The sequence below is a fragment of the Malus domestica genome, chromosome 06 (genome assembly GCF_042453785.1).
Source record: "Malus domestica chromosome 06, GDT2T_hap1".
In the NCBI taxonomy this organism is placed as follows: Eukaryota; Viridiplantae; Streptophyta; class Magnoliopsida; order Rosales; family Rosaceae; genus Malus; species Malus domestica.
In genome coordinates, this window is record NC_091666.1 from 29,373,439 (window position 1) to 29,443,138 (window position 69,700).

The window sequence follows — 69,700 nt, forward strand, 5'->3', positions numbered from 1 at the left end:
CTTCCTAGTTTTAATTGATTTTCTGTATTTCAGCTCAAAAGTTCAACCAAAATTACTTATGTGACAAAATAAATGGTCAAACCGCTTCCAAATCACTATGTGCACGCAGAAGAATCTACGAAAAATTAACAGTTACACGTATACTGTCAGCATTAATGCAAGGTTTGTCATCGTTTTTGTGAAGTTACAGCTTCGAATTTCCGAGCAAATGGAAGCCGCTTTCGATGAAGAATTAAAGTTCGATTTCCTTTCCAGCAAGCATCACAAGGAAACCGTACTCGGAAAGTATTAGCTACCAGACGTTGAAGAATATCAAATCGGGGTTAAGATCCTACACATCGACAAGATCCAGCGGAACATTGGATAGATACAAAGTGGTGTATTCGACAATTGAACTTGATGAAATTCGACACTGATCAGCTTAAACATTTACCATGTTAACAAAATGTACTTAATCGGACTAGTTTCTAGTGTTTACGATCTTACCTCCGAACGTTATTGACCCGAAAGACGGAGGTTGTGGATCTTCTCTTCAGCTACTCAATAACACTGGTTAAAGCAGAAGAAAAAACCTTTTGGCTTGTCTTCCATATCTCCTAATTTGGGCGTCTCCCCTGAGCCTTCGCGTGCTGCCATCAAGGCGCTTGTACCAGGAGACTCTGGTGGCAAGACGGTGTTCTCAGTGAACATCCGTGATGGAATGGCAGGTTCGGGAGGAGATATGGTGTAAAGAAAATCGAGTAGCATTTGAATTATTTGGCTGAAATTAGGCCGAGCATTCGGGTCCTCCTGCCAGCATGAAGTTAGGATGATGTTCAACTCCTCAGGGATGTTCTCAGAACTAGGCCTCACATTCTGAAATGTTAAGTATCCATTAAATCATCAGTAAAACTTAGCAGCACCATAAGCCATTTGCAGAATTAATGGTTGGGATCGGAAATAATGTATCGATGAGGAAGATATGTTTACTTTAAATGCAGCTGCATATGCTGCCTGGAGATTTGACATGCCTTCGAAAGGCAATTTGTTGTGTAAGAGTTCCCACAAAACAATTGCGAAGCTATATGCGTCCACTTTGTGGTTGTAATGCTTTCCCTCTCCTTGCCTTAATGTAACAGTACTGTACAACTGCCAAAAAATAGGAAATATCAACTCAATAAAGAGGTATTTTTAAGCGTCAACGGTTCATAAGAGTGTGGGGGAAGAAGGGTAGTACCTCCGGAGCCATCCAACGGTATGTCCCCGTTTCTGCAGTCATCATCTCTGTTAATGACTCTTCTCTTGCCAACCCAAAATCCGCTAATTTAACTGTTTTGTGGTCTGCAGTCAAGAGCAAGTTCTCTGCACCCAAAAGTTAAAAAAAAGATAAAATAAGTAAGAATATGAGCTAAAAGACAAGTAATTTTTCAAAACCCAACAAATAATTCACCCATCCACATCAATGCATTGAATCATACAATGCAGATCCGTTGTTAGATACGTAAAAACAAGGGAAATCCACGAGTAGAAGTTTTTATTAAAAAATGGAACTGGAGAGGACTAAACCGACTATAAGCGGTGTATAACCCTCAGTTTGGAGCCCCTCGGGTTCTGTTTTTGAATAAAATCTTCTACTCCTTCTTGAAGCGCCATCTTACTAAAATTAGTCTGAAGTCGAATTTGGGAACTTAAACGTATGACTATCTACTCTTTTTAATATAACAGTACAGTTCAGAATAATAATTCCAGCCTGACGGTATGGCAGTGATGAAATCTATCATCGTAATGCAAACACGGAAAATATTTATTAAAAATTTAATACCAAAAGAAAGTTGTGTGAATGAGAGTTATTGCAGCCAAAAAAGTCAGAAAATATTGACTACAGAAAAAAATACGACAATCCAGTTCTGAAACAGTCTATGAATTTAAACCGTCTTAAACTTAAACTTATAGAATTCAAAGCAGTTGAAATGGGATAGGAAAAGTTACCAGGCTTCAAATCACGGTGTATGATCCCATGAGAGTGCAAGCACTCCATCGCACGAGCAATATCCAATGCGAAACCAACAGCAACGCGTATGTCCAAGCACCTCGGCCGCATGTTTAGACAATATTTGCGCAATGTACCTCCCAACAAAAGCTCAGTAACTATCACCATCACTGGCTCCTTGCAGGCACCAATAAACTGTTGAGAGGCAGGGTACCTTCATTAATTATCAGATGTCGACACATAACAATTTGATGTTCATGACTACACAATGTAACTATCGTCACCCGTTACCACAATGACTTATCACCAAAATGGCGGCAATTAAATCGAACCTTCACTAAATTTTTATGTTGAACTCTCGACAACATTGCAACCTCTCTGGCAAACCGTCCTTCTTTCTTGATAATCTCCTCTGGAGTTTCTCCTCTATGAACAACTTTGATTGCAACAGTCTGGTTTTTGTATCTGATTGGAATCCAAAAGGCCGAAATCAAAAGGAGTGAGATAACTGCAGCATAACAGAACTCAAAATTGAACCATAATTACTTGCAAGCTGCCAATCTAATCGCTTCAGAAACTCATTTTTCGCCCTCAAACCAAATTCATCAGTTATCTTCTACCGAACTACAATTCACCGAAAACCTAACCATTTTCGGGATCCTACCAAAATTTGAATCTAACCACTAAACCAGATTAAATTTTCAGCAAAACCCAAAATGCAGTTCAGAATGCAAAGCAAGAAAGGATAAAATGTATTGCTAATCGCCACAAGAACGCAATCGTAGTTTATCTAATCCAAACAAGATGAACCGCAGAAACATCATTAGCCACAAATCTAAACAACATTACTCTCAAATGAAACGAAAATGCGAACCGCAGAAACGTCATTAGCCACAAATCAAGACACAAGGTTTCCACTTATGCAGACCAAACTATTCATGGGTACAAATCGAAAACTCAAAAAATTGAAAGCAAAGCGAAGCTGTACAACTTACTTGCCCTCATAGACTTTGGCATGAGCTCCCTCACCAATTCTTGGCCCAACAAACAGATGCTTGGGATCAATCAGCCATTTGGCATCCAATCTGAACTCATCAGCTGAGTAAAACCTACTCCCAGATTCCATCTTTCTACACAACCAAACAATCCAGCATCAAAACCCAAAATCCATATAACATAATATCAGAAACCCAAAAGCCAAAAAGCACTTGTTGAGAAGCTAACTCATTCATTGATTCTCTGTGAGTGGATAAGCTGACACAAAAGAGATAAGCAGCATCCCAAAGCTCAAAAAACTCACAGGAAGGAGGAGATGGTACTTACATGTCCTTGGAGAAGGCAAAAGCATGGAACCCCACATGTTCTAACAGAGAGCAGACTCTGACAGCAAAAGCCCCAAAACAAAAGCTCAATGCCCAAAGTGCTTTTTTTTTTGCTTGGCAAGTTTTTATGGGGAAATGAGAAGAAAAAATCCCTCAGAAAGGCAAGACCATAAGGTCCAGAAGCAGATTAGCAAAAGCACCTCCCCAAGTGAAAACTAGAGTACTGCATACGTATGCTAGTTTGATTAAAACTCCATAGTCCCCATCATTGAGGGTAATTAAATGGGGTGCGATGAGATTTGTGGGATTAATTAACCTCTGATGGAAACAGTGGTTTCAGTCTTGATCTGCAGCTGGAGTCATGGGAAGGGAGAGAGCCTAAAGATCAAGTTTTTAAGAATTTGGTGTGTGTGTGTGTGTGTGTGTGTGTGTGAGGAGAGAGAAAGAGAGAGATGAGAGAGAAGGGAGTGTTGAATATATTGTAGTTAAGTGGGTGGGAGCCATAAACTAATCTAGAGCACATGGAAACTGATCTTGTCAACATGGAGGGTAAACTGGTAAAGCTACTCAAACAACATGAGTACTTTCTAGTTCCTTCCTATCTTTTACTTGTACTTCACTTCAATCATAGCTAATCATTTAATTTCTGGTTTTAACAGTCTCCACTTCAAACTGAACGACCGAATATTTTACGACTTTTACTTAAAAAATAAGTGTTATATACGTAGTTCTAGATAAGTAATAAAGATCGATTCGTTATATGTAAGGAGTCGAACAGCATTACTTGAAAGGAAAAGATGTGGCAAGAAATGCAAGGGTGTGGAGGCAGTTAAAAAGGCGAGAGGCAAACGGTGGGAAAGGAGATGAGATATGTTGGTAAACGAGCAATCCATGCAGCAAAAAATCTTATCCTTTCCCTCCAAATCACTTGCAACGTTCGAGTCGTGGACTAAAAAAAGGATATACAGGATAAGTCGCTTCGACCGTCCAATTTGCCGTGCAAATTTGGCAACTCCAGTTACTCCACCTTTTTTCCAAAGGCACGAGACCGGACAAACGGGTTATTTTTGTTGTTTATATGTCATTCATATTATCTTAACAAATCTATGTCCTGTTAAACTAGTTACTTAAACAGATTTTTAAACTAAATGACCCGTTAATGATCCGACTTGTGAATAGGTTGTGCTATTTCGTGTCAGATTAATAAGTCACGCAAAAGAATTTTATAATTCACTATCTAGACCTGCAAATCGATTGTGTTCGTGTTATTTACGTATCATACTTGTTACCTTAACAAGTTCTTAACAAATAGCTCAATTAGAACCTAATTCGTTAACGGATGACCAACAACTACCCAACTCGTTAACAGACAGACTCGAAACTTGTTATTTTCGTGTTATTTCATGCCAAATTAACAAATTACACAAAAAAATTGCCGTACCTATCTTACATGCAACCATAATGCTAAAACACCTATATCTCAAGCGTATCACACACCAGAGCAATTAATTAAGATACTATCATCTTAACGTCCCAGTTGCATATAACAGAAGTATAAATAAAGTGGTGGGACATTAAATAACATAGAAATCAATAAAGACTAAATGGCCACATGAATACATAACGTAGAATATAATATTAAATCCAAAACTTAGATATCAGTACCAATTTACTAAAACATAATTACATACTAAGAAAAAGATGCACATGGACATGGTCCCCAAAAGCAAGCAAAGCATCAGATTGCATATCGAAAAATGCCAGTCCATTATTTCTGAGATAATATATATATATATATATATATATACTAGGAATATATAATAACATGATTTATTAGTAGTTGTCTTCCATCTAAAGCTGCTCCCCGTTGATCAGATCCATAACCACACGCTTGATGCTTCCATTGTTCTTCACCAGCAGCTTCTTGTTCATTTCGGTATCACAGAAACCCTGCACACAGCGATCGTACTCAGGATACACCGAAAATTTGGAGAGGGAACTATCCGTCAAGATTTTGTTACAGTCGGGTTGTACAAACTTACCATTTCCTGCAGCTCTTCAAGGATGGGATCCCAGTCAGAAACCTCGCAGAGATCATCGACAGACTGCTCCATGTTGTAGTCATTCAAACGCAGAATCTCCTTGTTCAAATTGACCTGCTTAAATCCCATCGCCTCGAGCTCCTTCAGCATGGTGTCTTCCACGGCATTGTTTGAACTGGTCCCTTCAGATGATGCTGGTGCATTGACAACAAGTGAAAATTTGGGGGAGGGCGGAGATGGTTCAAAGATATCGACAGTGGGATACAACACGGTTGAAGAACCCTGTGGCTTAACAGTGGGATACAACACAGCTGAAGAACCTTGTGGCTCAACAGTGGGGTACATCACAGTTGAAGAACCCTGTGGCTCAGTAGGGGCAGAAGCGCTGTGGCCAACCAGCAAGCTATCATTGATGGGGAAGTGGAGCTCCTGGTCATGTCCAGGCTGCTCAGTAGGCATGGGCTTCACCGGTTCCTTAAGTGGGCTAGAACCAGAAGGCTGGAGAAAGTCACTGCCAGCAGCTGGTTGAAGGTTCACATCTATTTTTTCAGATTCTTTTGGGGGCAGATTCAAGTTCAGACCCTGAAAACTCTCAAAGAATGAATCCTTCAAGGATGTATCAACCTGCACAAGGGAATAAAGGATCAGAAGAGTTGTCTAGTTACGGGCATTAGGTATAAAGTTGTTCCGGAAACATCCGCCTGTATGCATAATAAAAGTAGAGGTCATCAAAAGAACACAATTAATAATATGGAAGATACCTGAATCAGGACCCAAACACGTTGCCCAAACTTTTGGCCAGATGAGGTTGCCATCCGCCAGTATGAGATGTAGCGACCAGGTGACTCGGGTGCAGTAAAATCAACGGCAATGTCCATTTCATTTTCAGCCGGCACACCATCCGCAGGAATCTATAACGAACCATGAAATTAAAAAATGACAACAAAAAATCTCTGAAATAAAAGAACTAAAACAAAAATGAATAGAAGTGCCAACTAAAACCCAGGAAATATGGAAAGACAACAAAAAAGTAAATATTAAATGCTACTTGAACAATTCCAGAACAATGTCAAAGTATGCCACCTCTATTTCAACTGAATCTGAATTGCTAAATCTGTCGCCCCCAATCCACACAAGTGTTGTTCCTTGAGGCCACACCATACCACCGTTGTTGCGCATCCGCCATATTTTGGTAAATGGAGTAGATGGGGCTATAAAGGTACCATCCATTACATTGACATCCAATACAAAGCGGCTATCAAGCTTAGGGCGGCCTTGCTTCATACTACCTCTCAATATTTTTGGCATAACTGGGGGACCTACCCATGGAGGCTGTCATTAAGAATGAAAAAGAAAGGTCAAATTCGTAACAAAAATAAAATATGGTATCTATGGGGAAGAAAAAGTATTAGAGGGATCTACACACTTGCTCATACAACCCCTTGAAGGGCCGTGGATGACGATGAGAGATAGGGTGGTCAATCCTAATGTAATCAGTTGCACTACCCTTACTGGCAAAACAGATCCGGCAGAGGTCATAATCCTCTTTCCTGCAGAAAAGAAACAGAAAGTAACGTCAATAATCTGAGTTCAACAACGTTTCACTACCAACTTAGCATCACAGATTTGATAAGTTCCATTCTTACACTATTGACTTGAATCGAGGTCCAACAATTGGATGACAACCACAGCCATCACAGCGAACACCTGTATGGAACATACCACCCATCGCTTCGGAGTGATTTCTTTTGAAAGGAATGCGCCGACAGGCAGCAGGAGTAGCTGAGTCATTAGCAATGGGAGTCCCTGTAAATGGACATTCGTTGAAACGAGTACTAATCATATCATGAATATTGCTTGCAGCACGAGCTGAACTTGCGGACGGACCACAACCAAAAGGCTTCTTGCTGTGAAGTTTCTTTTGAATATTGAGACGACCATTGGGAAGCTGCTTAGACTCCTTCCTTGCATCACTGGTATGAAGACTTGATCCAGCTGGTGAATCATTAATGGGCATGGGTCCTGATAGATTAGAATCTGTAGGAAGGAAATTGAGATCAAGAGTTGCATAAAGAGGTGGAGCAGACATCCCCACATCCTTGGTCACATTCACAGAGTCTGTCGCCTGACCTTTTTTGGTGCTTGATTCCTCAGCTGCAGAGATGGGTTCTGACCTGCCATCACCCTTCAGATCATTTGACTTAGAAGCAGCTGGGGGATCCACGGGACTCTTAGAGGCGCCGTTTTGCTTGCCCGAATCTCCAGCGGTCTGAACCTGGGCATCTGGAATCAAGTACGACAGGCCCATCTTCGAAAAGCAGTCAACAAGCTCCGCAAACACTGGACTGGATGATGCAACTTTTGAAGCCAAATCAAGAGGAAACTTTGAAGCGAATTCCCGAAGTGGCTCTGGCAGGGACTTCAAAACTTCGGCAACATCAGCATTAAAATCTGGTATTGGAGTTTGACCTTGAGGGGACCTCAAAGGAGTAGAACTTCCACTTGACTTAGCAGATTTGTCCTTGTTAATCTGTACATATATCTTCAAGAATTTGAGCTTCTGCCTCATCGTGTCATGCAGATCACCATCATCAACAAGAGTTACTACATCACCATCTTCATCAACGTACGCCAAAGTGATGTCAGCATCAGAGTGGAGATTGAAAAGACTCAAGATCTTTTCTCGCAATCCACTCATGTCAAGATCCAGTTGATTGTTCTCATTGACACTAGCATTGAAACGCCTCAGTGTTTCCGCATATTGAACCTTTAGAACAACCAGTTACATATTAGTACATACGAAAGTAACCAAATAAACCTTTTCAAAATCCAAGAATTCAATAAAAATGTTAAACACTTGCAAATGACAAAATCAAATTGGAGTCTGAAAACAGCACGCAAAATTTGCCAAAATTCAACCGACCCATGAACAAACTAATCAGGGTTACCTAGATTAACCACGTTACTTCTCCGATCATCCAAATAAATCAACAATCTTTCCGAGAAAATAACATTCAATCAAATAAACATGCCAGGCATCAAAACTCAAAATTCAAAAAATTATCATCACATAAACCCTCTTCAATTACAAAAAAAAAAAAAAAAAAAAAACCGACATAAATTCATCAATCAAGAACCCCATTTCATCCCACAGCTCAGTTGCATGTCAAATTTCCAAACCTCTTTCCCTTATCCCAAATTTTTCCCGTCAACCAAACAGAGAATAACCAAAAACCCATATCAAATTCGGAAACGAAAGTTCGAAAAGATCGCACCTTGATAACCTTGGTCGACGCCATAGCTGCAGAAACAACCAGTGTGCTCCAAATCCGAGAACTAGAAGTAAAACCCTAACCCTAACCCTAAACAATCTTAGAACCGTTCGAGATCGAGAAAATCGGACGTTATCTCGGAACCCCAAGCGTACCCGTCAGCCGCTACTACCGCCTCTCTCCCGCTTTCTCTCTCTCTCTCTCTCTCTTTCTCTCTCTAGCTTTCTCTCTCTACGAATCGCAAAGCGGAAATACAGACGGAGCCTGGGTGCCTGTATATTTATATTATTATATATCGCTCTTGGCTTGGCGAATAAGAAAATTAATTATCTCTGGTTTTCTTCTCGCCAAAGATAGGGGCGCCGTGCGCGGATACATTAAGGCGCGGTTGTGTTCTGGTGGTTGGAGGACCGTCGTAATGGTGTGGAACCTCATACACGGAGGCGTTATTTTATTTCTGTGTGTAATCTTTAGTGGTCGTGTTGACCCAATGCCATTCTTGATAAACATGGAATTTATGACGCTAAAACTACTAGGGACGTTTTGAGATAGGACGGGAAATGATGAAGATTCACAACACAATTACGTAACGTTATTATTGTTCTTATATTATAGCACGTGCCTGATCATGTAGTCTCTCTTTATTAAAACATGAAGAATGATATAATCACATAACATATGTTCCTAGCACTTATAAAAATTTCTCGTGCTACATGTTTGTTTACACGAATTGGAGGAGATTGAACAAGTACGTGTTTATCTACACAAATTAGAAAAGAGTGTGAATGAGTACATGATATCGTGATCAATTGCCCCTTTTAATCAATTTAATTACTTATCTTTTTCGCATATTGAATTAGGGATTTCCTGTATAGGAACGTACTTTATTTGATTTCATATGTTCTAAGAAACGTAAGAGAAAATAAAAACTCATCTATTAACCATGTCAAGATTTACTTTCAATGATTACATGTTAGCGTATTAAACATCAACAATTTAATAATTGGGTAAATCGCCAAAATAATCTCTGAGATTTGTATAACTCATCACTTTGGTCCCTGAGATTTCAAATCGATAAAAGCGGTCTCTGAGATTGTCCACCATCCATCATTTTGGTCATTCCGTTAAAAACTCTGCTAAGTGTCCCGGATCTCTTGGCCAAAAGTTTGGGCAATTTTCAAAGCTTTGTAACTTAACCGTTTCTTAACCAAATTCGACCCATAATATATCAAAATGAAGATAGGAAAGTGTAGAATAAGATTATATCTATTTCAAAGCCTAATGGTTGTTGGAGATGGCCGGATAATAGACTTAAAGTTGACTGGTCCGAGAGAAAACTGGAAAACTCGTCGGAAACTAGGTAAACTTTAAACGTTCATAACTTCTTCAATACTCAATGAAATCAAGTGATTCAAAAAATGAAATTCATACTTATCGACGAGACAAAGAGAATGGTAACTTTTTTTACTGCTCGATCGCCGTGGTTTGGCCGGAAAATTCCTCAAAAGTGGCTAACTGGAGACCAAGACAGCCACTTTCGAGCCGTTTTTCGGCCAAACCACGACGAGTTAGCCGTCAAAAAAGGTAACATTCTCTTATTATCGTTGAGAAGTATGATTTTCGTTTTTGAATCACTTGATTTCGTTGAGTATTGAAGAAGTTATGAACGTTTAAAGTTTACCTAGTTTCCGGCGAGTTTTCAAGTTTTCACTCGGACCAGTCAACTTTGAGGCTATTTTCCGGCCATCTCCGGCAACCATTGGGCTTCGAAATAGCTATAATCTTATTCTACACTTTCCTATCTTCATTTTGATATGTTATGGGTCGAATTTGGTTAAGAAACGATTGAGTTACAAAGCTTTGAAAATTGCCCAAACTTCCGGCCAAGAGCTCCGGGTCATTAACGGAGTTTTTAACAGAATGACCAAAATGATGGATGGTGAACAATCTCAGGGACCACTTTTATCGATTTGAAATCTCAAGGACCAAAGTGATGAGTTATGTAAATCTCAAAGACTATTTTGGCGATTTAGCCTTTAATAATTTTTATAACTATAAGTAAACATTTGATCATTTCCACGAATTGCTCTACAACTCAAGCAATTACGAGCATTTGCAAAATACAAAGAAGACAATCAACTCATATCACACAGAAATAAAAGAAAATGAACAAGCTATATATCTATATTCCAATATATATGTTAATTGGCCAGCAGACTCAAAATTGCTGCACAAACCAAACAAAGCAACAAGGCCTCCCATTTTCTTTAAGTTGAGCACAAAAACAAGCTCACTTGCAGAGGAGGTGTAGTAGAAGCAATCAACACTCCGATCCATGTCGCCGGGATAATAACCGAACTGACACTACGAGGGCCAACGCCGCTAACCACAATTTCGCAACCTTGTCGTTGCAGGCGCCACAGCGAATGCCTGCGTCGCACATCATACCACATTCGTCTTCAGATTGTTTAACCCTAGGACTAACAGGGTGATCATAATTTGCCAGATGGAATTCATCAAACACATTGCTATTACTCACATCACTTGTCGCATTTACAGCATCCGTCACGAGACATTTTTCGGAGCTTGAGTTTTTACCGCGGTCTTCCTTGTCATCGTTCATCAGCACATCGATCCTGAAGGGTTCCAGACGCTGCCTCATTGCGTCCCGCAGATCATCATCGTCCACAAGAGTAACTACATCGTAGTTTTCATCAATGTACGTCAGAGTAATGTCAGCAGCGGGTGGGAGGGCACAAAGGCTGCGAATTTCTCTCCGCAATCCTCCCATGTCGAGATCCAGTTCGCCATTGTTTTCAACACGAGCACTGAGATGCCTCACTCTGCCGGCAGCTCTAACCTTCATCACACAACCAGTGAGATGTTAGTAGCATTCAAAACTAAACAACCAAATAAAAACATAACACAATCTGGAAAGTCTCAGTACCCAGAAACACAATTTGCAAATAGTTTTCCCAGAAACGCAAAATTATCAATTTTAGCCGACTACGGCCTGTCAAGATTTTAGAGAGACAGACAAGCGGCCCTCTACAACTCATACAGATATGATCCACACAACTTGCATCTCACAACCTACTAGCACATCATATTTTCTCCCTGATTTTCTCAGCAACCAAACAGATCAGAGCATAACAAAACCCAACAAACAAAAATCTCACATTCTTACCTTAGAGGTTCCGAAATAGCGGACATCGATGACCGCTGTGGAGGCCATCGCTCCACAGAAGGAGCGGTCAGAGAAGAATGAAGTTGGAGAAGATGATTCAGAGACTTTAAAGATTCAAAGTCTTCGCAAGCCCTCGACTTTTTGGGGTTCAAAATTCCAACTTTTTGGTGGTCCTGCTGTTCACACTTGGGCGGCAAAAAGATAATAGGAGAGACGTAATCGTAATGGCGTTTGACGGCAAAAAGTAATATTAGCAACAGTTGCTCCTTATTTTCGTCAAAAGTGTCTATTGATTCGGTAGAACTAAAGACTTTCGACTAAATTTCAGAATGCTTGTTCTACGTTAATAAAAACAACGTTATAGGAGGATATTCCTATAACGAAAGCAGAATCTAAGGAAAAAAAATATCGAAATGTCCTACATTTGGACGTACATTTCCTGGTTTGGACTGCGTTGCTGATATTGTATCGCTGTCCGGCCGAAAGCACCAAAAGAATCTGTGATCTATCTGAATGTGAATGATAGTGAGGCTAAAGAGTGTGTGTCAAAGGGAAACGTCTGGTCCCGGTCCCAAGAGAATCTCCTGCTTGACGAATTCGAATATTTCCTTGAGTCGATGGGCGAATTTCCCTACGATGTTGTGTGTGACCCTGTCCTGAAACTTTGTCCTTTTAAGCCAGAAGACCCTGACATGAACATTGCATTTACATGCATTATAAGCCATGGCAGATTTCTCGATGCGGAACCTGAGCTGAACCTGCACGATGAAGCGAATATTTGTATTAAGCAAAACTGTAGGCAATGTCAAAAGGTAGCGATTCTCAGTTTGATGTCAATTACACGAAAGTGATCCTCAAATGGAACGCCTTGCAGGGCCATAACTTCATCCACGATCCATCCTTCACCGTTTGCCAAGGGGGACTTTTCTTGTCTGCATGTAACCTCTCCTCCAAAGATTGAGACCTGGCGGTTGAACCTGTAAGATAGATGTCGTTCAAAGACATCCGGCTTTTTTGTAGGTTCCCATGCGGTAGTTACATAGTTAAGACAGCATGATTTCCCCATGATTTTATGCTCCAACTTTCCTCCCTCGAAAATTTCCATCAGAGATTTTGTCTGCGCCAACTCTAATTGTTAGTCACCCATGTTACGTTGTCAAATCGTCAACCAAGGCTATGAAGTCAGATACAATTTCACCTGAGCAAGAGTCTTCGTTTCACTAAAGAAACGAAGTTCAAAGCTGAATAACAAATCATGCAGTATAAACTCTTTAACGATTAACAAAGCAATAAAAAGGAAAAAGAGAAGATAACCAACAACTTACGTTAATAGGTAGTTCTGCAGTATAAACTTTGGACATCTTTGCATCCTCAAGATTGAATATGGATTCAGTATCTTCAAACATTATGGGGATGTCTTCTTGATCAAAATGTTCTTCAGCAATTTGTGTTTTCTGGTCAGCACTAAGTGTTCTCGTTCTCCACAAGCCCATTATTGTCCTGCCAGGAAAACGTAATCAGTCATCAAATGCTTTCTACATGTATAAAGACTATGGCAAAAAGGAAATCATTTGTCTTAAACATTTATACAGTTCCCTAATACCACTACCTGCTGGCTGAATTAGACGATAAAAATGATTGGAAATGAAATTTCAGCCTGCCTTCATCGTCTTGACACCTTGCACCATGCCTTGCATCAATTCCTCGATCCTTTTTTAGAACAATGGCCAGCAAGGGGCTTCCCACAGATGATAAGGATGGGGGAAGAACTTGGATATCTTCAATATCCTCCCAAAGAAAGAAAAATTTTGTTTTGTGTCCAAACAAGCTTGAGTAAAACCCAACTATCCTTGCAGATAGAAAGAGTCGGCCCTGCAACAGCAAGTCATCGTTGCTATAATCAGATATGCGCACGCACTGAACATACATGCACACACACAAAGGCTTCATAGAAGTTAACATATAAAGTGTGCTCAACGCAGCGGAATTTGTCATTCCTCATCTAACTTATACCACACAAATAGAAGTTAACATATCTTTCTTATCCTGTATAATTGAGCTCAGAAGAACCCAGATTTAATTGGAATACTAGAAGATCTAAAATATCTATAAATTTATTGTAATTTATTCTTTATTTTACAAGTAGTTGAATAGCATGATAGAAACCAAATATGGCACCTGTAAAGGCATTTTCCTCCTCAGGGAGCATGTAAAATCACTGATAAGAAATTCTTCTGGTGGCAACCCAAACAATTTCTGAAATGTTGAATTCCTGTGAGGCGATCGCAGATTCAACTGTCAAACCAAGCAGAGTTTTGATCAACATCTAGAGTAGAAATTAGGCTCAATTGTAGGTTTTTTTTTTTTTTTTTTTTTTTTGGTCAAGAGAATAATGTTAAACGTGCAGCAACAAAAATATAACCTGTAAGAGGGAAACTCATGTACATAATAGTTTGGTTAACTCAAGAAGAAAAGAAAGAAGAAATCGTGACGCAAAGTCCTCACCTTCATTCCAACTTCCCTCTCCATTTTGGTCATATACTCCCTAATTGTTTCAGCTCCTTTGTTCTTGTCCAAAAAGATTCTGACGTGCAACTTTGATTGAGAAGACTGGGCAAGCTTTCCGTCAAGGGAGACCCACAAATCTGCAAGTTCGGTAGCTGAGTGTTTAAGAAAATTGATCTCAGCATGTCCAAGTGATGTAGCTCGGTCAAATGGGCCATCAAAATCAAAAACTTCAACATCCAGAACTGATGGCGGTTCTTCCATAGCATCAAACTCAAGTATATCTGCATCACATTTGCAAGAAGGCATCAGTAAATATATACAACAACAACAAAGCCTTTTCCCACTGAGTGGTGTCGCATCAGTAAATATATGGTTGAAAAAAAAATGGACAAAGAAGGAAAAAGTCGTCACCGTTCCATTGAGGATCACTTGTTTGAAGCTTGACAGAGCTTGCTCTTGTTTTACCATTGCAGGTGAAAACCACATAGGGATCAGAGAACCCTGATGAATGCAAGGATGCTAAGCTGTTCCCTTCAATCAAAGCAACAGTAAGAACCCATCCATCACCTTGTGCTTTGACTCCATTATCACTTCCTATTGAAAGAGACCGAACGATTGAGTAAATCCCAGGACAGTGTTAAAGATGTGACATCAAGTGTGAAGGCACTGTAGACTCGAATAGTTTAGTAAAGTTAATGCGATGCTATAAATGTGACTACCTTTCTGCAACCTAGCTTGTACAAAGTGTAAAACCATGTTATAAACGCGCTCCAACTGAAGGATGAGAATTCCACATGTGATGAGCTCTCCAAAACTGTGTGGCAAATCAAGTCCGATAAATTCCAAGCCCTGGGGTGTACTGGGCTCACAAAGTAGAATATGAACCAGGACATACAGAACCATAAAGATAGTGGTAACTAGAGTGAAATTCCAGAAGTATTCAGTTGCCAACTTCAAATCTGATTGTTGCCCTGCCTTCGTACTTGCCAGGATATGATCCTTGTCAGACAAGTCTGTTGAATCCAGCGTTTTGAAATTCCGAGCCAGCAAGCTGGAAAACTGACCAAAACTCTCCTCAAGTCCCTGTCGAACTCCTCGTTCAATCATGCCTTTCATCATTGTGTTCTGGAGAAAGTTAATGTCCCAGGATACCACCAGACGGGAGGATTGTTCCACTGAAGGTAGCTCTGGTCCAGACATTATCTTGTAAAGCAACTCAACCTTGAATGAATTTCCATATGGAACATCAGGTGTACTCGCACTGATTAATACAGCAAATTCCTTTCCATCTGCTGTGATATACGTTTGCTCCTCTGTGGCCTTAGCAGCCTTAACTAACTTTGAGGCAGCTTTTGTGTAGGAAACAACTCGTGTCAAACATGGCATCTCTCCGGATTTCCACGTCCAAGGCCCCTCCTGTAGATCTGTTGTCCCCTGAAGTTCTGCAAGATCTGTCCTAAACTGTGAATTTGGGGTAAAAAGAGATGCATTAAGATCATGTTGTGAAACAGCATATGCCTGATCAATAAGAATCCCTCCCAGCAGATTCTCCGGCAGTTTTTGTTCGCTTCCTCTTGACCGCATCATCTCAAGAGACTCTTTAAAGCTACAACTACTTTGATGCTCCTCCACACAATCTTCATAATCAGATACTGGAGTAGACAACTCCGAAGAATCACCTGTTTTTGAGGCTTCATCGTTCTTATGCATAAGCTTGTCCATACGTCTCACAATAGCCTTCAACAACTGTCTACCACCTGGCATCTTGGAACATAAAGATTTGGAAGAAAAGACACTGTGAGTTGACATAAATGGACTGTCCACCTCATTAGGTTCCTCAAGGCTTATATTTGAATGATCACTGAGAAGGTAATCAATGGAAGCATCATGGCCTTTTTCATGCAGAGAAAGGGTGAGAAGAATTTTCCCTGCATATGAACGGCAATGATTCAATCAATACAGAGGTCCCATTGATGCTTAAAATGCTAGAAAGGACATAATGCGCCGTAACAATGCCCGAGTCAACAACTTTGTTTGACAAACTAAAGCTTAGGCCTAAGAGGAAGACAATGCCAGTCAATTTAGTAAAAAGGCAAATTTCTTCCCTACCAGAATCTTTCCCATGATCCAATAAAAGGTGATGAACTGAAAATTACGACTCAACAGTAAGAGGAAGAAAAATATACTTCTGCAGAACTACTCAGTGCTACTGAAATACACCACAAATTTCTCTACTAAATACAGAGCACATACCTTGATCATCTGATTGAATTCAGAACAACATAGAAAAATCCAAAGCTTTACATATTTTTATTTCCTTATGATGTGAGGCATAGAAATTCGCATGACGGATAGACAATCATCACCCTCGACCCAAACTAATGTACACAATAAGAAAATGAACAATCTTGTCTAGAGCAGCAAAACTGCATTAGGGTCAGATGAGATGCTACCCTGGCACCAACCCCCCTCAGAAAATGACTATAATCGGCCGTTAATCTTCAAATAGTCAAAACAAATGATATTTTTTTACCAAAAAAATTAAATAAATGGAGAAAAAGTGTGCAGAAATCATTTCCCTCTCGAAAACGCGCTACTGAAACAAACCGGAACAACAGACATAAAAGTTCACTAACCACAATCTTTGCTAATGAACTTCCCAGTCCTGGGACTTTCAAGAGCATACCAAGCCGGAGGCAAGGTGCAAGTACTCTCAGCAGCAACAGACGAAACCGGAATCGAAACCCGACCCACCAACTCAGACCCGCCATAGAACAAGCCAGACTGCTCCTCATCCTGGTGACACACAGACACCACAAGCTCCTCATTCACATCATGCACCCCGAAAACAAACTCCTCATTCCAAACCGGGTTGGTGGTACTTCTCAAAACCCGGGTCTTGGACTTGTGCCTCCGCACCTGGAGTTTCACGTACGACTCCCTCACGGGCAAGTCCTGAGCTTCCATCACGTAGACGTAAAGCCTCATGGTCTGCTGGTTCTACAGGACTTTCGTCAAACAGTTGGTAGGCGACAAAACGGAGGAGATGGGTGCGATTAAAACTAAGAAATGGGTTCTAGTGGGGTTGGAAAATGGAGAAATGGGAGGATACTTAAGGAGGAGGAGGAAGTGTGAGTCAGAGGCCATTAGAAAACGTGGAAGCCGAAGAATACGGACACGATGGCAGTGAGAAGAAAATAAGAGAATACTGTGACGAGGCTGGGTGAGTCGGTCGTGCCCTTGGAGAAAGGAAGGTCGAATGGTATGGGTGCGCATGTTACGTAACGTCTGACAAGATTGTGCGGAAGTTTTTGAAAGGAAGCCGCAATGATACGTAACGTTACTAATGTTCATCTCGTATACGAGTAAACGATGGAGTTGATACGTGCGTATGAAATAGAGAAATGTTAAACTAACTTTTTTAAAATACGACTCTTCATGGATTTCCGTTCCCTTATGTTTTTTGTACAAAATTTTATAATATTAGCACGGAAATTGACTTTAAAATTGTAAGGCGGTAAAGAATCCATGAAGAATCTCACTTTTGAGAGAGTTCTTAACATTTTTCCGTGAAATATGATATGTAATGAATGGATACATGTGTTATAATATGAGTGAACAATACGACAGTAACAGAAAAAGTATCGGAGTTTGTGAGTTTTGTATTCTTTCTATTCTTCTAGTGTTCGGTGAGGATTTGATTCCCCAAAGTATGATGTTTTAGAGGCTTTTGAGAGTGAGATTAGGCTGATTTACCAAATAAACAAAGGAGATTAGTGACAGAGTTTGGGACCACTTTGCTTGTGCTCATGGCTTTTTGAGGAATCTAAACTGTGTGTTTGTTCATTGGCACTGTCAACATGTATGCGTAGACTTTGAAGCAATTTAGGTTGAACGTGCAAAAGTGGAAGCTTTGTTTTTGTACATCAGGATTCTTCTAGTAATCTGTGAACTTATGAACAAGATACTATTATCTGTATCATCCTTCTAATAGAAGTAGCACTACACTTATCATCTTGTGCAATTATTTGTATCATCATTCTAATATTAGTAGGCCACCAACACATGTAGATCGCATCTCTATTAGAGAGACGGTACAAATAGTATTTTGAATGTTTATTAAAAAAATTCTACACTTACCATACTTTTCATACCACATTCATACCATCTTTTAATGAACATACATGTGTTTGTGAATCGTGCTTCTATTAAAAACGTGATACAAATGTGATATAAAAATATGGTAAGAGCAGTATTTTTAAAAGAAACAAGGACCAAACATGTGTCCTCCCTTGTCTTTAGTTGAGGTCGGCACAATCGCTCTTGATCTATTCCCTCTCTCCCACCCCGTATTTCTCTTATCTTTTAGTTATCTCTATCTCCTTCGTGTGGTCGCTCTTCATCTTTGGCGATAAAGTCTTCATGTTGTGATTATTCTCTAACAGAAAAACTTTTGCAACGGCTATGGCCATTGCTCAAAATTATATCTTTGAGTGTGGGTTGTTGTTTAAAGTAGATCAATGGTAGTTTTTGGGTTTTTTTATGTGCAGGACAAATTACCTTTATATATGTTTTGTCTTCTATAATATTAGTTATGTGTTGGACCACTTGAAATGGGAATTGAGGCTTGGGCCACCATTTATGTGGATTGGGCTTGATGATTATACCATAATATTAATATAAATTAATATTAATTAGTTTTAATTTCGAATTAAGTTTTTAATTAAATTAATTAAAAACGTTTTGATTAAAGATACAACCTTTTGTAGAGAGTTGTAAAGCTTCAGATACATCCAAAAAGTATTTGAAGAGGTATGAAAGAGCCTATATAACTGGAGTCCTCAGTTCATCATCCATCATCTTTTCTTCTTCCTTTTCTTTCGTACAAACTTTCCAGAAAGAGTAAACACACAAAGCAATTCGCTATAATTCTATAATCCAGTGCGGGTTGTAAGATTAGATAGTTGTATCCTGGTCGAGCAGATGTTATAGAACCACAAGCACAAGAGTGGGACGGAATTACTTTTCGAATGACATATCTTTTACGCTAGCCTCTACCTTCTGTAATCAAGTTAGTACTGTTGATATTCTTATATTAATATCTGTATTTATTGTATACTTTTCATTCTGTATAGCAAGTACTTTTTGTGAAATAAAATTGTGAATTTCAAGTTTTGTTTATTTCTGTTATATTGTTTATTTCTGAATTGTTCTCCAACAGATAATTGTTTAAGGTGATTCATAGCAAGAGTTCTTTGCCGGAAAGAGATTTTATCCGGATCTCTTCCACCAAGATCATCGGATCAAGTGATCTGAACCTTTGAAATTTCATCTAACGGCCAAAATTATTATAGTTTTTAAGAGACCAAAACATGTGGATCGTTGGATGAAATTTCAAAAGTTCGGATCACTTGATACGATGACTTTGGTAGAAGGATCCGGAGAGAATCTCTTTCCTTCTTTGCCAACTATTATATATATAATCATCAAAGGTTGATGCAGTATTTCCTTTAAGAGTTCGTCTTTCAGTGGCTAAAGAATTGAATCATATTCACGATGATTATATAATTCAGTTTAAAAAAAAAAAGAAAAATGTTAGTGAGACTAAATTTTTATGTCGTTTGTAGAGTACGTGATGTGTGGATTGATGGTTGGACTTTTGTTTCAATGATTTAAAAGAGTCCATGCATCAATTGTCAAATTATGTGAAATCAATTTTTAGTAAAAATCCAAGTAGATCTTGAAAAAAACAGTTTAATTGCTTTTTGTGAGAAACACATATCTGATTTAAAAGAGTCCATGCATCAATTGTCAAATTATGTTTAATTAATTTCACTAAGAGCGTTTTCAGTTAGTTTAAAAGTGTGGAGTTTACAAAAAACTAAGTGGTGTCACGTGGGTTTCACATGTTCTCTTCATACCTCACCCAGCAAACAGAAGAGAGAGATACCCAGTCGAACAGGTCCTCTCCCTCCACGGTCGCTGAGGTTTGTACGGAAGCGCTCTGTTCAGAGAGAGAAGAATGTTACAGTTCCCGGGGTTCATGAAACAGTACCCATGGTCAACAAGGACCATTCCGACGTCGTTTTTGCTTCCAGCCCAATGGCCCCAACCCCACAGCGAGGAGCTCCTCCTCGCCATGGAGGAGTCCGATTTCGAAGAGAAGGTACTTTCCGATACTACAAATTTTCCTATTTTCCCATTTACATGTCTAATTTTACTTTATGCATATGTACGAATTGCCCCTGATTTCAAGCTAATTGAAATTTTAATCCAAAGAACAAAGAGGGAAATGCTCCAATGGCTGGAAATTTTGAAAAAAAGGACCCTAATTTGAAAGTTTGAAGCCTAATGAATTCTAATTTTGAAAAAAAGGACCGTAATTTTGTGAAATTGTAACTAAAGTAACCATTTTTATTGTGATCACCATTTGAATTGGCGTAATGTGAAATATTTGGATTTTGGAGGATAGAGTAATTTCCTCTTTTCTTTTGTGCTAGTTTTCGTGGGAATTCTTAGTAGGGTAAGAAATTATTGTAAAGCTTTGAAAGTTTTTGTTTGGTTACTTGGGTGCACCTTGTTGAAAGTTCCTTCTTTTAGTGCTCTAAAATTCGAAACGATTCGGTTTTTATTCCTGTAAGCTGTGTGAGCTCTACTGATGATCAGATTTGTATTACGAAATGTTTATTTTGGTCACATTTTTCGTCTGTTGGTGTAAGAGCTAGGTTAAGTTATGAAAAACTAAGAAAGTTGGATTATTTTGAGACTTGTTAGCCTTGATGCCTGTTTACTGGATTCAAATTCTTGTTGCTATGTATGTCTCGTTCGGAGTCTGTAATTCTCCATTTTGAATCTGAATGTTATGTGTTGGTGCTGGTGCTGGTGAATCATGTCACTCCTGTGGGGGAAGGGCAAAAGACGGCATCCCAACATAGCATTAGAATCCACCAGCTAGAAGACTGGACACTACTCGATGATATTTTCATTAATTCGATAAGGGAGTCAAAGTTGTAGGTTTTTGAAGTGAGAGAGACCTCCAGGTTTCGGGATTCCAATAATAGAAGTGAGTTTCGTTTAACACATGTGCGAGTTACATGAGTCCCTGACCTTAGGAATTCACAGAAATTAGGTTTGCATTTTGGTGTAAATTTTCATCATGATGTGCTAATTCAAATTATTGTGAGTTAGAGCCTGCTTGAAAAGTGTAACAAACCAAAAGGGTGGACCTATGTTTTCGACATTTTATTACTGCATCCAAGTTTTATGCCTATCAGAGTAAACAAAACCTCGAGGAAAAGGACTAGTCGAGTAATTTGAATTTTGAAGTGTATTCTTTATACGACAGAACACCTTGATGGCTTCAGCGATATCTTATCTAAGCGAACTGGGTTTCTTACCCTGGTTTCCAGTAGCTATTCTATCTTTTGAGAAAAAGATTTTGCTTAAATCTAGAGATCGCTAGGGTTTGGAATTAAGTGGGACAGCCTAGTTCTTCCGAGAGTTGGGTGCAATCCCAAATGATATACCTCAAGTCGCCTGGAGACGATAATATAAGTTTAGGCACATTTTTGCAGTTTGTTGGATCCGTGTGTATTTTGAAGTATCTAGAAACTACATTTGAGGGCACTTATCTTCCTTTTCTTCTTTATGTTGGCTTACTACCATTAGCATTTATAATTTCTTACGAGGTAATTTTTGCAGTGCAACGAAATCAGAAAGATTAGCAGCAGCATGGCTGTGATTGGGAAAACCGCTGTCGACAACGATAAAGAAGACTACGACAATGATCCCGACGATGACGACGTAGACAATGCAGAGGACTCCGAGGGGGAAGATTTTGAGCAGGAAACCAGTTGAAATTGCTGACTACCCTCGTTCTGTTTCTGTTTGGACGGCCACAAACCTACATCGAATGCGGCTTTTAAGTTCTTTACGCGTATCGTCATACATTATCTTAAACAAATTTGCTGAACTGTGCCACTTCTCTCTATGGATAAAGATAAAGCTTGTGCCTTTTGTGTTTCTCTGTCCTCTTTCATGGTCCTTAATTAGTACTAAAACATATCCGTACTCTTGCTTGTGAAAAAGAAAAAGAAAAAGGAAAAGAGATCATTCAAGAAGGTAGTGTCTTCCACTTACGAGCCGTTCAGACCTTTTTACTTTAGAATAAGAACTTACATGAAACGAGTTTGTTGCTTCGTGGCGTCTTGTATCCAATAATACATTGACGAGTGCAAGCTTTTCTTCACATGATAATATATTATTAAAATGGACATCATGTGACGGTGGACTCATTTCATATAAGTTGCTCCCTAAGTTTAAAGATATGTACTAAAGATATTGTTAATATGTGTTATTGGAGTTTCAATGGATTAGGTAGATGGGCAGCTCCCGGAAATTTGATTTTTGTTGCCCTTGCCGGGAGGCGTTGGAGGATGTTGGTCCAACAATTGGGGATGAATTTCAAATCCGTATTCGAAACGGTATGTTTTGAGTTCAATTACTAACGCTGGTAAACACGCGATGGTGGTCAGAACGAGACTAAAATATGAGTCTTCCCGGCACCAGACTATCGTGACAAAACCGTCAAATGATCTTTTTTGTATAAAATAGGTAAATTGCTTAGATTGAATTTTTCTTTGCAAGAATTATAATACTTAAAAAAATAGACAGTTTAGATTGCTGTAAAACAACGTCGAGCCGGCTCCTAAAACTTCTCCATTCTTTAGTTATCACTTCCTTTGAAACTATTCGTTAAGTCAAATAGCTCAAATTAGTCTATTTTCCTTTATGCATATATACGAATTGCCCCTGATTTCGAGCTAAGTGAAATTTCAATCCAAATGACAAAGAGGGAAATGCTCCAATGGCTGGAGATTTTGACAAAAAGGAGCCTAATTTTGTGAAATTGTAACCAAAGTAACAAATATTTTTTTATTTTTTTATTTTTTTATCACCATTTGATTTGGAGGATCGAATTATTTCCTCTGTTTTCTTTTGTGCTAGATTTTGTGGGAAATTCTTCGTAGGGTAAGATATGCTTGTAAAGCTTCGAAAGATTTTGTTTGGTTTACTTGGATGCACCTTGTCGAAAGTTCCTTCTTTTGGTGGTCCAAAATTTGAAACGTTTCGGTTTTTAATCCTATAAGCTGTGTGAGCTCTACTGATGATTACGAAACGTTTGTTTTGGTCACATTTGTTGTCTGTAGGTGTAAGAGCTAGGTTAAGTTATGGAAAACTAAGAAAGTTGGATTATTTTGAGACTTGGTAGCCTTAATGCCTGTGTACTGGATTCAAATTCTCGTTGCTATGTATGTCTCGTTCGGAGTCTGTAATTCTCCGTTTTGATTCTGAACATTATATGTTTGTGGCGGCGAATCATGCCACTCCTGTGGGGAAGGACAAAGGACAGCATCCTAACACAGCATTAGAATCCAGCAGCTAGAAGAACGGGCACTGCTCAATGATTTTTTTCGTTAATTCGGTAAGGGAGTCCAAGCTTTAGGTCCTTGAAGTGAGAGAGACCTCATGGTTTCGGGATTCCGGTAACAACTTTTTTTGCTTAAATCTAAAGATAGCGAAGGTTTGGAATAAGTGGGAGGATGCCCGGAAGGCAAGCAAATGTCTCATGGGGGACAGCCTCGTTCTTCCGAGAGTCGGGTGCAATCCCAACTGGTATACCTTAAGTCGCCTGGAGACGATAAGTGAAGGCACATTTTTGCAGTTTGTCGGATCTGTGTGTATTTCTAAGTGTCTTCAAACTACAGTTACGTTATTATATCATTATACTACTGTGTTTTAGCACTTATCTTTCTGTTCTTCTTTAAGTTGGCTTCATATGAGGTAATTTTTGCAGTGCAATGAAATCAGAGAGAGTAGAAGCAGCATGGCTGTGATTGGGAAACCGCTGTCGACAACGATAAAGAAGACTACGACAATGATCCAGACGATGACGATGTAGATAACGCAGAGGACTCCGAGGGGGAAGAGATTGAGCAGGAAACGAGTTGAAATTGCTGACAACCCTCACTCCGTTTCTGTTTGGACGGCCACAAACCTACATCGAATGCGGCTTTTAAGTTCTTTACGCGTATCGTCATACATTATCTTATACAAATTTGCTGAACTGTGCCACTTCTCTCCATGGATAAAGATAAAGCTTGTGCCTTTGTGTTTCTCTGTCCTTTTTTATGGTCCTTAATTGATACTAAAACATATCCGTACTCTTGCTTGTGAAAAAAGAAAGAGGAAAATAGATAATTCAAGGTAGTGTCTTCCACCACCTATGAGCCGATCAGATCTTTTAACTTTAGGAGGACTTACATGGAGCGGGTTTACTGCTACTAGGCTTTCCGTATCTAATATAAATTGACAAGTTCAAGTTTTTCTCCACATGACAATGTATTATTAATTAGGACGCCACGAGGCGGTGAACTCATTTCATGTAAGTTGCTTTCTAAGTTTAGAGATGTACTAAAGCTATTGTTAATATGTGTTAATGGAGTTTCAATGGATTAGGTAGATGGGCAGTTCCTGGAAATTTGATTTTTGTCGCCCTTGCGGAGAGGGGTTGGAGGATGTTGGTGATAAAATTTGATTTGTTGCAGTTATTTAGTATTATGGTCCGGTACTTTTTTATATGTAAGTGACGGGTATTAGGTTTGAATCTCTTTAATGATCAGTACATACCAATTATTTCTTATAATAACGGAGCAAACATATGATCATTGACTGCTCATTGTTGGAAAATATTAGTATTTAGGTTTATTTTAGTATTTGGGTTTTGCTTGTTAGTTTAGGATTGGGGCATAGCCTATCCGAGTTAGGGTTTCTTAGGTTTAGTTATCTATAAATACTGCTTGTAATTTAGTTGGAGAAATAAGTCATTCACAATGTAGTCTCTTAGGATTTTGTAGCCGTTTCGGCATTCTTGTTATTTTAATAATATTTTTTCTATTTTGTTAGTCTTGTTCGTTGCGCACTCTAATATTCAACTTGGTATCAGAGCAGGTTTGATCATTTGGGATTTAATTTGCTTCGAGTTCGTATCTGTTTGCTTGTTTCCGTTGTCGTTCGTGTTCAGATTGTTAGTTGGTATTTATTGTTTGCAAGAAAAAAAAAATTGTTTGTTCGTTTTTTGTCCCGTGACTCTGCTTTTGCACCTTTGAACGCCGCAGCCTGCAGGAGTATCCACAAGTTTGTATTGCTGCAAAGGAAAAAAAGGGGAGTAAAAAAAAAAAAAGGAAGAAACAAGAAAAAATTGGTTGCTTGTTTGAGGCCCATGCGGGCAAAGGGAAAAAAAAAGGAAAACTAATGAAAAGGGCTTGAAAACTTTGAGTTTTAATGATAAGGACAAAATAAAGGGTAAAGTGAATAGTACTAGGATTGACTTTTTAGTGTAAAAATGTGGTTTTTCGTTAAAGTGAACAGTATCGGGTGCTTTTCGTTAAAGTTCCCAAAAAAAAATTGGTTGGATTTTTTGTTTGTTTGTTCGGAAGTTGGCATCGACATCAGTATTGGCAGCGGTATCGACATCGACATCAGCATTGGCATTGGCACTGGAATTTGGAGTTTTGCATCCACATCTACTTTGGCAAACCCATGTCGTGTACCGCCATGAGTTTGACGGGGGGGGGTGTTGGAAAATATTAGTATTTAGGTTTATTTTAGTATTTAGGTTTTGCTTGTCATTTTAGGATTGGGGCATAGCCTATCCGAGTTAGGGTTTCTTAGGTTTAGTTATCTATAAATACTGCTTGTAATTTAGTTTGAGAAATAAGTCATTCACAATGTAATCTCTTAGGGTTTTGTAGCCGTTTCGGCATTCTTGTTATTTTAATAATATTCTTTCTATTTTGTTAGTCTTGTTCGTTGCGCACTCTGATATTCAACTCTCATGATATCAACTCTTGGTTTAGTGTTTGTTTTGACAAAGTTGATCAGGTAGATGATAACTATTTGTTGGCCAACTCTATACTTTATCTAAACAATCAAAACCAAGTTTCAATCCACATATTACCTGTGCAAAATTTTATCCCAAACCAAATGTGATTGAGACAAATCACCACGGGATGATCTAATAGTTGGGAACGAATTCCAGATTTATGTTTTACACGATATGTCCTGAGTTTAATTAATGGCTCTGGTAAATCACGCTATGGTGCCTATGATGAGGCTAAAATGTGAGTCTTCCCGATTCCATAAGGATGGATTGTCGTGGACAAAGCCACCAAATGGTCTCTTTTGGTTTTGGATCAAATAGGTAAATTGCTTAGATTGAATTTTTCTTTGCAAGAATTATATATGAATAGATACTTAAAAAATAAACAGTTTAGATTGTTGTAAAACCAGTGTTTAACAAATTGGGTGGAAATATCGATATGTAAATTTATGAAAATATCCACAGATATATCGAATATTGATATCGATATCGGTTGCTTTTGATGGAAATTATGAAAATTTAAAATAAAACTTTAAGGATTGTCAAACATTAGTTTGGACGAAATATAAGCGTTTCTCCTATATTTAACAAATGTGTCAGAAACATCGCCGATATATGTCGATTTTAACCTAAATTTAAGTTTCTTTTATGTAAGCGAAATTTTAACTTCACCCTCCCATTTCCATATATTTCTCTGATTTTATGGATATTAGAAATATCGACCCATCGAAGAAATTTTAAACTCTCTGTAAAACAATGTAGAGCCAGCTCTGAAAGCTTGTCCATTCTTTGGTCAAATGACTTCTTCTTGTTTTAGTATTTTAAAAGTGGAGTGGTGTGTCTCTAGAAGCCACCCAAAGGTTACTTCAAGCTCACAAAATTATAAGTTCAGACTCGAGACTTGACCACGAAGCATCCACTACTTAGTCCTTATCCCTTTTAAAACTCATTCCTCCTCCTCAGGAGGACCCAACTGGCCAGCCCTCCACCCAAGTTTGAAAAAGTATATTCGCTTTTGGCTTCTCGCATGTTCTTTCTAATTTTTATACTATTAGTCGGCATCAACCTGGAAGGTTCATCTCTTAATTATCATTAATTATTAATCCCATGTTAAGGGCCGTATTAGGAGTCTTAATTATCATTAATTATTAATTCCATTTTAAATCATGTTTTAGTGTACCAGTAATACGGCTCGGTACAACAAGTGTAATAAAACAATTGGTTACAAACTTAAAAAGAAGTTCCAACCAATTATATTATGACACTTAACGTACCAAATCGTGTTTCTAGCACACTGCAAAATTTCTCATATTATGGGTCCTAATTAATCATCACTAAATCTAAAGACCAGGCTGGCCGTCCTTATAATTTCAAGGCATATGCGTTTGGGAATATTCCTCACGGGCCCGCAGCCAAAACGACATCTGGTTCACATGCGAAACGCAAGCACCACCTGCAAACATAAAAGGAAAAGAAAAAATAATTAGCACACAAAAATACAAATATTAACATGAACAACGAAATAGAGTAACAGAAACGTTACGTGTCAACGGCGAACCGACTTTAATTGGACTATTTTGTCCGGTAGAAAACAATAACGCACTACGTGGCACGTAGGGAGGGACATACTGCTGGCAGTGTACAGCGCTGAATTAACGGCGACAAACGGTATCCAAACGATAAAAGTGGTACCGTGATTGACGGCGCCACAAATTTCAAGCACTACTATATTTTTCTTTGCCATTATATACGACTTCGAAAAATATGTATAAAAAAATAAAAAAAATTAAATGAAGAAAAAAAAAATCCTTCATTCCAAAACGCAATCACAAAATTTCACCCTCTGTATATGTTTTTAAAAATATATTTTTGATTAATTACGTCATCTATGTCCTCTGTGTGAAGCTCCTTCCATACGACATGTCGCATTGGGGAACGTGAGGATGATGGTGGTAGTGAGGATGATGGTGGTAGTGACGATACTGCTGGTAATGATGAACATACGACATGTCGCAGGGGCCACTCCTCTGACTCTGAGGCTGGAGATGGCAAGGATAGTAGCAGACTCGTCCGGACCCTCGCTGATGCCCGGCGGGGTATCTAGCAGGCGGCGAAGCGTACCGTTTCGGTGGCGAGACTTGCGGCGAAACGTAGCGCCTCGGTGGCGAGACTTGAGGCGAAACGAACCGTTGCGGGGGCGAAACTCGAGGCGAATCAGCGGATGAGAAGAGCGATTTCGAAGGGGACGAGTCGCCGCCGCTCGTAGCAGTAGACATCGGAGGCGAGATTTGCTTCAGGGACTTCGGCGGCGAGAGAATGGCTCTGATCTTCAGAGAATGAGGGGGAGAAGAAGCTCGACCGTACTCTTCTATGATATTCGCCAAATCCTCGTCGGACTTGACGGAAATCAAGGTCTCCAAGTCTCCATTCGGCAACGGACACCGCAATTCAACAGAATAGCCACACAACTCCGCAAGCTTCACCATTAGCTCTGAACACACAAAAAAAAAATCGAAATCAGCATCGAAATTGAAACGAAGCAACTGGAATCGGGTCCAAATTTTCAAGAAATTAAGCAAGAATCGAAAGAAAAAGATCGAATCGGAGACGATCGAACGCACCTGTATACGTAATGGATGAATCGACGGAGAGGACGCGATTGTGGCCGCCGACGTACCGGAGCGTGCCGTCGGAGTGGCGAGGGAGGATTTTTCCGCCATAGCTGCAGAGGAGTTTTAACGGTTCAGGTGCTTTGTTGAGGCCCATGGCTTTCAGACTGTTTTGGTGGTTAGAGAGAGAAAGAGAGAGCTGCGAGAGGGAGAGGAGAGAGAAGGGGCTTTGGAGGAGGAGAGGTGCTTGAGGGTTCAAACCTCAGAGAGTGAATTTGTAGAATATTTATAGGTGGGGAGGAGTGGCGGTGACGTCAGCGAGAGGCCCACACGCAAAGCAAGGAAGGAGCCTCATTGTTGCGGTTGCTTCCTCTAATTATAATTCCTAGTCGTGACTGGAAATGTAATTAGCAGTAAATTAGTAATTAGGGCTGCTGTTGAATTTCGCTGATCTATTCTTTTTCCCTTTTCTCATTCAATGGAGTGGGCCTCACCGGGCCCATTTAGGTGGCATCACAAAAAATAAAGTTTCTAATTTTATTTTTTATTTTTTATTTTTTTATTTTTTTTTTGGAAAGGAAAAGGGGAAGGCGGTTAGATTTGATTCGGATGTCACTCCAAAGTCCAAAAGGAATCATAATTAAATAGGTAATCTACTAATCTGTAGTTAATTTAGACAGTTTGGTTTCAATCTTTTCACTTTTTTGTAGTACAAGCGATCGTAAGAGACGGATAAATCGAATCCAATACGCAATATGCAAGAATAAATATTCTTAAATCGATTGGAAATCAATTTGCCTCCAGAATCTTCCAATTTAATCCCGACCAAGAATGACGTTGCTTTTTAAGCATAAATAGGTGCATTTTTTTTCTTTTTGGTCAAATATAGGTGCAGGTTTGAACATTGATGATGTACATATTGTGTTACCATAATTAATCAGTCATTAATTAAACTTAATGGATGGTAAAAGAAAATAACTTTAACTGCAAGCTTGTTATTTCGGGTGTCTAGGTTGATGACATCATTTCTATGATATATATAGACAATTGGTGATGTGACTTAAAGAAGTAAATACAAGATGTTGACATGGCTTAATCATAATCGTTCAAATATAAAAACTTAATGAGTAGTGTCTTTACTCTTTGTCTTTCTCTTTCTAGAAAAATATAAACATAAAATGTTGACGTGACTCAATCGTAATCGTTCAAAATATAGAAACTTAATGGGTAGTACCAAAAATAAATCCACTGTAGTGGTGAAAGAACAAATAATTTGCTTTTGGATCATTCAAAATTTCAAAGAGTTGGACACTCCACGAAAGGTCCCATAGAAAGAATTACAAATGTTTTGATTTGGATTTGGCTTTCTATACATGTCTAGAAATCCAGTGGAATTCTCCAAGTAACCATCATATCTCCAAAACCCTAGAAGATCATTTCAGTTCAAATATCAAACGTCATACCAACTTGTTGTGTGAAAATAATAAGGTGGATGAAAAGAAAATGAGTTTTCACACTCCTTTTGCCTATAAAGAGAAGCGAAACAAGTTTACTATATAGTGACGCTTCTCAGGAGGTCGGCTGCCTATCCTAGATCTTCTCATTTTCAAGAAGATTCCCGCTCTATCTGGTTTAGTATCAAGGTGATTCTCAGGCCATTAATACATGACTATAAAAGTACACAACTATCTCGACATCAATATTTTTATTAGTAGCTATACGCCACGATGTCAATGAAGGTTCCATACATGCATGGAAGTCAGTTTTAGGGGGGGAGCGAAGTGTTTGGTCGTACAGGACTCCAAAATTTAAGGGGATCCCATAAAACTTTTGTTATCTAATATATACAGCAACATTATACATATACTAAAACCCAACATAAAACATTGTTTTAGAAAGAAAAAGAAATGTGCAAGGTTTTGAGAGGATAGATGTACATATGTCTCACTTGGCTTGCAACAAGGAGATCTGCATTGGCATTTTCTTTCTTGGAACACACTGATCAACTGCCACCAGAAAGCTGAAACGCCCTTTATCGCAAGAGCATTAAAGACTAACAAGCTGATGTGCAGAATCTACAAGTAGATGCCAATGCATTCAGCCCGTCAATTTAATTATATTTTAGTTGCCCTTACAAGTACAATTTAATTGATGATGTTGCAACAAAGAATGCACGAAGAACCATCTTTAAGTAAAACTTCAATGTTGTACTTTATTTAGTAATGGTTATTTTTTAAGGTTTCTTTACTTATTATGTAATGCTATCGGGAAGCTGATAATTAACGTGAATTCTAAAATTTGTTTCAATTTTGATTATTGCTTTCTACCATCAATATATTTTAAGAAAAAAAAATTTGAAAGACTCTCTTAAAGAAAACCCCTATATAATTTTTTTACTAACCTTCCAAAATCTTAGAGATCGCCCTGCATATAAGAGTGTATATGAGGTGATGGGAGAAGTGATGATAAGGCCAAGGGAAACAAGATCCATAAACATCATTGACAATTGCGTTGGAGACGTTACATGTGGGGACGTTATTTCGGTAACAAGCATGAAGGCTTAGCATGGACATCGACATCATTTCTGCCAAACGTTTTCAGTATGTAAAGGCACCAAAATACGGTATTGGTCTATGTTGTTGTGACATGGGACGGCCGATTCCGGTTTGGTTCGATTTATTCTTAAACTAGTAGCATAATTAAACGCAGCAATTTCTCTTTTGAGACTATCTGGCACTAAGTGACACAAAAAATAAATAATTAAAGTTCAAAAAAAAAATAACGGTCATGAAAATCAAATGTAGCAACTAAAGAAGCACTAAATTTACGTAGCAGTAAAACTGACTCTGGACTAAAATCTAAGTTAAAGACATTTTGGAAAAAATAAGATAAAATAGTGAACACAGCAGAAAATAGACATACACAAATAAAATATAAAAAATCAGCCCACAAATTTTTAAAAAATGAGACTCGCTCACCGCGATTTTTCTGTGCACCTGTAATTATGTATTGTAATAATTTAATTTCACTCAATTAAAGCACATATTGACAGACAACCGCTTGCAGGGGTTTACCGCATAAGACCCCTTGCAGAAAAAAAGCTTTATCCCAACAAGTAGAAAATTAGAATGATATAAGAGGTAGCACGCTTTCTGTATTTATGTATGCATTTACTTATTTATTTAGGTCAGCCTTTTGTGGCGAAATTTTTAGTTGTAATGGAAACGCAAGTGGTACATCACGTGTTTTAATAGGAATTGTGAGAAATTTTATTTTTTAAGTTATTAAATTTTTATCACACATATCCCACCATTTACATAGTAATACATGATGTACCATTCCGTGTACTGATCATACTGAAAAATCACTCTGCTTTGTGAGCTGTTCAAACCGGGTTTTTGCAGTGCCGATGTTGATTTCACGTCTGTATATTGTACTTTTTCCATTTTGTTGAAAGAAATAAAAAGGCCAGTCCCCGACAGTAGGGTACGTGTCGTTTACTCGTTCCACATGCGGACGGGCCAGAAACGTCGACACGCATAAGGTAACACCTAACCGAGGCGACACGTGGAGAGACGCGTGGCGTCAAGGCAGCTGGCGAGGATTCTGTTCATAGGATGGTTTCATCAGGCACGAGGAGCTAATTTCATCCACTTGATTATTGTGGTGGCAAAATTTAAGGACCTAATGGCAGGCAAGACTCTCCGTGTATAAATAATGAGAAATTATATTTTTTTAATTAATTTTTTAGTATGTACATTCTTTTATTGATATAATAAAATGTAATGTATCATCTCCTGTTACAATTATACTGAAAAATATTTCAAGGACGTGATGGTGTTGGCCCACATGGCGCATAGCTCATTGGCTCGTGGCTGATAGCGAAGAAGAATTTAGACCAATCTGTTGTTAATGTTCCCCTCTAATAATATAATGGTATATAAAATGATATTGACTTGTTATTGTTTGGGATGCCATCATATGTCGGTATACTAAGTTTATATCTTAATTTGCTATCCATACATGTTTTCTTGGCTGATTCTAATCAGGTATCTCGCCCTGACGTTTAACTTTAAGTTTGTTTACTTCTTCGGGGAGTTGCTGAATAAAGGGGTCTTGAGTGGTGGAGTCATGTATAATTTGAGCCTTTCTTAGTAAGTTTCCATCATCTCTTGGACGCAAGGAAGTTTAATTGTTGGAAATTTGAGTAGTTTGAGTAAAAATTTCTTTGTCCCACATTGGCTATTCCCAAAAGATTTTATCACTTTATAAGGCTTTATCATTTATAGAAAATGATTGGAGTAATAGGCATGGAGACTAAAATTGGGCTCACCCTTGGGGTTGGGTTTTGGGGTGTACTAATTAATTGGTAATTAATATATAATTAATATATATTTAATTGTCAAAAGATGGGCCTTGGGCCTCTTGGGCTCTAATAATTAAATTAATTATTTATTTTTACAGAATGCATAAACAAAAACACCTTTTTCAGCAGATGTCTCCCAACAGATGCATCCATTCCTTATACTTGTTGCGAACATGTATAATCACAGTATATATACATCCATATGCATGACATTTAGAACACAAAAAAAAATCATAAATCTTCTCCTGCAATCATAAACATCATTTCTGAGAGAACCACATTAATATTCGTCAGAAGTCAATTTTCTGGTGCTGGAATTTCTAACTTAGATCGTTGAATCCTGGTGAAGCAGACGTTCGTAGAACTACAAGCACTGAGTAGGGGCGAAATTTCTGTTTCAAGAACATTGCGGTACGCAAGCCTCGATCTTTTGTTACTCTGCTTAATTAATATTTCATCTTGTTGAGTCTCTGGAATATATTTATTCGTATTTATTATTAGCATATTTATTTCATTGCGGATTGTTGACATATATCCAACAGTTTAGTCAAGGGCATGTGGCTTTTCCTTGGATTCACCATATTGACTTATGGAACGTGCCTGTTGGAAGCCCCCCTTGTCTCCTACACCCTCAAGTCCCTCCAAGCCTTATTGCTCCTTTTTGGATTAGTAGCTAGTCTGGGTCGTGGTAAGGGCCAGAGTCCTTTGGAAACTCTTGGGTCATTGATCTTTGAGCCCATGTGGATGGGTTTTTCTCGATACTGCCTCAAGAAGTCTCAACAATAGCGATAAAACAACTTTTCATCATTCCATTCCTTCTGTGAGAATGTATCTCCTTCCATTTTTCCTACTTTGAGTCAAAGTAGCTGGGTTGAGAGAAGTCTCGTGTTGATCAACATTCTAATGAAAATGTCGTTCAACATCCATGTTGAAGACAAGTGACCTTCCGTTTGGGGGGTACCCACATGATGATCAATAATCATGAGGGCGATTGTCTAGCCTCGTAAATCATCTCAAAGAGCTTCTTATAATGTTCTTGGAAGATCTTATTCCTAATTGTTATCTTGTTATTCTCAGTCTCCAGCTCTTTAACCTTAGCTTGAAGAGCATATTTCCTTCTTTTCCTCATTTATTGTTTCACGCTAGGCATGAGGGAGGAGTCGTTCTGCGTGTTATGGCTTCCTTCGCTCCTCATGTTGGTGAGAGATACTTGATCGAAGGAGAGTATACAAAATATGAAAACTAGCCTGACAAGGCATACATACTAGCGAAGATGGAACACCAACTGTATCACATACATTACATATTTTTTTGTCTTTTTTCTCCTATCTCAAGTCTACTTACATGTTAACTTATGGTAAATGAGTATCAAAATTACTTTTATCAATGGATTTCTAATTTCCCTACCTGTGATTTTTTTAATTGTTTTTTGTTGTGTTTTAAGAATAATTAATCATAAATAAAACAGTTACGCGTTTGATAAACTATTTTTCATAAGTAATGTGAGTGTGAAAAACAATGTAAACGAATTTTGTAAATTTAAAATACAAAAGTGATATAATTGTATATAATGACAAAAATGAACATAGTAATAAGAGTAGTGGTAATGACAGAGGTGGCAGTGGCAACAATGCGGTGGCAATGATGATGGTGACGGGAGCAACATATTGTGAGGCTTCCTGAGGTGGTTGTGGTGGTCACAGTGGTGACGATTGTGGCGGCGAAGAGGGTGGTAATTGTGGTGGTGCTCCAACATTAGTGGTTAAAGTAATATGTGGTTTGAATACTTTGTCTTCCAATGGAGAAAATCCGTACAGAAGGATAAACAGTGTCGTTTCAAAAAATTATGATAGAATTACAAAAAAAATTAAAAATTTCATTAAAGCTCAACTTTGCTTTTTATGAAAACAGCTTTTACAAGCTAACCTGCAAGCTACTTTTAAAACCTGGTTCGGAGGCCATTTCTTTAAAAATAAGCAAGATAATTTATTTTAACTAAACACTTTTTACTATTTAACTTTAAAGTAAAACAATACTTGACCAAAAAAACAATCCAAACGAGTCGTTACTCACATTTTTGTCATTCATTTTAATTTTAAATTTTAAATTTTTTTAAAATTAATGCATCCATGAGTGCAAATGGCAACTTTCCATGCTCATTAAGATTTTAAGGAAAACTAATGAAAATGATTTAAAAACTTTGAATTTTAACGATAAGGACAAAATAAAGGGTGAAGTGAATAGTACCAAGATTGACTTTTTAGTGTTAAAATGTGGTTTTTCGTTAAAGTAAACAGTACCGGGAGCTTTTCGTTAAAGTTCCCAAGATTTTATTCTTTAACTCACTGGATCTTGAGTAGAATAGTGATTTGGATCTCCATATGATAATCCAAACTCACAAGCAAAATGGTGGAGGAGGAGACCATGTTGAATTCTAATTGGGCTCTATATATGATTGGGCCTGTGGCTTACGTTGTCATACACGACTCTCGTTGCTTAGTCGTTGGGATGTAATCTGGAAGCTCGTGGAAACAGACCCAGCAACCCTCCTTCAGGTCTTGAATTGACTAATGATATTTATGGTAGTCAAAATCGGCTCTGGTGTTGCCTTATCTCTTCTATCTTATGCTTTCAAACTGCATTAATTCGTTGACCAACTAGGGGCAACCTTTTCCCTTTCATTTTGCTCCTCACATATTATCCTTATTTTGTAAATAAGTTATTTCTACGATTCGAATTCGTGACATTTTGAGCTCAAAGATGCAACATTTTCACTATACAAGGCTCGCCCTCCTCTATAAGCATACAATAATCGTCAATTTTCAAATACGTAATGTGAATTTTCATTTTTAATGTATGAGATGTTTAAGAAGAGAAAAATGAAATATTGTACCTAGAATGCTTGAGTTGCTCTTAACGACATGAACTACAATCTCATTGCAAGCATTCAACCAGCATTCCAAGTTGCAGTTCAAATTTGTCAATTTTTTTTAATTAAAAGCTTATATTGAAAAAGAAAATTTAATATAAGGTTTGTATAAATGCTCTGAACTATTTCAACTGTAACATTCTTGAAAAACCCTTTTTTGTATTGTTACCAAAAAAATTTACATGTACTTTGATAACATTACATGACAATGTCACGAAATTATTAAGATTCTTTCTTCCATTTAATTGTATGAAAGTAAAAACTACATCCTGCACAAAAGGAGAATTTTTTAGTGTGTCGAGAATACTATTCGGTACACCAAATATTTTGATATAAATGATTCAAATTTTATTTTTCAAGTATTCAGTAATTTGTATTATGACATTTAATATATTAGACCGAGTATATGTGCGCATTGAAAAATCTATCGAGAAGAAAAAGAAAGATACAGGTCCAAATGAATGATAAATGACTAGGATTTAGTCCTAGCACCGCACCTGTACAAAAGTATGACTAATCTTTCATTAGACGAACATAACACTTGTTACTCCGCCCACAAACTTTTTCCCGCTCCCCGGCGCCAACCTGAATCTGTACGGATGAGAGCTTTCTCAGCCGTTCTCCTCCTTCTCCTCCTCCACCACCTCTTCGTCTCCCCCACCTCCGCTCTTGACTTCCTCTTCAACTCCTTCTCCAACATCACCAATGCCACCAACCTCACTCTCATCAACGACGCCCGACTCGACGGCGCCGCCATCCGCCTCACAAACGATACCAACCAGTTCGCCGTCGGCCGCGTCTTCCACCCAAAGAAAATTCCCATGAAACCCACCTCCAACTCCACCTCCGTCGCCTCCTTCTCCACCTCCTTCGTCTTCTCCGTCCTTCCGGACATTGCCTCGAGCCCTGGATTCGGCCTCTGCTTCGTTCTCTCCAACTCCACCTCGCCGCCCAATTCCCTCGCCAGCCAATACTTCGGCCTCTTCACCAACACCACCGTCCCCTTCGTCGCCCCGTTGCTCGCCGTCGAGTTCGACACGGGTCAAAACCCGGAATTCAACGACCCAGATGGGAATCACATCGGAATCGACCTTAACAACGTCGATTCCGCCTCCACGACCCCCGCCGGGTACTACAACTCGACCGGAGGATTCGTCCCGGTCCAAATGCGGACCGGGCAGAACGTCCGGGCCTGGATTGAATTTGATGGGAGTAATCTCGAATTCAACGTCACGGTCGCCCCTACCAATGTGTCCCGCCCTTCTCTGCCAACGCTTACTTACAGAGAGACCAAGATTGCGAACTACGTATCGGCCGAGATGTTCGTTGGGTTTTCGGCTTCGAAAACGCAGTGGATTGAAGCCCAGAGGGTTTTAGCTTGGAGTTTTAGCGACAACGGAGTCGCCAGAGACATTAACACGACAAATCTGCCCGTTTTCCAGCTGGTTTCTCCGTCGACTTCGCTGTCGAGTGGGGCGATTGCCGGGATTTCAATCGGTTGTGTCGTTTTTGTGTTGATCTTAGCATCCGGGTTTTACTTTTACTGGTGGAAGAAAAGGATGGAAGGCGAAGAAACCGACGAGATCGAAGATTGGGAACTGGAGTTTTGGCCGCACAGATTTTCCAACGAGGAGCTGAGGGAGGCGACGGGAGGTTTTTCGAACGATCAGCTTCTGGGTTCCGGCGGGTTCGGAAAGGTTTACAAGGGGACCTTATCAAACGGCACGGAAATCGCCGTCAAGTGTGTCAACCACGACTCGAAGCAGGGGCTGAGGGAGTTCATGGCGGAGATCGCCAGCATGGGGCGGCTGCAGCACAAGCACTTGGTTCAGATGCGGGGCTGGTGCCGGAAGCGGAACGAGCTGATGCTGGTGTATGATTACATGCCGAATGGGAGCCTCAATCGGTGGATTTTCGACAAGCCGAAGAAGGTTTTGGGGTGGGATAGGCGGCGGCGAGTGCTTGCGGATGTGGCGGAGGGGTTGAATTATCTGCACCACGGGTGGGACCAGATGGTGGTTCACAGGGACATTAAGTCAAGCAATATTTTGCTGGACGCGGAGATGAGGGGGCGGCTCGGGGATTTTGGGCTGGCGAAGTTGTACGAGCATGGGGAGGTACCGAATACGACGCGTGTCGTCGGGACGTTGGGCTACTTGGCGCCGGAGCTGGCGACTGTGGCGGCGCCGACGGCGGCGAGTGATGTGTATAGTTTTGGGGTGGTGTTGTTGGAGGTGGCGTGCGGGAGGAAGCCGATTAAGATGGACGCGGCGGAGGATGAGGAGGTGTTGATTGATTGGGTGAGGGAGTTGTATGTTAGAGGGAGGGTGGGGGAGGCGGCGGACCCGAGAATAAAGGGGGAGTATGAGGCGGAGGAGATGGAGATTGCTTTGAAGCTTGGGCTGGCTTGTTGCCATCCTCATCCACAGAGAAGGCCTAACATGAGGGATATTGTGGCGGTTTTGGTTGGTGAGGCCGCAGCCGCCACCGCACCCGCCGCATTGTTGTCTGAATTGGCAAGGGGTGATAGTAGCGTTGGCGGCGGAGACGGCTGTAGTGATGAAGAGTCAATGGAAGCGGCGCCACTCCAACTCCGGCAGCCTTCAGTTTGAATATGCTTGGTTTTTCTCTTTTCAATAATATTTTTTATTGTTTTTCAAAGATATAAAAATAAATTGTGAGGTATACACTGTACACATTGACCTTCAATTTTTTTTTTTACTTTGAAATATATATATTTTTTTCAGATTGAAATCTTACGTTTTGACCTTCGATCGATTTATACTTTATCTTATGTGAGAATTTGAAATGTTTTTTAATATTGAAATCCAACGTTTTGACATTTTATCGATTTATACTTTATATCATGTTTATTTGAAAGTGCTTTCAAAATGATTCAAAATGTTTTTAAATAAAATGTTCTAGGCTAAAAAAACCACTTAAAGTGCTTCTGAAATTTCTATTAAAGTTTAGTTCTAAAAACATTTCTACAAAAAACGTTTTTAATCATTTTGAAAACAATTTCAAACGAGCTTGTTATGTGATTGTATGGCCAATTACTAATTATTAACAGTAGTACGAAGTAACGGGATTCACTCTCAAAACCACTAACCATACCAAAGAGCAAAACGAAAATACACTTTGTTATACTCTCGTTTTTTCTTTCTGCATCTTTAATTTTCTTTTGTGAAAAAAGAAACCAGGACCTAAAAATTAACTTAAACCTATCTCACTCTCATCACAAAACCTAAATGATTCAAACACACGTGAGTCGGATAGATGTGTTCTTCAAGTCTCATGGGTCATATTCATAAGGATTCAATTTGCAAGAGGTGCACAATATAGCATTGAGAACTCCCCTATATTTTTAGTTATGCACCTAAAAACAAATTAAAAACCCTCTTTCTGTATATTCAACTCTCGTCATTTCTGTTCTAGAGCTTTCTCTTCCACCTTGACTAGTATATAGTTTTTATGTAATGACGTTAATACGAAATCGTATATGTTTACTACTATACGATATTGGAGTACACTAAAGTTATTTTTTGGCTTAATCGTTACGACATCAAATGCCAATCACTTACCATCTAGAGACGGCATGTAGGTAAATACCTTTGAGCTAAGACATAAGAAACGAAAGTGCACCCCTACCATTTAATTTACAAATAGATCCGGTCCGATCCCTTCATTTTGACCCGGAGGATTCTCGCCGGATTCTCTTTGTGAGGATTCTGGGAATCTTGCAATCATATCCGTTCATCGAATATTGTGCGGTCAGAAATCATTGTAAATTTTTTTTATTTAAAATTAAATATAAACAGTACCTGACAAAAACTAACCTCACAATATACGATAAACGAATGTGATTGGAGGATCCCCGAAATTCTTACAAAGAGGATATGGCGATGATCCTCCCCCTTCATTTTGACCCGGCCTGGCTCGAGCCCACCTATTTATACTAAGAATTGATTGACATTTTGACACACCCTGATTGAGATCAAGGCATGCTGGCTGTCACGTGAGGATGACGTAGCCATGTGCACAGTGCGGAAGCAATAAGGATAAGAAATATATGAATAATTAAAAACCGAACTACTAGAGTGCACTAGTAAACAGGAAGTGCTAAGTAAATACTGCTAATCAGAGCATAGAAAGTCTAGGTGCAGTCCAGTAGGACAAATACTAATTATACAGTACCATAAGATGTCCTACAATTATTTTATTATGTCAGAACCGTCGAAGTCCTTAAGGCCACCAACAACAAGCTTACCTAAAACCTGGAGGGGCGCAAAACAAAAAATGTGAGTGGGTAAAAACAAATGTTTTACAAAACCATTTCATTTATCAACATTTCTAACCCCTCACTGTAAAACATTTATAATTTTTCCTAGAATCAGAGTATAAGCATATACATAAATATATATGAAATATATCAATTCAAATCATGCTTCACATAATCATATTCGTATGTATGCCATGCCAAGATATAACAGAGTAAGTAAGTCAGGTGAGAATAACTTCATAGAAATATAACATATTAGCCGGAACCCTTGTGGTAGTCTGTATGGCTGAATTCATAGCTCAAAAGTCAATATAGCCAGAGTCACTACAATGACCTATATGGCATTATACTGCATAAGAGTTGGAACCAAATGAAAAGGTTTGTACGACAATACTGTGTGTAATATAATTATGCTCAATACTACTCTCACATAATAGCTGGGCGATAAATAACTAGTCACCTACGAGTCGGAACCATAGTAAAGGTCTGTATGACAAGACTGTGCACCTAAATTGGATCCAATATGAGCATATGGTGCGGGAGGTGACATTATAAAGAGGCATGTGCCATATCTCTGGCTAAATCACAATCACCCTAGGTGCAGTTTTATGAGCTCAACGTTATTCAATCATATATCACATCATTGATAATTCACATAACCAAACATAACTCACCTGAACTTACCTGAGCGTCCACAACACCACAATTATATATATAATGCATCATATACCAATTCATATACGAATTATAAATTTATATGCATGGCATTCAAGGCATAAACTCATTTAACGTATTTTCAGGGAAAATGTCAAGTATATAAATATATACTGAAAACCAAAAGCCCACTCACTGATATGTTGAAGGGTCGTAGCCCCCGAGTTGCCCTTGAACGCGCTCGTCCTCGGGATAAGTCTCATCTATATGCGAATTAACTATAAAAACGTTATTTAAAGCACATAGACAAAACTAGCTAATAACTTCTCATACAATGCTCAAATAGGGTGTTTGAATATATCAACGTGATCTACACAACTCTACGAATATCCCCATATTTTTTAGAAAAATTTTCCGACCACCCACCCGCGGCACGGCCAGACGCACCGCCTACGTGCAGGCACGTGCCTGGCACACCCACGGCAACAGTGACGCCGTTAGGAATATTTCGTGGAATAGTAACAGAAATCGTTAAAGTTAACCAACGCCGTAGAATATTCCGTCAAAGATGACGGAATATTCTGTCATCCTTAACCTCAAACCTCCGGCGACCGTCGCCGGCACTGGAAACTGGGCAAAACTTGAAACCTTGATATCTCACTCGATATTCAACCAAATTTCATGAATTTTATGTCAAAATGAAGCTTAGAACAATTAGAACAAACCCATACCAGTTTTAGGACCTAAATCCCACAAGATTCGTTGGAAAACTCATTGATATTCCGGCCAAAACCTGCAACTTGCCGTTCTCGCTATTCCGATGTCCAATTTCTTCCAACGAACCACTCCTAGCCTCGTGAGGACCTCCTTAAGCTACCTATAAGCTCCAAATTCCTTAAAACCTTCAAAATTACGTGTGCATGAACAATGCACAAAGTCGGGGTTAGGGTTTCTCGGGTTTTCGAAGCTTTCCATTCTAAAAAATGGTACCAATGAACTCAAAAGCTTGCAAGGAACAAGAATCTTACCTTTTTGACGTCGATCCGTGAAGTTTGAAAGGGTTTTGGGTGTCGTTCGTACGTGAGGGAATGAGAGAGAGTGAGTCTGAGAGTGAAAGAGTATGGGAGAGAAGAGAGAGAGATAATGTGTGTGTGTGGTCCACGTGGGTCACCAATCCAAAGCCACAAAAATTGACAACTAAGTCCCCAAAGTAAGTCACACACACACACTACAATTTCAACGTCCAAATATAAGACCGTCAATTTTCATCTTCGATAGTAGTAATTCGAGACGGGCTGTGAAACCTTTTTCATCAATACCTCAAAATATGGTAATTTAGTTACAAAATTTATATTGATAAAAAAAAATTCAAAATTTATAGAATTTGGTATTTAAACTCAAAGCTCCCTTATTTTTCTTTTACCACTTTGAATTTTATCATACCACCTTGGGTCCTTGGCACTCCAAGGTTCATAATTGTAATACAGATATTTATATATGTACATTCTCAATTTTACTACGTTAACCCTAGCGAACAATGACAAGTGACCACTCTGAAGAGACAAATTTTTGATTTAACATCTTCAGTTTCTCTAGTAGCTAAAGTGTGAAATTGAGGGAGTGAAAGCTGAAACTGGCCTTCTGCTTCTTATTAGCACCCAACTTCTGCTGGCATTCTGTTGCCACTGATTCTTTCATACTCTCCGGTCCACACACCATCACTCCGATATCAGATCCACCCGTCTCATCTGAAAATTTTGCAAAAATATCTGCTCAAAACAAGAAAGTTGTTAAAGATGGAAAATAATTGTAGCGGTTTCTCTTTACAGACAAATCATAGTTTGACATGAGTGTGTGAACGTTTCTTTTTGTGTCTTGGATGTGTCAATTCAGTATATGTGTGTGTGATTTGCGTATAATGTGGGATGACTTTTTAACCGTAACTGTAAGCAGGGTTCGTTAAAGATTATGTGAGAAAAGGAATAAAAAGTACCTTGAAATTTAGGCCTGCCTCCAAAATGGATTTCATGTTCCTCAAGAGCAGCATCACTTGCTTGTATTGAGCTTTTTTCCAAGTCTTTCCCTTGTTTTTGGAGGATTGGAGGAATCAACTTCTGTATCCTTCTCCGTCTCACAATAAGTGCAACAAAAATGCTGCATGTTATTGCTACAATGAAAGAAGATATGATAAGCAGATCTGCAATCGAAGACGGAGTCTTTTCTTTCGTTGCTTCGGAGGCCATTTTTTGTGAGGGAATAAAAATGTGGTTGAAAATGATAAGAAAGATCAGAAACAGGATGGAAGAGATTCCAGTTATAGCAGCCATCCAAACTGGGCTTTCGAGTCCATTGATCGAATAATTCAAGAACTTTGTACCGAAGTGTACCGTTTTCACTTGTGAAAACTCGTTGAGTAGTTCTCTTACTGTTGTACCATACTGCTCTTGTGTCACAAATATTTTAACTTTCAGACGGCATTTTTCAGATGGCTGGTTAAAGATTAGGGTTGAGATCGAGTTCAATAGACAAATGTCTTCTGACTTCTTCACAGCATATATAAGTTGTATTCTTGGCAGGAATTTGTGTGTGCTGGTGTTTTCAAACGAAGCAAGCTCCTGTAAGATGCTCAGAAATGGGGTTATCCCAATTCCTCCAGCAACAAGCATTAGGCTGTCATATCTGCACAAAAATTCCACATTCGTGTAAATCGAATTTTGGGGTCTAAAATTTGGTGATCAGTAAGCAATAAGCGTTTTTTAAGAAATTGACGTATCATGAAAAGTCAAATCTTTGTGCACCTTAGGAAGTCCATAGAGACAGGTCCATAAGGGCCTTCTACTGCTATAGGTATGTACTTCAGCTGATCGTTTTCCGACTCTTGCCTAGTTCGGATCATATTTGAGAGAGAACTAGTCCACGATCCTTCAGATTTGATTAAAATCGACATTGTGTTCTTATCGACACTAGAGCTGGAGATAATGCTGAATGAGTGCCACTGATATTTGGATATGCTTGGTACCTTCACAAATATAACACTTGTTGGTGTATACTTGAGTCCTGCAAATTAGTCGCAAGTAAATGTTCCATATGATTACTCCAAACTTTTATGCAAAATTCTGGTTTCTGATAAAAGACTAAATATTGTACCTGGATCTTTTGGTAGAATAAGCTCGATAGCGCTGGAGGGGAAAATTTGGGCAGAAAGGATACAAGTTTCGGGTCTGGATTGTATGATTCGAAGCAGCTTGTCAAGGCCAAACAGAAAAATTCCAGGGAAAACTGTGTAGAAGTGACGATCTCCAGCATGAAACAAGAACAACACTAGGAAAACCATGTAGAGATGGTGTGTGTAGTAAAATATCTCGAACTTCTTTCTCCTTATTTGAGGAAGTGATGTGACCCAAATTACTAACCCTACGACTAGACAGATCTCCCCAGCAATGTATATCCGCCCGGTGGTCTGCCATTTCCATATCTGTCGTTGAATCAAATGAATTACACCGAAAAGATATATCAGTAAAACTCAAGAATTCAGACACCGGAATGATCAGAAAAAAAAGGCCTAGGATTTGCTGAAGAATGCAACATACTAGGCCAGAAAGTTTGACAAACTAAAACATAACATACAAATGGATGGTTCCATTACTAACAACACCGAAGCTTTTTGGAATAAAACCCATCTACGTGGACACCAGGTGATTAAGTTAAGGGGCAATATCGGTGTTAGAAGTAGTGCGACGGTGGACTGCATCTGAAATAATGACAAGATTTACCTCCTCTTGAATATAGTGGCCGACACCCCAAATGAACAAAGTGCTTGCACCATGGAAAGTGGCAAAGAATAGCATTGCAGTGCCAAGCCATGTATGATATTTGATTGAAGCTTCAAACTGGATGCCGAGAACCCGGAATAAGGCCAGCCCTCTTAAGATAGGGAAGAGAAGAAAAGCCAGACATGCTTCTGCTAGCAAACCGAACCGAGTTGCCACCCTTAAGTACTTGAGTTGCCATCTGATAAGATGAGACACAATTGAAGCATGAATTATGATGAAAATTCTTGCTCCTTAGTGTCGAAAAATAGAAAGTTTTCGGGTTCAGTTACTCACGAATTCAGCACTATCGATTTTGAGGGCTTCAAGTTCTTGAAATCATTAGAGATTCGAGCGTAAAAATTCCAAGCTAAGAAGAGGAGGAAGAGGAACACTGCTAGAATTTCTAGAGTGGATAAAACACCAACAAGAGCATTCACCACCAATGGATTTGAGAAACCTGCAGCAATCAATCCCCTCCCTTTTCTGTTTTACTCAAATTAAGCAGACAAGTAAAACTATGTTAAATTGGAATCTTAAGTGATATTATAATTTAGCGGAGATGTAGAACAATTAGCGGATCAGATTATGCAGCAGCTCGACATACAACGTTAATGACATAATAATTAACATTCTACTTACCTCCTTATTGGCTCCTTGGGCTTCCAATTCAAGTAGAGAGATCCAATAATTGCCAAAGCAATAGGAGGGAATGTATACACAGCAAAATTTAGACCTGCAAGAAAATTATTTAGGAACTGTTTATCTTGCTCCCAGTGGAAATTGGATTCGGAGGTTTAATTAGCAGAAAGCTAAACCCTATTAATACAAGGGAAATGATAACCAAGATCATTTTTCTTCCTTCACACGCTCCCGTTTAATCTTATTCGTTATTTCAGTTTAACTTATTCAGTTTGATATTACTATAAATAAAGAGCGATGCGTAAGAAGAAAATAACATGTGTTCATCGTTTCTCTTATATAATTGAAATCTGAAGTACGTACCATAATATCCAAACACTGTATTTCTTGCTGCATCTTCAGCTCCCTTCCATTTTTTAGTCCATAGCTGTGTTGGTTTCAGAAGCCAAAGAGAAATCCAAGCTGCAAATATCAAAGCCATGAGTGCCTTAAGAACAAACAGAAGAGTGGACTTTGCCATTCAGTTTCAGAGGCAGCACAATTTTTTATTTTTTTTATTTTTTGATTCCACCAAATATTAAATGGATATCTTCTTTATAAAAGAAGAGAAAAAGCTTTGGCTCCACTTGGATATCTTTTTTATGCCACCACCTTCTATGTTGTTGGAAAATCCACACACTCCTGTCAGCAGTATGAGGTCCAAGATATGAATGAAACCTGCACTATTATTTATTCTTATTGGAAAGCGATTTCCGCACTCACATTTTATCTCCGGAACTCTCTTTCTTAATTATGTCGGTCGATTCTTCTTTAAATTGTTCAATTTGATGTCTAATCGCTCCCCATTAGTTTTAAAACCTATTGATATTTGATCATAGTAAGAAGGTGTAACGCGTTGAGGGTATCGTCTTGCATCGGAAATGGTAGTCTTGCATTAGGAGTTTTGAAAAATGGGCATTTTGATGCATTATCAATTGACCGAGAGTTAGGTGTTCACGTTCAAACATGATATCAGACCAACTATTTGTTACAGCGAGAACACACGTACACATCATCCAATGGGACTTGACTTCTGTGAACGGCCGATGAGACATCTTGTCTATCATGCATATGACACTTGTATGTCATGCATATGAGATTAAAAGGGCCATATTTTGTTAGTTAATTGATTCAAACTCTTCGGCTTTCTATTGTATTTTACTCTGAAAACAGTCCCTCTGTTATATATATATTTGGCTATTTAGCCAAAATAATTTATGAGATTGATATAACTCCTCACCTTAATTTATAAGATTTAAAATCAATAGAAACGGTCCTGGAAATTATCCACCGTCAATTATTTTAGTCAGTCCGTGAAAATTTTCTGTTCAAGATTTGTCTATTCAGTCCAAAAAAAGAGGGGAAAAGGAGAGAGGAAAGGGAGAGAGGAAAGGTAGAGAGGGGGGAAGAAGTCTAGCGCTAGTCAGCCCGAGGACCACCACCATAGATCACGCGACAATGGAACGCGGGAATTATACAAGGGTACCCTTGACGAGTCTGTAGACATCGAAATTTCGGTAAATAAATGTTGACCGATAAATCAAAGTTTCAACGCTCATGTATTACATAAATTTTACACGTAGCGTGTGTCTAAATAAAAAATCGAAATAAGTTGGAAAAGTCATCAAACAGGACACGTGTCAACACCTGGCAGAAACGACTTATTTCATCTGGAATATTATATTCAAAATTAGGCCTTGGAAAATTCTATAAATAGAAGGCTAATTCATTCATTTAAGGGGGGAATTCATATTACACCTTGAAGCTCTGAAGCTCTGAAACTCCGAAGCTCTCAAGCAAATCCCGAAGGATCAAGAAAGCCCTCTTCGTTCTTCATCAAATCCTCCTTCAAGATCAAGCCCTGACGGCCCTTGAAGAAAGTCGTTCTTCGTTCTTCGTTCATCATTCTTCCAAGATCAAGCCCCAATGGCCCCTTTGGATCAACAATCATCCACCAATTCAAGATCAAGCCCCGACGGCCCTTGAAGAAAGTGTTCTTCGTTCTTCGTTCATCGTTCTTCCAAGATCAAGCCCCAACAGCCCTTTGGATCAATAGTCATCCACCAATTCAAGATCAAGCCCCGACGGCCCTTGAAGAAAGCACCATCGTTCATCATCCGTTCATCCAAGATCAAGCCCCAACGGCCCTTTGGATCAACAACGTTGACAAATCCACACATCCAACCGTTCTTCAAGATCAAGCCCAAAAGCCCTTGAAGATCCGTTCATCACCGTTATTCAAGATCAAGCCTTAACGGCCCTTGAAGAAACACTCATCCTCAAGATTAAGCCCCAACGACTCCTTGAAGATCCGCTCAAATCCACCTTCAAAGATCAAGCCCACGGCCCCTTGAAGAAACTTCCAATAGTTCATCCAAGATCAAGCCTTGACGGCCCTTGGATCAACGAAACATCCACAAATCAATACCTTACGGAGATCGAATCAGAAGATCAAAATAGAGAGAGATTGTAACCCTAAATCATCAAAATACAAATATTATTTTGTGCACGTTGTTCTTGTCTCCTTCGTTTCAGGAAATTTTCGTGTTCACAAATTGGCACGCCCAGTGGGACAATCTCTACCTCTCATCTCTTTCTCCGTTCAAGAAATTCGAGCACACTTCCAAAATTAATGGCATCAAGGAAGGCTCAAACTGTTCCCGTAACTGGCGCAAAGAATAAGAGTGTCCTCGTCGCAAGTGGTGTCACTTTAGGCATCACGACTCGAAGCAAGGCAAGGGCTACTTCTGCCGCCTCTTTCACCTTTGCATCAACTCTGCCAAGGGAACAAGAGCACCCAAGGCACGAGCCTTTGATCACCTTAGCCTCACCAAGGGCACCAAAGGGCGAAAGTCTAAGGAAATACTCCGAATCCATGCTCTCCGATGCCAATTCGAGCGGCGGTTTAGCCATGCAAGTCATGACCATTGGAGCAACTTCAATCGATGAGCAGCTTGCTCAAATGAATGAAGCAATCGCAAGGCTAACCCGAACTGTGGAAGAAAAAGACTTGCAAATCGCGGCACTCGTCAGCCGACTGGAGCCACAGGACGGCGATAACCCTAACCCAGAAGATGAGCCTACGGTGGAGAGAATCGATGCGAAGCCGGAGCCAGACCAAGCAGCGGCACGCATGAGATCTCTTTCTATCCAGCAGCTGCAAAAGATGATCATCAACACCATCAAGGCATAGTACGAAGCGAGCTCAAATACCTCCGGGTTGTACTCAAAGCCGTATTAAAAAAAGATCGACGCCTTAAGGATGCCGATGGGTTATCAACCGCCAAAGTTCATGCAATTTGATGGAAAGGGAAACCCGAAACAACACGTTGCCCACTTTGTTGAAACTTGCAACAACACAGGGACCGAAGGGGACTACCTCGTCAAGCAGTTTGTGCGCTCGCTGAAAGGAAACGACTTTGAGTGGTACACGGACCTAGAGCCTGAGTCCATCAACAGCTGGGAGCAATTGGAGCGGGAATTCCTCAACCGCTTCTACAGCACTCGCCGCACTGTGAGCATGCTAGAGCTAACGAGCACAAAGCAATGGAAAGATGAGCCGGTCATTGACTACATCAACAGATGGCGCACTTTAAGCCTCGACTGCAAAGACAGGCTCTCGGAGACCTCTTCAATCGAAATGTGCATCCAAGGTATGCAATGGGGTTTGCAATACATCCTTCAAGGCATTAAACCACGGACCTTCGAAGAGATAGCCACCCGCGCCCATGACATGGAGTTAAGCATCGCCCATCATGGGAAGAAAGAACCGATCTCTAACTACAAGATTGACAAAGTTCTTGAGACAAAGGTGGAGAAGGCTGCGTGGAAATCCACCAAGGAAGTAATGACGGTCAACACAACTCCCGTCAAAATCCCTACACGAGGCAAGGCGATTCAAACCGAAGCTTTTCGTGATCAAGAGATGCGTAGATGCACTTTGAAGGAGCTTGAGGAGAAGACTTATCCACTCCCCGACTCTGATGTGGTTGCCATGCTGGATGACCTGTTGGACAAGAAGGTGATCGGTTTGCCTGAATGCAGACGGCCGGAAGAGATGAATCGTACCGACAGTCCAAGATACTGTAAATTCCATCGCTTCATTGGTCATCCGACAGAAAAATGCTTCGTGCTGAAAGATCTCATCATGAAGCTGGCTCAGAAAGGAATCATCGAGCTAGATTTTGACGATGTTGTGAAGTCAAACTATACCACCATCACTTCTGGCTTTTCCAACTCAAGGTTTTTACCTCAACCGTTGGGGGCATCCTCCAAGACAAGCAAAGTTGAAGGATGGACTCAAGTCACTCCTCAGAAATTGCACAAGAAGCATACGTCTCCTCCATAAGTCCGCCAATCGGAAAGGGGGCAAAGCAGTTCTTGTCAACCTTCAAAGCAACGTGAACGTGTTGAAAATGATGAAATTTCAACACATAGATCGTCCATCCCCATCACGATGCGCGATTTCTTTCCTGAAGACTTCTTCAATCACTCGGTCAAGGCTCTTTGCTATGAAGATTGTGAGGAACGCCTCTCCAAAATTGCTTGACAAAATTCACAAATTCTCATCGCCCGCACGAGTCTAAACTGCATGGCCCAAAGCTCCTGGTCTGCACGAGCATAAAAGGCAACACCAATGCTCCTTGTTCGCACGAGCCTAAACTGCACGAACCAAAGCTCCTTGTTCGCACGAGCCTAAACTGTAGGACACGAGGCTCCTCACCTGCACGAGCCTAAACTGCATGGCACAACGCTCCTAATCCGCACGAGCATAAAAGGCGACACCAACGCTCCTGGTCTGCACGAGCATAAAAGGCGACACCAACGCTCCTGGTCTGCACGAGCATAAAAGGCAACACCAAACGCTCCTTGTCTGCACGAGTTGAAACTGCAAACGACACCAACACTCCTTGCCTGCATGAGTTAAAACTGCAAACGGCACAAAAAAAAATACCAAAAAAAATATGTATGTATTTGAACTACGTTTTGACTTGATCTCTTTCTTTGGAAGGGTACGTAGGCAGCTTGAATATTCAATTTCAAGTTCAGTCACATCAAAATAAAATATAAATGTTTTATTAAATAGAGTCAATTTTATTACAAATATATATATATATATATATATTAAAAAAAAGAAGAAGAAAAGGAAGATATAATAAATGGTGGGCTGGATTGTTGAGGATGAAGCCCAAAACCGTGAGCCCGGCAAGCACTCAACGGTTTGAAACCCAAAACCATGAGTTCCTCCTCAAACAGAAGGAGCCCATCTTCAACCATTTCCTCGTAATCAACACCATCTTCCCCGCTGCCTTCTCCAAAGAGAAGTCCGAGTGGGTCATATCCGGGATTACCCAGACGACTCTGAGCGGAAATGGGAGCTGGTCCAGCAACGGAAGCCTTGACGGGCCCGTCTTCCCAGGTGCATTCACCACCGGCAGTGACGACCTTCACATGACGTTGGAGTTCCACAAGTCATTTAACCTCCCCAAGACACCATCTCCTCCATTGCCGAGGTCGTCCATACCTTGCTCCTGGGTTGTCACACATTGAGCCAGGTGGTCTCTCATTCCACGACGGATTCAACATACTCCACAACCTGCAAGGTGATGTTGTTGCTGCAGATGTCATTGAATTCAGCCCACAGTGTGATACTGTTGACGGGACGACTACAATGGTTGCCGCGAAACTGGCCAGATGGAGGAACTTTCCGATGGGGTCGCAGCACCAGCGACGTCAGAGCTTGAACTTGGCGCCGAAGGACTCCGATGAATGCGGCCTGATCTTTTCTCAAAGAAACACCAGACTCTATCTGTAGCTTCCTCCTCCTACGCAGAAAACACCAGGATCTGCAGCAGCAACCTCGGAGCTGAAGGATGAGTTGGTCTCGGACTGTTGCTCGGATTTTCCAGCCTTCTCTCTCTCTGAGACATGGAGCTCCGTCCTCACCGTTGGCTGAGTACTTCTCGGATACGTTCGCGTCGTCTTCGTCTGGATCTCGCCGCATATATCGTCTCCGCCACTGAGCTCAAGCTCCAGATTGACACCACCTCCCAGCTCAACTTCAGACACTCCCCCATTTTCATATTCATATATGATATTCACAAATCGATGAGCTCCAAATTTGCAAGTTCAGTTCAGAAACTGATCGGAAGCGCGTGGGTTTTTTGGTCACACAAGTAGTCCACAGCTCAAGCTCAATCGTGGCATATCACTCGGATCCCTTTTATTTGTTTGAAGACCTGATCGATCATCCATGATTGATATTTGATCCCCTAGGAGACACAGACAGCAACGTTACAGCGGCAGTCGAGTCTCACTGGAGCTTTGGATCTTTGGCGGCTTGTAATTTTGTTGTAACTTGCTAATTAAGCTAGATATAAGCTTCACTGACTAGCTAGCTTTATCTGGGATTGGGAATTGAATATCGTCAGTTTTTCTGGGGGTGCAGCAGTTGACTCGTATATTTGTATGTAACTGCAACTGTAACTGTTGTCTGGCTGTCTGACGTTGAATATAGTACAGAAGACTGTGTAAAAACAGCCTAAACCATTCATCTAGTTGAAGTCAAGTAATTTCATCAGTGAAAAGGAGATGAAGCTCTGGCAAATAATAGTAAGTGGTGGGAGAGTGCGATGGCAGGGTACAATATAAATGAGTCAGCCTCGGTCTCTGCCGCCTCATCCGCCTCACTGCTGACCTCTGGGACACCGTATGCACGGAAGTTCTCACCGATCTCGACTTCCCCGATCCTGATGTCAACGCCATCCTCAAGTCTCGCTCCTTGCCGTTCTCCACCAGCCATTCCTCGTCATCTGTGGAGCTCAAGTCCCTCATCGACGGCAAGAGCTAGCTCCGCATTCTTCTTTTGGAGAAGCGCATGTGCACGACTTTTGTAAGAAGAAAACTCACGTTCAAGACAATTGATCTCTTCCTTGAGGGCTGCAAGTTCAGCATGCTTCGCATCAAGCTTTTGTGTTTGTGCAGACACATCTTACGAAGAAAGCAGTGAAGCTCATCTCTGACGGCGGATATGGGCTGACCGAAGCGGCGGGGCTAGTAGAGCCAGCGACTGAGAAAGGGAGGCTGAAGTCGAAGCAAGTAGTGAGGACGGTCGTGCTCCCTGAAGCTTGCAGGATAATGAAGTTCGTGGCTGGGCTTTTGACGTCGATGTTGATTGACGGATGGTGGAGCTCTTGATGGGCAGAGATCTTCGGCGAGGCTCTCGTTGGGTAGAGTGTAGCTCGTTGGGGGAGTAGGGTGTCTTGACACATTCCCTCGAGCTCGTCACTATGACCACCCTGGTAGCAAAGAACTTCAACGACCGCCGTCAAACGACTAGCCGGTCGTGAAGCTCGAAGCACCATCTTCTCGGCCTCCTTGCTCCGCTCCCTGCAAATTCCCCATCCCATCATCAAAATTTATACAAAAAAAAATATTAAAAAATGGGATGGTGGAACACTGCACCATGATTAAAGAAAAAAATAAGAATAATAAAAAATGATGATGAGGGAATATGGTGCGTCTGGCACCATATAAGGAAAGGAAGGTGGTAGTGCTGCACCAATCTGAAAAGCATATAAAATAAATTAATTAAATAAAAAAAATGATGATGGTGCATATGGCACCATGTGACAAAAGAAAAAAAGAAGTGGTGGGTGCATCTGGCACCACGTGAAAAAAAAAAAGAAAAAAGGGAAAAGATTTTGGAATGGTGGATCAGTCCATATGAAAAAATTAATATGTATGTATGTATGTGTGTGTGCATAATATATGTATGTTTACAGCAAAAAAAAAAAAAAAAGCATTGAGAGAAATAAAGTCCGTTTTTATTTTTTTCTGGAAATTTTACATAAATTTGCATTATACATACTTAAAAAAAAAAATCAAATCAAATTTACAAGAGGGGATCTTCAAGGACGATCAGGTGCCGCCTCACCACTCGGCAGAGCTCCAGAAATGAGAGGCGCCGGAGGTTGACTGTTTGAAGCCACACCACTCGGCGGAACTCCAGGAAGAGGAGGCACCAAAGGTTGATCATTTGGAGCTTCATTACGCGGTACAGCCCCAGAAGACGAAGGCAAATGTTGTTGGAACAAACCCACAAACCTCCGATGATCAAGTAAAATCTGACCATCAGATTCCTACATCTGGTCAATTTTCCTCTTCATGTTTGTGGCATAGTTGTGTGCGAGCTTGTGCAACTGTTTATTCTCATGCTAGTGTTTCTTATTCCTTGAGGTACCTCTGCAAACAAATGACACCAAAGCAAAAGTATCTCATATCATCAGGGTAGAAAGCAAGAGTATCTCATATCATGCGTTCTCCCTGTCATTTCCTTTGTCCTTGTTCTTACCTACAAAGACAAGGATAAAGAAAACAATATGCCGGAACCTCCACTCAAACTCGGATGCCACATTTGCCTGGAGAACTGATAAGGCAAGTGAAAATGATACCTTGCAGCATGTGGAGACAACGTGCAGAAGAAACAAGCAGAGAAGAATGCAGTCTTCACAGTCATCTCAGCAGAAGGAGTCCGAGCTGAGGAACTCAAGAAGCTGCCACATCTGCCTGAAGAAACAAGCAGAGAAGAATGCAGCCTGCACAGTCAGCTCAGCAGAAGGAGTCTGAGCTGAAGAACTCGAGAAGATGCTACATTCTGCCAGAAGAATAGATAAGATAAGGGAAAATGATACATTGAAGCATGTGGAGACAAGCACAACAAAGCACGTGCCGATTCATCCGCTACTTCTTCAAAATCAAAAGTATCTCATATCATCAGGTTTGCAATCACTCTGGACGGTGAACTCGTTTTGACCCTCAAATTCTTGGGTCGACTTACTAAGCGTTGTGGGCTGCACATGCCGATTCACCACCCTTGAATCAAATCCTTAAAGATCAAGTCACCAACTGGAAGAAGAGCCCATCAATCTTGAAGATCATACCGTTGACCAAACTGCTCAGGTGTGAATTAGAAAGATTGAACAAAGCAACAAGTCGTCAGCTCTACCTCGTGCCTGTTTGCCATGTGTTCGAGTCAACCTTCAAGAATCAAGCCTTAACGACCCTTGAAGAAGCTTCCAGCCAAATTCAAGATCAAGCCTCGATGGCCCTTGAGGAAATCACAAGTCCGATTCAAGATCAAGTGTCTACCACCCTTGAATCAAATCCAGTTCAAGAATAAGCTGTGGAAAGTCAACAATTGGAGGAAACCAGAAAATCCTCCAGCCCAATTCAAGATCAAGCCTCGATGGCCCTTGGATCGACATCTACAGTAAGGGACTTCAAAACGCATCTCCTACACGTGACAAGCACATGTATATGACGCGCCTTGAAGTGGGGGCATTTGTAGACATCGAAATTTCGGTAAATAAATGTTGACCGATAAATCAAAGTTTCAACGCTCATGTATTACATAAATTTTACACGTAGCGTGTGTCTAAACAAAAAATCGAAATAAGTTGGAAAAGTCATCAAACAGGACACGTGTCAACACCTGGCAGAAACGACTTATTTCATCTGGAATATTATATTCAAAATTAGGCCTTGGAAAATTCTATAAATAGAAGGCTAATTCATTCATTTAAGGGGGGGAATTCATATTACACCTTGAAGCTCTGAAGCTCTGAAACTCCGAAGCTCTCAAGCAAATCCCGAAGGATCAAGAAAGCCCTTTTCGTTCTTCATCAAATCCTCCTTCAAGATCAAGCCCTGACGGCCCTTAAGGAAAGTCGTTCTTCGTTCTTCGTTCATCATTCTTCCAAGATCAAGCCCCAACGGCCCCTTTGGATCAACAATCATCCACCAATTCAAGATCAAGCCCCGACGGCCCTTGAAGAAAGTGTTCTTCGTTCTTCGTTCATCGTTCTTCCAAGATCAAGCCCCAACAACCCTTTGGATCAGCAGTCATCCACCAATTCAAGATTAAGCCCCGACGGCCCTTGAAGAAAGCACCATCGTTCATCATCCGTTCATCCAAGATCAAGCCCCAACAGCCCTTTGGATCAACAACGTCGACAAATCCACACATCCAACCGTTCTTCAAGATCAAGCCCAAAAGCCCTTGAAGATCCGTTCATCACCGTTATTCAAGATCAAGCCTTAACGGCCCTTGAAGAAACACTCATCCTCAAGATTAAGCCCCAACGGCTCCTTGAAGATCCGCTCAAATCCACCTTCAAAGATCAAGCCCACGGCCCCTTGAAGAAACTTCCAACAGTTCATCCAAGATCAAGCCTCGACGGCCCTTGGATCAACGAAACATCCACAAATCAATACCTTACGGAGATCGAATCAGAGGATCAAAATAGAGAGAGATTGTAACCCTAAATCATCAAAATACAAATATTATTTTGTGCACGTTGTTCTTGTCTCTTTCGTTTCAGGAAATTTTCGTGTTCACAGAGTCATTTTGAGTTTAAAGCCTTATATATATTGGAATTTTGGTCCAACAAGTTAAACTTGCTATCTTATAAAATCATCAAAATACAAATATTATTTTGTGCACGTTGTTCTTGTCTCTTTCGTTTCAGGAAATTTTCGTGTTCACAGAGTCATTTTGAGTTTAAAGCCTTATATATATTGGAATTTTGGTCCAACAAGTTAAACTTGCTATCTTATAATATGTTTGTATTATTACTCTTGTCGATTGATGAGATTCTGTTTATTTTGTTGAGGCCATGACATATTTTGATGGAAAGGGAAGGTTGAGTGAAGAACTTGCCCACTAGCCAACTAGTTATGTGAAATGTCACTAAAATATTCCAAATCTAACAAAGGATGTACAATATAGGATGTTCTTCCATGAATCATGATGCAATTTAATTTCTTTCCAACTAATTATTCCCACATCACTTTATATCTTTTATACATTATTTTCTTCAGAGTGGAGATGGATATTCTAACCGTTTTAGCCAGTTTAGGTGATAAATTTAATTCTTTTAAGGGGAGGACGAGAGTCGTGTTGGAAAATCAAAATATTAATATATAGGATCATTTTATTCTTTGGGTTTTAGGCATTGTTAGGATTAGGTTTTCGTTTTAGAGATCATGTTTTAGTTTATTATAAATGAGTGCATTTTTGCTCACCACCATTTAGTGTGGTGTATACTCACCACCCTATTTATCACCATTAGATGAGTTTGAATTTCGAGATTTGTGCTTATCTACTACACGAATCTCGAAATTCAAACTCATCTAATGGTGATAAATAGGGCGGTGAGCATACACCACACTAAATGGTGGTGAACAAAAATACTTCCATTATAAAGAGTGCATTTTCGTTCAGAATGTAATCTCTAAAGCCTCATTTGGCATGTTGTAAAGACCATCGGATAGTACTAATAATACGAAACAGGTGTTTAACAAGTTTTGCATTAAATAAACATCGAATTATTTAATCCGGCCCCACCATTTTAATACCCTCCCACCGGCTATCCTTTCCAAAACCTTGGTATTATTAGTCGGACTCAGCCAAAGAAAAATCACGCCCACTTTTCTCTAACCTATCCCGACGTCTGCTTTGCTCTTGGGCATCGAGACCTCCGATCAACACTAAGTAGATACGAACAAAGATCCAGAGATATGAGATCGAACTATCCACACCAAGCTGATACGAATAGAGAACGAAAGGTAGCAGATCGAACCCAGGGCATCGTGACCTTCGTTCCTGGGCATGGCCACCTCCATTCTTGGGCATCACGACCTCCGTTCCTGGGAATTGCGATTTCCGTTTCTGTTCTGACATCTATGGTGGCGGTTCGAATATCTGGGTTTGTGGCTTAATTGCCAATTGATTTTGTTGATGTGAGGGAATTAAATTCAAAATTGGGAGAGATTTCATGTGTGTAAGGTGTAATGGTTGCTGGGTTTTCAAGTATTTCTGATGTGGATTAAGGTCTCAATGGATTAGAGACCATAAGGGATACGAGGAAGCCAACGGTGGCGGTACCACCGACTGGGTTTTTTTTTTTTGCAGTTGACAACTTTGTTATGCATCTCCAACTTGATGGCAGATGACAACTTTGTTTTTTTATTCTTGTTTTTTTATTTTAGTTAAGGGTTTTTTCATTAACATCCCATATAATAATTTAATATTAAATTGCTCATAAAATGACTATTTAAGCCTTAAAATGTTCTAAAAATTAAAAAGTAGATTATAAATACATGACAAGTTCTTTCTTTTGGAACTGGATCTCCTCCTGAGCATAGGATGAGGATCCTCCTGATCGGGGTTTTCCATAAAAGTTTGAAAACTCAATGCGAGACTCCATCACTTCAATATATATACATACAATTGCAAGACTTAAACCGTTTTGCCCTTGAGTCAGTTTGGGTGAGGCTTGTGTCATTTTGTCTTTGCTTTAATGAAAATCCATTTCGACTAAAAGAAAGATTGAAGAATTATATAGGTTATTGATATGAAAATTGAAAAGAAAACTGGAGGAAACAAGTTTGTGAAGACCAATATGCGGGTTTGATGTGGGGTGTATGTGAGGAGTTTAGGATGTGATGGTAGCTTGGAAAAAAATGTGAGGTGTATTAAGATATTTTTTTAATTTAAAAAGTAGATGTGGGGTGTTTTTAGTACGTGGGGTGTAATCAACAAAATATAGGATGCTAATAAAACAACCCTTTAGTTAATCATCAATTTTCTCTTAAAAAATAAAAGTTTGAAGTTCTCTTATTCAGTACAGTATAAATAATATGACTATTAGTCCGATACTGCATCAAACGCTCGACTAATTTAGTCAGTACTATCCGACAATAAATTATCATATCCGACTGAAATAGTAAGTACTGTCCGAGCTGCCAAACGAGGTCGACAATCTTGTTTATTCGTTTTTTCATAAATTAAATAATAATCATAGTTTGTAATCCTTTTTTTTGTTTGTTTTAGTTTCAACTAGTCGAATCTTGACCTAAGTAAAGGATTAAAAGCAAAATCTCCATCGATCGAGCTAGAAACTGTCAACAGCCACTTTAATTTGTTTGACAGGATTTTAAACCCCCGGATCACTTCCATGTACTCACATTATCTAATAATTCCTCCACCAATAATATGGTATATAAGTTAGGTTTTTTAGCTAAAATGGCCCATGAGATTTGCATAACACATAACTTTGGTCTCTGAGATTGAAAATCAATAGAAATTGTCCCTGAGATTGTCCACCATCCATTATTTTGGTCATTCCGTTAAAAACTCCGTTAAGTGTCATGGAGCTCTTGGCCGGAAGTTTAGGCAATTTTCAAAGCTTCATAATTCAATCATTTCTTAACCAAGTTTAACCTATAATATATCAAAATAAAGATAGAAAAGTGTAGAATAAGATTATACATATTTGAAAGCCCAATGGTGGCCAAAGATGGCCGGAAAATAGCTTGAAATGTGACTGGTTAGCGGGAAAACTGGAAAACTTGTTGGAAACTAGGAAAACTTTAAACGTTCATAACTTCTTCAATACTCAACGAAATCGAGTGATTCAAAAGTAAAAATCATACTTCTCGACGAGAAAAAGAGAATGGAACCTTTCTTAATGGCTAATTCGCCGTGGTTTTTCTGGAAAACAGCTAGAAAATGGCTAACTCGAGACAAAGACAGCCAATTTTGAGCATTTTTCCGGCCAAACCATGGAGAGTTAGCCGTCAAGAAATGTATCATTCTCTTAGTCTCGTCCAGAAATATGATTTTCGTTTTTGAATCACTCGATTTCGTTGAGTATTGAAGAAGTTATGAACGTTGTTTACCCAGTTTCCGGTGAGTTTTCCAGTTTTCCCGCGGACCAGTCACCTTTCAGGCTATTTTCCGGCCATGTTTGGCAACCATTGGGCTTTCAAATAGTAATAATCTTGTTCTACACTTTTCTATCTTCATTTTGATATATTATGGGTCAAATTTGGTTGAGAAACAATTGAGTTACGAAGCTTTGAAAATTGCCCAAACTTCTGGCCAAGAGCTCTGGGACACTTAACGGAGTTTTTAACGGAAGGACCAAAATAATGGATGATGGACAATCTCAGGGATCATTTCTATTGATTTTCAATCTTAGGGATCATTTCTATTGATTTTCAATCTCAATGACCAAAGTTATATGTTATGCAAATCTCAAAGATTATTTTGGTTAAAAAGCCTATAAGTTATTATTCAAGTTGTATATGATATCCAAAGCATAACATCCTGCGCGTGTGTGCTCATGATTGGTGCAATTTTACCAAACAGATAACTAAATGAAAAATGGTGGTGTTTGTCTAAAAGAAAATGATGATGAAAGAGCACGACATGCACTATATGTTCATATCAATTTTATGTACCGTGGACAAAGTTTTGGGCATCATATCAACTTGATTGATGTAATGGTCAAGTGATAATTTGGTAGTGGATTTTAGATAGTCAATAAAAACTTTATATGTTTAAAGACGAACTGTAACGTGTGTATAAGAAACTTAGCTAGGGAGGATGTGCTTCTTTTATGCATTTGCGTTTTTTTTTTTAACAAATCGATATTATCTACACTAAGGGAAGGGGGTGGGCTTAACCTCACAATGGGCTAGCATAAATTGGTTCAAAAGTCGCATTTGGCGAGAGTTGAACCTAAGACCTCTCACTAATCAGTGAGGAGGAATACCACTAGACCGTAGTACTAGTGGCTTATGCATTTGCGTTTTAAATCACTTTTTCCGTATATTTAAATTAATTAAGGTTTGGCTTCATGTTCTTAGGAATAAGATCCTCTTAGGATCCCTTACATTCAGATCCTTCAATCCTATCTGTTCAATTGAAAATCAAACGGTCAAGAATTAATTCTTTGTTCATCTTTACCTTCTCCTGTTCATTTTCTTCTATCTTTACCTTCTCATGTTCATCTTCTTCCATCTTCTTTTCTATTCACCTCTTGTTTATCTTCTTCCCTCTTCCCCATCTCTCTTTCTCTCCAGCTTTAGAATCAAAAGATTTGAAAGATCCGAATGAAAGGGATCTGAAGAGAATCCTAGTCCATATCCACGGTAAGAGTTAAGATTCTTCCTGGTAAGTGAAAAAGACTTTAATGCATGTCAAAGTAACGCATATTAAAGTAAGGCATGTCAAATTGTACCTCAAGAGTCAATATATGCCAAAGTGGACCTAAATATATGTCAATGACAACATTGAACTTTTTTTTTTTTTTGAACAAATGGGGGGCAACATTGAACATTTTAAAATGAATATTAACACGTCTAAAACTAGACTTCTTGTCAATTTCTACAACTATGTACCACGTCATTCGTGTAAAATTTTTTAAATAAATATTAAACTCTTGTATCTTGTTCTCGCCTGATCTTACGCTAATTCCTATAATGAGAGAGTTAACCTAATCATGCAGTCTACCCAAATTTTCTTCTTCATTTTCAAGTGTATCTAGAGTGGGATGAACAGTTTGGTGGAGTTTGAAAGCACCCAAGCCAGTCCCGGGTCTCTGGACAACAACTTATGTTATCTTGTATCAAAGGCTTTTTCCCCTTGTTTTTATTCTCTAGTTAACAGGCCCAGGAAAAATTAAATGTTATTTTTATTGAATTAAGTTCCTAAAACTGCCTAATTTTTAATGCCAGTCTAAATTGATTTCAACCTTTTCAAACATTCTAAATAAGTACCTAACCTATTGAAAATGTTACATCCGTTAAGCCCTAGTCAAATCTATTAAATTGAGTAGGGCTTACTTTATCTCCAAATTAATAGAATGTCAAGGAAACGTAACCTCCACCAACTAACGGTCCCCACCACCCCTATGATGCCATCACCTCCAAACCCTACATATAACCACCAACTCCACCCTACAAGGCTACAACTCAAGTTGCCAACATTGAGAAAAAGGTCATGGAGGTTGATGGTATGGATTACCATGATGTGCTCACCATCATCTTCACCGCCCATAAAGAAGAACTGGAAGCTTACAAGCTAAAAATTGGCGAATGAGGAAATCATATGAGCAGAAACAAGCTTCATGAAACCCTATTTGAATTATTAACCCTATTATTTGAAATTCAGATTATGAGGCAACTAATACTAACGTTGATCATGATATACCCAATTGGTGGGTTTTGAATATTATCTCTGTATAAAAAATTAATTGGGGCTTAGCAGGTGGACATTTTCAATGGGTTGGGACCGATTTGGAATGACACTAAAAGGTTGAAAGGTTTTAGATACCAAATTCTTTTTTATTTGACTTGTTTATTTAAAGAACTTCTAGTCCCCATCCAAAGTTCATGGTTTTGCATTTACAATAAACTATGGGTTATGCTATTCAAACATTCTTTTTCTCGTGTGAGAAGCGCTTTTAAATGATTAAAAGCGCTTTTAAAGAAAACTATTTTGGGTTCCAAAAGCACTTGAAGAGTTTCCTCCAAGAAGCATTTGCTTTTTCAGGATTAACTTGCATTTTTACTAGGATCGGTTTTAAAAATATTTTCTCTAAAACCGCTTTCAGTTATTTAAAAATACTTCCCAAACAAGCCATTTATCTTTCACACACATCTCTCAATCTTTAGCTGTCAAATCGAATGAATTGAAAATAATCAAATAACAAATTAACAAAATGTATGTTATAAAAAGAGGTGTAGATAGCACCACTATAAAGATTGGTCTTAGATTGGAAATCCTAATGCAAACTTATTTAAATCCTTGATAGCAGCATAAGAACAAAGTCCATTTGTTGCTGCAGTTGTAACTAAAATAACTTCTAACTTCCAAATTCTGATTCATCAATGACATAATATAGTTAAACTAATGTTGCCAAAACCTTGGTGGCATCCTATGACTAGGAAAGGTGTGTAAATCATTATAAATATGTTTGTTTGTACCATACTTAGGGCCTCCATATTTAGACCTCGTATAAATACTCGGGGGACTCAAATGTAATTATGTAATGAATGAAGGGGCAAATATGTAATAAGTGAGGAGCCATTCTTCTATAAAATGACTCCTCACTCTCCTCATTAGGAGAGGCTAAGTCTTAGGCCATGGGAAGAGAGCACACAGAAAATAGGCCAGAGAGCACACTGCCTCTAGCCTTCTTGTATATTCACCATTGAGAGTGAAACAATATCAACATCAGTGTGAACGTAGCCCAAACATTGGGGTGAACCACGATACATCTTGTGTTCTTTACTTTCTTACAGATTCACGGTCGGATTTACGTTGTTCCAAGACCTCTCCGATTTTGTGCATCAACATTTGGCACCGTCTTTGGGAAACGACACAAAAAGCTGTGTCGGTTCTATTTCATTTTTCCATCTCACCACCGTGAAAACTTCACAACCTCCACCGTGAATCTGCAGAAATTGAAAAACCAAACACCTGCACGGTCACTGCAAAATCCATGTCTTCCGCTTCAGCTCCCGGTCAGGGGGGCATCAATGGAAACACAGTCATATTCCTTCCCTCTATCTCCTCTTACTAACCCACACAGAGACAGCGTAGAGCAACAACAGCTGCGGATAAGCCAACCATGGCTTCACTAAGCAGCAGGACTCCAATCCTCCTCACTCTCTCTCTATTTCAATCTCTCACTGGTCAAGCTTTTTCCCATATTTTCAATTCCCCCAGATTTCCCCCTAATTAAATATCTCACTCTCACTCTCTCTCTCAACTCAATTTCAGAACCCTATTCTCTCAAAAATCTCGAAAAGTTCGAAGCTTTATCTCACTCTCAAAACTCCATTGTCGGAATTTCATAGCTGTTGAGGCAGAGGATAGAGGATTTTCGCGGTTTCCCGAAAACGGCGTCACTTTGAGCTCCAAAATTTTCGTTGTCGGAATATGTGCCCAGAAGCTCATCATTGCAAAACCACATTGGGGGAGAATCCCATTCTGATCAAACCCCGGAGGCTGCATTTTCTCGCCTAAATGTGTCAGCTTTCAACCGCCAGCAGCCGAGGATTTCCTGCATTGACGGCGGTGATTACAGTAATAGGCCGGCGCTGAACTACCCATCAAGCAATCATAGATTTAGCGGCGGAAATTCGATGCCTTTTTGCGGCGGCGATTCGTTGCAGAGTCGTCTGAGCTCACAGAATGGCAGGGGTGGGGATTTAGGGAATTTTGGTCTTGGAAATTGCTGGGTGGGAAATGTCTCGAATGTCTTTGTTCCCAATCAAGATTGCTGGGTGCATTCTGACATTGCTGGGTTTCAAGAACCTCTGGATCGCCTGTCGTTGGCTGATTTGCTCTGAAATATCACGGCTGTTGATTTTTGTAGAAAACAATGGATGATGCACCAAACAGGGATGTGATTGATTTAATATTCTTGGATGCACCTTTTCTCCTCGTCCTCTGACCCTTCGGAGCCTGACTCAGGGTAGATATGTCAACCCGTGGCGGCGCCGTAGCGTCATACTTCCCCCTCCTCCATATCAACAACATGTCCCGACCTCGTTCATTTGCTTCCTAAATTCAGAAAGCAACGGCCACGAAATAACTGGATCCATTCCTCCTCCCCCACTCAGCTTCAGCTGGCTCGCGATGGCTCCAGCTCCGATGCCATCCTCACCGTCTGTTTCACTGGAAAGACTTTGGAGGAGCACTATGTTTCCAAGCTACATTTTATCTGGCCTCAGGTTTCATGCATGTCTGGATTTCCTGTGAGGGGCAATCACTGACCAATAATCAAACTCCAAGGGGTGCAGTCATGTGCTCAGATGTCGAAAAAGCAGAAAGTGAAAAGAAAAAAGCAAAAGCAAGTTTGTAGGTGAGTATGTCTGGAAATGGAGTGGGAAACAAAAGCAGAACGCAGAAAGAAAAGCAGAAAGAAAAGTAGAAAGTAAAAGCAGAAAGTAAAAGTAGAAAGCAAAAGCAGAAAGCAAAAGAAGATAAAAACAAGCAGACATAATTGCGGTGGTGATGGCATGTAGAAAAGGGAATTATGGGCGTGACCCATTGAGCAGAGGGTCGGATTTATTTTTGAATGATGTGATTTATTTTTCTTATCTTTCGGAGACATCTGTATAACCCCATCAGAGGGTAATAAAAAAAAAACGGCAAGCCCAAAATAATGGGCTGGAATGTTATGTGGAGGGCGAAGACCATATGCCCAAAAGAGTCAGGCCTTCTATTATCACCAACCAGGTGATCAAAAGTACGTCCAGTACTACAAAAAATTATTCGGCAGTCTGCTGCTATTATCACCAATTAGGTGATTAAAAGTACGTCCAGTACTCCAAAATTATTCGGCAGCCTGCCGCTATTATCACCAACCAGGTGATCAAAAGTACGTCCAGTACTCCAAAATTATTCGGCAGTCTGCCGCTATTATCGCCAACCAGGTGATCAAAAGTACGTCCAGTACTACAAAAAATTATTCGGCAGTCTACCGCTATTATCACCGACTAGGTGATCAAAAGTACGTCCAGTACTCCAAAATTATACATGACCATCACTCATGTCAATCATACATAAACATTCATGAGCATCACTCATGTCAATCATACATAAACATTCATGACCATCATTCATGTCAACATTCATGAGCATCACTCATGTCAACATTTATGAGCATCACTCATGTCAACATTCATGAGCATCACTCATGTCAACATCCATGAGCATCACTCATGTCAATCAACATAAACATTCATGAGCATAACTCATGTCAATCAGCTTCGAAAGCTTTATTTACAGAGCTCCAGCTTCGAGAGCTCCAGCTTCGAGAGCTCCAGCTTCAAAAGCTTCATTTACAGAGCTCCAGCTTCAAAGCTTCACTTTAAAAGCTTCACCTACAAAGCTTCATTGCATGGTATACAAAGACTGCCTCTGAACAACTGCCACTTCGGCCCATACTTGGATTGAATTTGAAGTCTCCAGCCAACAGCCTCTATTGACTAAAGACTTGGGGGACTACACTATGTACCATATATTGGGTTTCTACAACTGGGCCTCATGATAAATACTTGGGGGACTTAGCCCATTATTTATGTACTAAGGAGCGAACCCTTATTTAATAAAATGGACCCCCTCACTTTCATTAGAGAGCACCCATTATTCATATATTGAGGAGCGAGCCCGTATTCTATAAAAGGGACTCCCTCAGCATCATTAGAGAACATCGCCGCCTACTGAGCAACTGCCTCGCCGCGAGCATCAACTCTAGCCTATCATTTATGTATTGAGGATCGAGCCCTTATTTTATAAAAGGGACTCCCTCACCTTCAAACGCCACAAGCCGAGGCAACCAAGGCAACATAAGCCACAAGCCGAGCAGCCTCGCAACATGTGCTACTTTTAATTGAGCATCATTTCAGATTAAGCACCGCCTCATATCGAGTATCAGTTCTAGACGACATCTAGTTACTTCGGCCCACACATGGACTGAATTTCAAGTCTGCAGCTAAAAGACTCTCTTGACTGAAGACTTGGGGGACTACTGTTTGTACCATACTTAGGGCCTCCGTATTTAGACCTCGTATAAATACTCGGGGGACTCAAATATAATTATGTAATGAATGAAGGGGCAAATATGTAATAAGTGATGAGCCATTCTTCTATAAAATGACTCCTCACTCTCCTCATTAGGAGAGGCTAAGTCTTAGGTCATGGAAAGAGAGCACACAGAAAATAGGCTAGAGAGCACACTACCTCTAGCCTTCTTGTATACACTGCATCTAGCCCTCTTGTATATTCACCATTCAGAGTGAAACAATATCAACATCAATGTGGACGTAGCCCAAACATTGGGATGAACCACGAAACATCTTGTGTTATTTACTTTCTTGCAGATTCACGGTCGGATTTACGTTGTTCCAAGACCCCTCCGGTTTTGTGCATCAACAATGTTAAACTTCGTTTTGTAATGCAGCAAAGTAAGGGTAAAAGATGTCATTCTTTGTTTTTTAAGTAAATGTTTTCTGTAAACTTTTCTCTTCATGTGAGAGTTCATTCTCTCTTCTTGAGAGTCTTTTCCACCATCTGTGTGTGAGTGATTCCCTCATCGATTAAAATCGTTGCCGACGGGCCTCGCTGTGGTGGGGGTCGGCGGAAAGGTTTTTGTTTTGCTTTCTGTTTTTCAGTTTTTTTGTTACTGTTCCTCCCAGTTCTTCCTGATTTACCCAAAATATCTCTACCCAACGCCTGTCTTCCCCACATACTTTCAACTCGATCTGCAATCAGATTTCAAAGCACATGGTTGCGATCTTTTGAGAGGGTGCGTAGAACTCTGGTGGACTCATCGGCTCGGGTGTTTAACACACCACCTCATTCTCATTCTCTCTGTCTACCTTCGTTGGCAGTGTCGTTTGGGGTGTTCCCACAGACTTCTTCCACTTTCTGGCTGAGATTGGGGCGATCGGTACAACTTTCGTGGCTGGGTTCTGCGGAGCTGCTTGATTGGATTTGGCATTGGCTGAAGGATTTCTTCTGGGTTAATCCGGTAAACTTTGAAGGTGGTGGATGCTGAGGTCTTGAAGCTTCCTTTGTTTTGTTTGTAGGGCTGGGCTCTTTTTTGAGCTTTGGTGGGTTTGTTAAGAGGCCTATTTGTGTGTATGTATCTAGTTTGTATGTGGGCCTCTGTTTGTAATCTAAAGTTTGGAATAAAATTGTCTCATTTCTTCGGAAAGGTTCTTCCAAATGAAAGAAAAAGTAAATGTTGTCTGTACAGTGGTTTACCCTCTGAAACTACTAAGCATTTGTCAATTTTATATCTTCAAAGACCTATTGAAGGATTTATGTTGAGGCATCTATGCCGAAGTACATGAATTTCTCTCCAATCAAGAGACCAATCATAACATGAATGTGTCAAAACCAGAACAAAGCTCCTATATAAGGTCCCACATTAAACACGAACGAAAACAAGGGACTCTCCTCAACTATAGAAAGACATCATTCTAACACAATTGATCTTTGATGATCTCATTCTACTTAACCCATTATTAGAACTCACTAATAATTATTATGCTTAAATCTTTGTATCATGTGATCTCTACATTTATTAATGAGAACTCTTATCCTCATGGACGTAGGCAAAATTAGGGTGAACCATCTACATCTTGTGTATGCTTCCCTATCTCTCTCTCTTTATATCTTACCTTCACTGGGTGACCAAAGCAACCTTACAAAAACCACGCCTTGACACTTTACGCTTTTTCAAAATCAACCTGATATTGTGCATCAACAAATGTCATACCGAGTACATTTAATGATTGTATTACTATATGGAGTGCATTGCTCCCACTGAACCACTCATATAATCAGGTTGCATATTTCCCAAGGAGTGTGTCTAAAAACCTGGGACATGTTTATGATTGTTTAAGTTACTAAATTATTAGCACTTGTACATATTTTACAGTTAAGGTCAAGTAAAAACCTGATTTGGCCGCATTTGGTGGTATCTTTTGAGATTTTATGGGTAATTCTCTTGGTTGTTTTGCGGGTTCAATAGGCTTGGCCTCTTCTTTGGATACTGAACTACGTGCTGTTATTCATGTTGTATCTTTAGCTTGGGATAAAGGTTGGCATTCCTTATGGATTGATTGTGACTCCTCATTGGTTGTTCATATTCTTTCTTCATCCTCACCTTCCTTGACATCTATCCCTTGAAGGCTTTTGGTTAGTTGGCATAACCATCGAGTTTTACTATCCTCCATGCAGATTCAAATTTCTTATATTTTTAGAGAGGGTAATCAAGTTGCTGATTGTTTGGTCAATTATGGTGTTATCACCCCGGTGTCCATTGGTGGGATTCATGCCCTCCTTGTGCTACAGCTGCTTATTCTCACAACCTTTCTAAGCTTCATTGTTATAGGTTTTTTCTGAAAGAGGTATTTGTTATGTTTGGCTCATATACTTATGAGTTGGCAACAATTTTGATAGTGTAACTTTCTGAGTGCTACAGGGAAATAACAGTAGCCACTTTGTGTTTGGCTTTCGGTTGTGGCATGGATGTCTTGTTTCAAGAGAAGACATGGTGACTACCACAAGCAAAGTTGGAAGCAAGACTTGACTTTGTAGTTGCTTGCACACAATTGTGCATGTTTTATTTTATATGTATTAAATGACAAATGGAGAAAAGTTGTACTTTATAGACTAGGTATAGACTTTGATGCATGCTAGGTAGGCTAGGTGATAATTATGTCATGTGAACTTAAGACTTTTTTGTCTTGTTTGTTGGCATAGTTGCTAGTGTATGCCTATAACTAGATGCAATATTTGTGCATTTAGAAATGCATTGAGAGAGCATCCGAAGGAGAACACAAAGGAGAGAAAATATAGAGTGAGAGTGAGAAACTCTTGGTGAGAGTGAGGCTCTTATTAAAATTCTGTGAGGGTACAAGAGATTGGGGTTTGGGTTATGTTGATTTAACTCAAGTGTATCTTGTACTAGTTATTCTCATAGTGAAGAGCAATATCTCTTGGAGGACGTAGGTAGATTTTTGCCGAACCTCGTAAATTTCTCTGTGTATTTATTTCTTGTAATTTAAACTGTTCAACTGTGGGTCTGTAGTTTGGTGAGACAATCTGAATCTCACTTCCGCACTGATGAACGGCCAAGGCACAACAGTATTGAATTGTTGTTATGAATTATTTAATGGTCTGGGTTTGGCCTCATATCCCCCTTGACATATTGTATTTTTCTTGTTTATCAATAAATTCTCCTTAAAGTCACTTCCCATGATAACAATACTAGAATGAGACGGACTTTGCGGCCAAATTATTAAAAAAAAAAAAGAGTAAAAATAAATCATGCTAGACAATTACAGACTTTGGCTGTTGAGTAAGATTTTTTTGACCGAAAAGGAACACGAAGTTTGTACACCAAATCTGTTTGTATGCGTGCAAATGTGTGTGAAAATTCATGTCCAGACAGAGTCGTGAAAACGTAGGCATTAAACACTCTGCAACAATTTCCTACCTCTATGGCGTTATGAATGAATGGAAAGGAATATATGGCCGGCTTCTTCTGTGTTGTTCTAGTAAAGATCAAACACTACTAGTGCTTTGTTTTCTTTGCCCAACTCTATAGGGGTTATCAAATTCAACTTTTGTTTTTAAACATGATCCACACATGCTAGACAAAGAGGTGATAATTTGCGACCCGTACACGACATAGATATAAGATTAATAATTAATATTGTTATATTATATTGATAAATTTATAACTTTAAAAA

General features: G+C 39.6%; 7 protein-coding genes across 12 annotated transcripts; 2 read left to right on the plus strand and 5 right to left on the minus strand.

Moving 5' to 3' along the window:
* Window positions 1-338: 338 nt before the first annotated feature.
* On the minus strand, window positions 339-3,969 carry LOC103421791 (serine/threonine-protein kinase STY13). Its single transcript, XM_029103945.2, has 7 exons — window positions 3,293-3,969; window positions 2,965-3,099; window positions 2,302-2,434; window positions 1,969-2,164; window positions 1,217-1,341; window positions 970-1,128; window positions 339-855 (listed from the first exon to the last, which is right to left on the minus strand). Exons 2-7 carry the CDS (start codon window positions 3,093-3,095, stop codon window positions 541-543), a joined length of 1,059 nt encoding a protein of 352 aa, XP_028959778.1. The 5' UTR covers window positions 3,096-3,099; window positions 3,293-3,969; the 3' UTR covers window positions 339-540.
* A 939-nt stretch (window positions 3,970-4,908) lies between these two features.
* On the minus strand, window positions 4,909-9,113 carry LOC114825391 (protein NBR1 homolog). 2 transcript variants are annotated; one of them, XM_029103947.2, is made up of 8 exons: window positions 8,609-9,094; window positions 7,464-8,100; window positions 6,980-7,370; window positions 6,760-6,883; window positions 6,417-6,665; window positions 6,095-6,244; window positions 5,334-5,957; window positions 4,909-5,241 (listed from the first exon to the last, which is right to left on the minus strand). In XM_029103947.2, the coding sequence occupies exons 1-8, from the start codon at window positions 8,630-8,632 to the stop codon at window positions 5,143-5,145; spliced, it is 2,298 nt and encodes a 765-aa protein (XP_028959780.2). In that variant the 5' UTR covers window positions 8,633-9,094; the 3' UTR covers window positions 4,909-5,142. The 2 variants fall into 2 exon arrangements, with proteins under 2 accessions (XP_028959780.2, XP_028959779.2); XM_029103946.2 differs by having other exon boundaries at window positions 6,980-8,100; window positions 8,609-9,113.
* A 1,490-nt stretch (window positions 9,114-10,603) lies between these two features.
* On the minus strand, window positions 10,604-17,663 carry LOC103443455 (C2 and GRAM domain-containing protein At5g50170). Of its 4 annotated transcripts, XM_070824120.1 has the most exons (11): window positions 16,937-17,663; window positions 15,020-16,228; window positions 14,712-14,894; window positions 14,298-14,581; window positions 13,971-14,087; window positions 13,402-13,664; window positions 13,118-13,292; window positions 12,634-12,909; window positions 11,793-12,550; window positions 11,145-11,465; window positions 10,604-11,035 (listed from the first exon to the last, which is right to left on the minus strand). In XM_070824120.1, the coding sequence occupies exons 1-9, from the start codon at window positions 17,286-17,288 to the stop codon at window positions 12,338-12,340; spliced, it is 3,072 nt and encodes a 1,023-aa protein (XP_070680221.1). In that variant the 5' UTR covers window positions 17,289-17,663; the 3' UTR covers window positions 10,604-11,035; window positions 11,145-11,465; window positions 11,793-12,337. The 4 variants fall into 4 exon arrangements, with proteins under 4 accessions (XP_070680221.1, XP_008380532.3, XP_070680220.1 ...); XM_008382310.4 differs by having other exon boundaries at window positions 10,604-11,465; XM_070824119.1 differs by having other exon boundaries at window positions 10,604-11,465; window positions 11,553-12,550.
* A 2,396-nt stretch (window positions 17,664-20,059) lies between these two features.
* Window positions 20,060-22,322, plus strand: LOC139197218 (uncharacterized). Its single transcript, XM_070824122.1, has 2 exons — window positions 20,060-20,466; window positions 22,002-22,322. The coding sequence occupies exons 1-2, from the start codon at window positions 20,323-20,325 to the stop codon at window positions 22,155-22,157; spliced, it is 300 nt and encodes a 99-aa protein (XP_070680223.1). The 5' UTR covers window positions 20,060-20,322; the 3' UTR covers window positions 22,158-22,322.
* Window positions 22,323-28,032: 5,710 nt separating this feature from the next.
* LOC139197219 (uncharacterized) lies at window positions 28,033-29,203 on the minus strand. The gene is made up of 2 exons (XM_070824123.1): window positions 28,863-29,203; window positions 28,033-28,732 (listed from the first exon to the last, which is right to left on the minus strand). The coding sequence occupies exons 1-2, from the start codon at window positions 29,005-29,007 to the stop codon at window positions 28,128-28,130; spliced, it is 750 nt and encodes a 249-aa protein (XP_070680224.1). The 5' UTR covers window positions 29,008-29,203; the 3' UTR covers window positions 28,033-28,127.
* Window positions 29,204-36,479: 7,276 nt separating this feature from the next.
* LOC103443452 (L-type lectin-domain containing receptor kinase S.1) lies at window positions 36,480-38,899 on the plus strand. Its single transcript, XM_008382306.4, has one exon. The coding sequence runs from the start codon at window positions 36,655-36,657 to the stop codon at window positions 38,755-38,757; it is 2,103 nt and encodes a 700-aa protein (XP_008380528.3). The 5' UTR covers window positions 36,480-36,654; the 3' UTR covers window positions 38,758-38,899.
* Window positions 38,900-42,464: 3,565 nt separating this feature from the next.
* Window positions 42,465-46,318, minus strand: LOC103436685 (ferric reduction oxidase 8, mitochondrial). 2 transcript variants are annotated; one of them, XM_029103949.2, is made up of 8 exons: window positions 45,896-46,318; window positions 45,533-45,626; window positions 45,188-45,376; window positions 44,855-45,092; window positions 44,229-44,556; window positions 43,880-44,138; window positions 43,075-43,760; window positions 42,465-42,850 (listed from the first exon to the last, which is right to left on the minus strand). In XM_029103949.2, exons 1-8 carry the CDS (start codon window positions 46,050-46,052, stop codon window positions 42,681-42,683), a joined length of 2,121 nt encoding a protein of 706 aa, XP_028959782.2. In that variant the 5' UTR covers window positions 46,053-46,318; the 3' UTR covers window positions 42,465-42,680. The 2 variants fall into 2 exon arrangements, with proteins under 2 accessions (XP_028959782.2, XP_008373358.3); XM_008375136.4 differs by having other exon boundaries at window positions 42,465-42,829; window positions 45,896-46,196.
* Window positions 46,319-69,700: the final 23,382 nt, after the last annotated feature.

Coding starts and splice junctions, on each gene's coding strand:
- LOC103421791 (XM_029103945.2), bottom strand. CDS start 3,095: ATGGAATCTGGGAGTAGGTTTTACTCAGCTGATGAGTTCAGATTGGAT. Junction 2,435..2,964: donor GCCAAAGTCTATGAGGGCAA/GTAAGTTGTACA, acceptor GATTCCAATCAG/ATACAAAAACCAGACTGTTG. Junction 856..969: donor CATATGCAGCTGCATTTAAA/GTAAACATATCT, acceptor TTAACATTTCAG/AATGTGAGGCCTAGTTCTGA.
- LOC114825391 (XM_029103946.2), bottom strand. CDS start 8,632: ATGGCGTCGACCAAGGTTATCAAG. Junction 6,884..6,979: donor CCTCGATTCAAGTCAATAGT/GTAAGAATGGAA, acceptor TCTTTTCTGCAG/GAAAGAGGATTATGACCTCT. Junction 6,245..6,416: donor CAGATTCAGTTGAAATAGAG/GTGGCATACTTT, acceptor GGTTCGTTATAG/ATTCCTGCGGATGGTGTGCC.
- LOC103443455 (XM_070824120.1), bottom strand. CDS start 17,288: ATGAGGCTTTACGTCTACGTGATGGAAGCTCAGGACTTGCCCGTGAGG. Junction 13,665..13,970: donor GGAGGAAAATGCCTTTACAG/GTGCCATATTTG, acceptor TTGCTGTTGCAG/GGCCGACTCTTTCTATCTGC. Junction 13,293..13,401: donor TCGTCTAATTCAGCCAGCAG/GTAGTGGTATTA, acceptor TTTTCCTGGCAG/GACAATAATGGGCTTGTGGA.
- LOC139197218 (XM_070824122.1), top strand. CDS start 20,323: ATGTTACAGTTCCCGGGGTTCATGAAACAGTACCCATGGTCAACAAGG. Junction 20,467..22,001: donor AGTCCGATTTCGAAGAGAAG/GTACTTTCCGAT, acceptor TAATTTTTGCAG/TGCAACGAAATCAGAAAGAT.
- LOC139197219 (XM_070824123.1), bottom strand. CDS start 29,007: ATGGGCCTCAACAAAGCACCTGAACCGTTAAAACTCCTCTGCAGCTAT. Junction 28,733..28,862: donor TTCATCCATTACGTATACAG/GTGCGTTCGATC, acceptor TTGTGTGTTCAG/AGCTAATGGTGAAGCTTGCG.
- LOC103443452 (XM_008382306.4), top strand. CDS start 36,655: ATGACTAATCTTTCATTAGACGAACATAACACTTGTTACTCCGCCCAC.
- LOC103436685 (XM_029103949.2), bottom strand. CDS start 46,052: ATGGCAAAGTCCACTCTTCTGTTTGTTCTTAAGGCACTCATGGCTTTG. Junction 43,761..43,879: donor GTCTCTATGGACTTCCTAAG/GTGCACAAAGAT, acceptor ATTTTTGTGCAG/ATATGACAGCCTAATGCTTG. Junction 42,851..43,074: donor AGGCAGGCCTAAATTTCAAG/GTACTTTTTATT, acceptor TGTTTTGAGCAG/ATATTTTTGCAAAATTTTCA.